Below are 72,089 nucleotides of genomic sequence, written 5' to 3'. Positions count from 1 at the left end.
GCTTTTCTCAAAGGCTATGAGTTCTAAAAGTCAGTAGAATAATTCCCTAAACTTATTCTGTGCTTGAACAATATACTTTCATCCAAAACAATTACGTTCTCTGTTGATGAATGACTATGACCTGCATGCCATTTGTTAAGGGATGTTTAAACTAAGGGAGAGAAGAGCATGACATTGAGGTGCGCAATTCATTGTATTGATGTGATCTGGCTTACTAGCAGTTAATCAACAGGGTGTGTAAAGAGTGGAAAAACAAAATATTGCTGCATGCAGATACACAATACTTGTCTGTTTCCATTTCTATTATTACTGAAGTTATAACAAACACAAATCAAAACGTACTGAAAAATAACAGTTTAATAATGGATGAGATATTGGAATAAAAACAAAAAGAAATCAGCCACAAGTGTGGGGATCTAAAGTAACAACAAAGAAAATACTGTGAATCTGATCTCTGAATGTGATTAATATTTTGGATTTGTACATCTGGGAGTTCGTTTCTGAGGCTAATTTTGAAGCTGAGGTTCATAATGCTTGAACTGAACTAGTTCAAAGGGCTTAAAAAGTTACTTATTAAAAGAGGATGAAAGATAATAGTGGACTATCTGAACCTACTTGATATGGCCCCAATTAAATGTTACAGGAAAGTCAAGCAATATTTGTTGAAGAAGGGAAAATAATGCTGATGTTGTTGTACTCTATTACTGGACAAGAGAAAATCACTTTTAAATAGATCATTTATTACAATATTATTAGATAAAAGAGGATGAACATGGTTCAGGCTAAATATAGCATCTTAATATGGCCAAGAATCCACTCAGAAGGGTGACTTCCACTCATTTTCATCCTGATGATTCTTGTCTCCGTGATAGATTTGTTTTTCCTGCAATTACTATCAACACTGTAGTTATTGTGTGTTGTGCCCAATTAACTTGAATCATTGTTATTTCTATAGTTTTTCTGATGCTTGAGATGCATTGTTTGTGACTTGCAGAAGAGTCCAAACTGCATTATGAGGCACCATGAGTCAATAAAGGGCTACTGGCTATGCATTGTGCAGCAAGTAGCTATCTAGTGTGGAGGGAAGAAACTAGCACAGGGAAATTTCATACTGCAATTTGAGGGGGAGAAGCCTAAGTCACATGTATCAGTATCGCAATGGAATAAAGGGAATTACAGAGGCATGAGCGAGGAGCATGCCCAGGTAGATTGGAAGGAGATACTGGCAGGGATGACGGCAGAACAGAGGTGGCTGAGGATTCTGGAAATAGTTCACAAGGCACAGGATAGATATATCCCACAGAAGAAATTGTTCTCAAACGACAGGGCTAGGCGACCATAGCTGTCAAGGGATGTTAAGAATTGCATAAAACTCAAGGAAAGGTCATATAAGATAGCAAAAATCAGTGGTAAGTTGGGTGATTGGGAAGTTTTTAAAATCCAACAAAAGGCAACTAAAAAAGCTATAAGAAAGCTTGGTTTTGTTACAGCGGCGCATGCGCACTAAAGCTATTAGTGCGCATGCGCCGGTCATGCATGCAGCCTGGTACAGCCATTCTGATCTGTTCTTACTTTCTTCTTCTTACTTTTTAATTTACGTTATTTTTTGTATTTTTTTTTCTCACGGTAACACATCGAAGCTGCACCCTCTCTAACATGCTGATAGAGGGAGTTTTATTTGGGTTTTCTTTAGCGCTGGAAATGGTTACATCCCAACGTGTGGGACAGAAGCAAGGTCGCATTGTGTATTTCACGGACCAGCAAAGACCGGCCGGCTTAGCGAACAGAGCGGCGGACTCCCCTGCTGAAATCCAGAGGAAAACACAAAGGGGGATCACAAAGCCGAGGAAAGAGGACCGGGTCGAGACAACAGAGACTTTTGGAGAAGAGGAGTTTGGTGGGTAATACCGTTCCGGCTGACCGGAAGTGCACTGAGAGCGGTGAGCGTAAAGGAGTTCGGTGCTTACTGTTCTGGTGCAATCCGGGGTATATTACGATCGAGGAACGTGTTTGCAGACTGGATATTGAACTTTTTACTGTTGGACTTCGGCCACATTCCACCGTGATACAACACTTGGCGGCACGGGAGGTCGTTCCTGCCTGTGGCCATCGAACGTGCAGCTCCTCCCGTGGAGGGTCAGACACCCTGAGCCAATAGACTGGACCTGGACTTATTTTCCATCTAGCATAGTTTGCATTTTGGTGTTTGATTGATGGGGTTTTTTGTATTGCTATATTTACGCTCTATTCTTGGTTGGTGCGGCTGTAACGAAACCAAATTTCCCTTGGGATTAATAAAGTATATCTATCTATCTATCTATCTATCTAAGAAACGAAAAGATGAAATATGAGGGCAAACTAGCCAATAATATAAAGCAGGATACAAAAAGTTTTTCAGTTATATAAAGAAAAAAAAAGACAGTTAGAGTTGATATTGGACCACTGGAAAATGATGCTGGTGAGGTAGTAATAGGGGACAAAAAAATTGCAGATGAACTTAGTAAGTACTTTGCATCAGTCTTTACAGTGGAAGACGCTAACTGTATGCCAGAGGTCCAGAAGTGTCAAGGAGCAGGAGTGAATGCCGCTGCTATTACAAAGGAAAAAGTGCTAGGCAAACTGAAAGGTCTTAAGGTGGATAAGTCACCTGGACCAGATGGACTATATTCCAGAGTCCTAAAAGAGGTTGCTGAAGAGATAACGGATGCATTTGTTATGATCTTTCAAGAATCACTTAATTTTGGCATGGTCCCAGAGGACTGGAAAATTGAAAATGTCACTCCACTCTTTAAGAAGGGTGGAAGACAGAAGAGAGGAATTTATAGGCCAGTTAGCCTAACCTCATTGGTTGGGAAAGCATTTCAGGGTACTTGGAGACTAATGATAAAATAAGTCGAAGTCAGCATCGTTTCTGTCAATGGAAATCTTGCCTGACAAATCTGTTAGAATTCTTCGAGGAAGTAACAAGCAGCATGGACAAAGGAGAGGCAGTGGATATCATTTACTTAGATTTTCAGAAGGCATTTGATAAAGTGCTTCATGTAAGGCTGCTTAACAAGGAAAAATTCCTATGTTATTACAGGAAATATACTGCATGGATAGAGGAATGGCTGACAGGCAGGTTGCAGCATGTGGGAATAAAGGGGACTTTTCCGGTTGGCTGCCAGTGACTAGTAGTTTTCCTCAGGGGTCAGTATTGGGACCGCTACTTTTCACATTGTTTGTCAATGATTTAGATAGTGGAATTGATGACTTTGTAGCAAAGTTTGCAGATGAAACAAAGATAGGTGGAAGGGTAGGTAGTGCTGAGGAAGCAATCAGATTACAGCAGATCTTAGACAAATTGGAAGAATGGGCAAAAAAGTGGCAAATGGAATGCAGTGTTGGGAAATGTATGATAATGTATTTTGGTAAAAGGAACAATAATGTGGACTATTATCTAAATGGGGAGAAAATTCAAACATCAGAGGTGCAAAGGGACTTGGGAGTCCTCGTGCAAGACTCCCAGAAGGTTAATTCACAGGTTAAGTCTGTAGTAAAGAAGACTAATGCAACTTTGGCATTTATTTCAAGGGGAATAGAATATAAAAACAAGGAGATAATGCTGAAGCTTTATAAGACACTAGTCAGGCTACACTTGGAATATTGTCAACGGTCTTGCTGCCCCTATCTCTAAAAGGATGTATTGTCACTGGAGAGAGTCTAGAAGCAGTTCACAAGGATGATTCCAGGAATGAAGGGGTTAACATATGAGGAGTGTTTGGCAGCTTTGGGCCTGTACTCAATGGAATTTAGAAGAATGCGTGGGGATCTCACTGCAACCTGTCGAAAGTTGAAAGGAGTAGATAAGGTGGGTGTGGAGAGGATGTTTCCTCTGGTGGGAGTATCCAGAACTAGAGAGCACAGCCTCAAAATTGAGGGGCGACCTTTTAGAACAGAGGTAAGGAGGATTTTTTTTTAGCCAGAGTGGTGAATCTGTGGAATGTTCTGCTACAGACTGTCATGGAGGCCAAGTCCATGGGTATATTTAAAACAGAAGTTGATAGATTCCTGATTGGTTGGGGCATCAAGGGATAAAGTGAAAGGGCAGGTGTATGGGTTGAAAAGGGTCCGTGATCAGCTATGATGAAATGGCCAAGTGTTCTTGATGGGATGAATGGCCTAATTCTGCTCCTATGTCTAACGACCTAAAGGACATGATATTTATTTTAATAGAAGAATATTTCTGAAAAAAATTTTAAAAATAATGTGATTGTGATATATTTAGGAATCGCATGCCTGAGTCAAGCAGGTTCCCTGTACAGCAGAATTTGAACTACCATTAATGGACTCTGGAGGGTAGTACCTCATTGGAGCTGGAATTCTTCTAAGTAACTATAGCAGTCATTGTTCTTGATATGCAAATGGTGGCAATTCACCAACAATGTGTTTGCATCCTTTTGCTTTGAAGTTAAAGTTCATGGGAAATAAATGTGACATCTCCCCTATGGGATTATGTGAAAATCAACAGATGGCTTTTCTACTACCTTGTCCTGAATTTTCCTCAGCTTCTGTGAGGAATTTCCATGCCTATCAGATGTGTGTTGATGGCCTTTTTACATTCAACACCTTATATCTAATACTGATGAAAAAAAATGTTGTAAATGAAACATTAACAAATATGACCATGCAGTTATTTTCAACTTTGTAAATATTAAATGCAGCACTCAATTTAAATTGTTTCAGATCCAATTTTAAACACAATTTTAAAGTAAACAAAGATTAGATCCAGTCTCAAGGACGGAAAATACACATATAATTATTGTTATTCACAACACCAATACTAGCAGTTGCTGAAATGTACGTGGCTCCTAGTTGTGAAAGATATTGAATCCTTCACAATTAGGTGAAGTGACAATTACAGACTAAACTTGAATCAATGAAGGATGCTCAACAGCTGTGACAGGGTTTGAGTGTTATCACCTCTTACAAAGTGAAATCAGGTGACAAAGGTGACAGCAGAGCTTTGCTTCCAGATTAGCTCAATGCTCACTTTACTCGATTTGACCATCAACGCACGGAGGAACCATCATGAATTCCCACAGCTCCCAATGATCCTGTGATTTCAGTCTTTGAGGCCATATTTAAATTTGATGATGACCCTATTATTGTTAGCTGAATCAAAAGTGGTGACATATCAGCATATAGGAGGGAGATTGAAAATCTGGCTGAGTGGTGCCACAACAAAAACCTCTTATTTGATGTGAGCAAAACCAAGGAACTGATAAGGAGGAGGAAGCTGGAGGTCCATGGGCTAGTCCTTAGAGGGGGATTAGAGGTGGAGACGGTTAGCAACTTGATATTCCTCAGTGTTATCATTTCAAAAGACCTGTCCTGGGCGCAGCATGCAAGTGCAATTATGAAAAAAAACAGCAGTACCTCTATTTCCTTAGGAGTTTATGAAGATTTAGCATAACATCTAAAACTTTGACAAACTTCTATAGATCTGTCGTACAAGTATATTGAATGGCTGCAACACAGCCTGGTATGGAAACACCAATATCCTTGAACAGAAAATCCTATAAAAAGTTTTGGATACAGAGCAGTCCATCATGGGTAAAGCCCTCCCTACCATTGATCATTCTGCATGTAGCATTGTTGCAGGAAAGCAGCATCTGTCATCAGGGACCCCACCACCCAGGTCATGCTCTCTTCTCACTGTTACTACAGGCAAGAAGGTACGATAGCCTCAGGACTCACCCCACCAGGGTCAGTAACAGTTATTATTCCTCAACTATCAGCCTCTTGAACCAAAGGGAATAACTTCATTCAAGCTTACTTGCCCCGTCACTGAACTGTTCCCACAAACTATGAGCTCACTTTCAAGTCATCTCATGTTATTGATAATTTACTTCAATTATTAATTTTTTTCAGCTTGAGCTGGTAAAATCTGAGGTATGGGCATAGCCAAGCACACTCATTTGTCAGTTGCTAGGAACTTTTGGACTATTCTAGTGTTGTTTAGTATCATGGCTTTATGAAGATTTACATAAAGCCACGTAAATGCTGTATAGCTTAGTGCCTTTAGGATGACACCATTTGTAGATATTACTATCGGAACAATGTATACCTTTTTCATGTTCAAAAGTCTTTCAATTCCCTCTTTTAATTCAGCATTTTTCTGGTGTTTTTCACATTGATCTCTGTAGGTTATGTGTGTTTGGAATGACTATATCTTTTAAATAAATTGTTCTTGCTTGTTTATCCTGTATTATTATATCTGTACAGTTATTATGGACTGTTCTAACTGTAATAACTGATCAGTCATAATGTAATTTGTGGTATTCTGATTCTAAAGCTGGATCAGGCTTATATTTATAGTAAGGTGTGATTTCATTTATGGGTTTGTATCTTAAAGCAAGCTTTTGATGAATGATGTTTGCCATTTGATTGTGCCTGTGTAAGTAATCAGATTGTGTTAGAATGCTACAAGATCCTGTAATGTGTTGGATTGCTTCTGGTTATTCTTGGCATTTTCTACATTTATCGACTTGAATTTGTTGTCTTTTATTCTGTATTTTTGATAATTTTCTTGTGGGCATTCACAGTAAATACGAAGAATTCAATAAAATCTTTCAGACAGTTAATTAGGATTTATAAAGACAAACAACATCCTATAAACTAATTTTATTAGGGCTGCATCAACCCCATTTGCACCACTATATATGATTATTTTAGTAAGTTCACTGAAAATTCCTTGCAGACCCCCAACAGCAACCTCCATTCTTTGATGTAGCAAACGTATCGCAAAATGATTCAAGGAGTAAATGCAAACAATGTAACAAAGTAAGTCATGTTGTTGATTGGTATTAATCACTAAAGTTTGACTTTTAACAAGTATTAACTGGTCATTCTAACAATGGGATTATATTTTAAAGGTAGTCAGGCAGCAACTATGGAGAGAGAAATAGAGGTAATATTTCATCAGAAATGTGAAAAGTTGGAAATGAAACATGTTTTAAAGAAATAGAGAAGGGCAATGAGATGAAGGGAAGGTACAGTATGTGATTGTGTGGAAATATGAGGAGATTGAATGGTACTATAGTACTGAAACCAGCTGAAATAATTTGTTTGTGGATATTGTTACCAATATAGAAGCTTCATTATATGCAGCATTAATCTAATAATTATATACACACAGTTAAAAATGTGGATTATGACCTTTATCTTTACCAAGTTAAAAATGACTGGAGTCATTTAGTATTTTAGCGCAAGGGTATTTATTAGATGTGTCAAAAATAAAACTTCCAAAAATTAGTAAAAGTTAGTGAAAATAGTGAAAAAAGCCAATATTTACAAAAAGATATCTGCAAGAAAACACAGTATCTCCATAAATTATTCTCATTCAGTGTAAACTCCTGGCAGCCCCTGTCTCTCCCCACACTGAGGGCAATGAGCTCTTTTTATAGGCACTGGGGCATACTATCTTTAATTATCAACAACGTTAACTTAAGACTACACATGAATTAGAATATGATGCATCCCACAGCGTAATTAAAATCATATAACAAAATAAACAGGAGTATCTATGTTAAATACAGTATACAAGCAATATATACACATCTGCATATCCCCATTACTAAAGAAAAGAAATATTCCACTGGGTATGGTGGGAAAAATACCATAAAGCCAACCAGAGTGCATCAAATTCAGTTTAGGACCCAGTGGATGCCATGCAACTGCTGGGAGGCTACAGCAGAATGCTTGACACAATTGCACACTTAGAGTTAAGTACAAGTAAAGAACAGAATTAAACTATAAACTTTGGTGTGGGGGGAGCATGGGTTAATTTTGACAATATACTGGTGAAAACATTGAAGTGCGTACACTCACCACAATGACAGTAGAAAGACAAGGCAATGTTTGTGTGTGTGTGTGAATGCATGAGTGTAGGGAATGCATTTACTGAGTACCCTCCACCTCACATACACTGTTTAGAATCACATTGTACTCGATGATGAGAGAATAAAGTAATCATATCAACAGCCATATTCAAAGTACCATCACTTTACAAATAGGCACTTTTGTTCACTTTTTAGTTAGAGTAATTGTCATTAATGTAAGTGTTTAGGTAACTAAATAAGACACACAAAAAATGCTGATGAACACAGCAGGCCAGGCAGCATCTATAGGAAGAGGTACAGTCGATGTTTCGGGCCGAGACCCTTCGTCAGGACTAACTGAAAGAAGAGATAGTAAGAGATTTGAAAGTGGGAGGGGGAGGGGGAGATCCGAAATAATAGGAGAACGCAGGAGGGGGTGGGATGCAGCTAAGAGCTGGAAAGCTGATGGCAAAAGGAATATGAGGCTGGAGAAGGGAGAGGATCATGGGACGGGAGGCCTAGGGAGAAAGAAAGGGGGAGGGGGGGAAGCCCAGAGGATGGGCAAGGAGTATAGTGAGAGGGACAGACGGAGAAAAAGGAGAGAGAGAGAGGGAAAAAAACCAATTAATAATAAATAAATAAATAACGGATGGGGTACGAAGGGAAGGTGGGGCATTAACAGAAGTTAGAGAAGTCAATGTTCATACCATCAGGTTGGAGGCTACTGTTATGTACCCTGTAACTGGGTTACCAAACCAGCAGAAATGGACTACTTAGTTGGAGTCTGGATTACTGGAACTAAGAAAGTTTTATTAAAGAAATAAGCAACACAGTACTCTAATAGTAAGGATATAAATGCAACAGGTTAGCAATGAATAAACACACATGTACACGGAACAATGATAATAGGATCAATCAAGCTCTATCGCAGTCTAGGGGTAAAATGATCAGTCACAAGTGACACAGAGTTCAGTTTAGTTCAGTTCGCAGTAATCGCCGTCATGCCATTGGGGAGAGAGAGAGAGAGAGAACGAATGAATATGCAAATCGAATTCCAAACAGACCTTCGATATTCCTCACAGTTAGCTTTCGGGCGAGCCCTTTGTAATGTCTTCTGAGGTCACCGACTGTGACCCCTCTGTTCCAGATACGATCGTTCTTCTGCGGTGAACCCGGCACCCAGGCAAGGGCGGACACACACACCGGGTTCCCGCCCGATCGTATCTTTCCACCCTGTGCGTCTATGGCTGGTCCCGCGACCAGACCTTCAAATCTCCCACCAACTTGTGGGGGCACACCGCTTCCAGGGTCTCGTTACCTCGTGGTGTCGTGTGTCTGTTGCCTTAGCGAACCTGTCCCTTTTTATATCCCCCTGCTGGGGTATCGCCTGTCCATCAAACATCAAACAGTTCAGGGTTCAAAGCCACCGGTCTCTGACAATACTCGGAACTGTGTCTCCTTCTCGTTAATCCCTCACGTCTCTCATTAACATTTCTGAATGTTCCCCCATTGTCCTTTTATCGGCATCAATCTTCTGATAATTAGGTCTGTCATCACACTACCCAGACAGAATATAAGGTGTTGTTCCTCCAACCTGAGTGTGGCTTCATCTTTACAGTAGAGGAGGCCGTGCATAGACATGTCAGAATGGGAATGGGATGTGGAATTAAAATGTGTGGCCACAGGGAGATCCTGCTTTCTCTGGCGGACAGAGTGTAGGTGTTCAGCGAAACGGTCTCCCAGCCTGCATCGGGTCTCGCCAATATATAGAAGGCCGCATCTGGAGCACCGGATGCAGTATATCACCCCAGCCGACTCACAGGTGAAGTGTCGCCTCACCTGGAAGGACTGTCTGGGGCCCTGAATGGTGGTGAGGGAGGAAGTGTAAGGGCATGTGTAGCACTTGTTCCGCTTACAAGGATAAGTGCCAGGAGGGAGATTGGTGAGAAGGGATGGGACGAATGGACAAGGGACTCACCCTAGCCCTCTCCCTTTTCCAGCCTCATATCCCTTTTGCCAATCAACTTTCCAGCTCTTAGCTTTATCCCTCCCCTGTCTTCTCCTATCATTTTGGATCTCCCACCCCCCCCACCACTTTCAAATCTCTTACTATCTCTTCTTTCAGTTAGTCCTGATGAAGGGTCTTGGCCCGAAACATCGATTGTACCTCTTCCTATAGATGCTGCCTGGCCGGCTGTGTTCACCTGCATTTTTTGTGTGTGTTGCTTGAAATTCCAGCATCTGCAGATTTCTTTGTGTTTGAGGTAGTAAATAAATTAGTTTCTCAATGCTCTCAAAGTAATAAAGTGTGGTGACATTTAGATTTCAATGTTCTGGCATTTAGTCAGCAGGATTATCAGATCCATGCTGATAAATATTTATTTAATCACAGGACTATGATTTTGTGGACTTCGGCCTTATGAACATGGGGATCAAAGCTCGACTTCTTAAAAGCTTAAATTGTTGATTGTTGGTGGAATTATTGCAGAGTAACTTTAGTTACCAATATGGTGGTTAAATAACACACACAAAATGTTGGAGGAACTCAGCAGGCCAGGTAGTATCTATGGAAAAGAGTAAACAGTCGATGTTTTGAAACATTGGCTGCATTCTTTTTCATAGATACTGCCTGGCCTGCTGAGTTCCTCCAGCATTTTGTGTGTGTTTCTTGGATTTCCAGCATCTGCAGATTTTCACTTGCTGGTGATTAAATAAACCGTAAGTAGTTAGATGTTTGGATACTAACCTGGAGCCATGACTTTGAATCTCAAAATGACAGCTTAGGTACTTGTATTCAAATTTCTAATTCAATCTGTGGGGGAAATCGTCTCAGGTGGTTTTATAATAATGATCATGAAAATGAAAATCATCATTTTTCATTTGTTCTCCGATGTCATTAATGGATGTAGAAATTGTCTCCTTCCTCATTTTGGTCATCTTTCCCCATTCTTATAAACACGACTGACTTTTCAGTTTTGGACAATTATCGATGAGTAGTAAATGTTGGGCTTCTCAGAAAAGTCTCTATTCTGAAGATGAATGAATAAAAAGAAAAAATTACTTTTACTTTCCATTGCAAAGAAAGTATGGCAGTGCCGTTATTTTCTTAGAAGTTTTCAAAGATTTTGGCATGTCATCTAAAACTTTGACAAACTTTTATGGATATGCAGTGGAGAATATATTGATAGGTTTCATCACAGCCTGATATGGAAACATCAATGCCCTTGAACAGTAAAACCTACAAAAAGTAGTGGACACAGCCCAACAGGTAAAACCCTCCCCACTACTGAACAAATCTACATGGAGTGCTGTCACAGGAAGACAACATCCAACAGCAAGGCCATGTTTTCTTCACTGCTGCCTCAGTACCCACACCACCAGGTTCAGGAACAGTTATTACTCCTCAACCATTAGGCTTTTGAACCAAAGGGGACAACTTCATTTAACTGCATTCACCCCAACACTGAACTGAGCCATGGTTGTCATGGATTTATAAAAGCAATTGTAGATGAGTGTGTTCCCACAAAATCCTTTGGAGTCTTCTCCAAAAGATTCACAATCTGCTGAAGGCCATATCTGTGGCATTCAGGTCTTGTGACTAAGTAAGATACAAGAGGTCCAGCTACGATGTCTGGAAAGCCATCTCACATGCAAAGTGCCAATTATGGACCAAAGTAGAACCTCTAAAGAATGCTCAACACTGTGGCAGGGCGTGAATGCTATTACCTCTTACTAAGTGAAACCAAGTGACATAAGTGACAACAAGGCTTTGCTCCCAGATGAGCTCAATGCCTTTCATACTCACTTTGACCATCAAAACGTGGAAGCAGCTTCATCAACTCCCACAACCCCTGATAACTCTGAGATTTCAGTCTCCAAAGCTGACATGAGAGCAATCTTCAGGTGGGTGAACCCAGGGAAAGCATCCAGCCCAGAAAGGGTACCTGGCCAAATACTTAAAACCTGTGCTGATCAACAGGCTGGCATGTTCATCAATATCTCTTAACCTCTCGCTTTGACATTCTGAGATTCCCACCTGTTTCAAGCAGGCATCAATTAAGCCAGTGCCGAAGAAGAACATGGTAACGTGTCACAATGACTATCATACAGTAGCACTTACATTTACTGTGATGAAGTGCTTTGAGAGTTTGGTTATGAAACATATCAATTCCATCCTAAGAAGTGACTTGCATCCACTTCAATTTGCCTACCGTCTCAACAGGTCCACAGCACATACCATTTCATTGGCTCTTTACTCAACCCTGGAACATCTGGACAGTGACATTGCATGCTCTTCGTTGACTACAGATCAGCATTTTATACTGTCACCCCTTCAAAACTAATCAAAAAGCCTCAAGATCTTCGCCTCATTACCTCCTTGTGCAATTGGATCCTCGATTTCCTCACTTGCAGACCCCAGTCAGTTTGCATTGGCAACGACATTTCCTCCGCAATCTCCATCAGCACAGGTACACCACAAGGCAGTGTGCTTGGAACCATGTTCTACTCACTTTACACTTATGACTGTGTGGCTAAGCACAGCTCCAATGCCATATTTAAGTTTGCTAATGACACTGTTGTCATAGACCGAATCAAAGGTGGTGACCAGTCAACATTTAGGAGGGAGATTGAAAATTTGGCTGAGCAGTGCCACAACAGCAACCTCTCACTCCATGTCAGCAAGACCAAAGAGCCGATATTGACGTCAGGGAGAGGAAATGGGAGTTCATGAGATAGTTGTTATCGGGGAATCACAGATATAGAGGGTCAGCAACTTGAAATTCCTCACTGTTATCATTTCAGAGCATCTGTCCTGGGTCCAGCACAAGTGCAATTATGAAGAAAGGACAGCAGCAACTCTACTTCCTCTGGAGTTTGTGAAGATTTGGCATGACATCTAAAATGTTGACAAACTTCTTAAGATGCATGGTGGAGAGTATGTTGAGAGGTTGCATCACAGCCTGGTATGAAAAAACCAATGCCCTTGAATGGAAAATCCTATAAAAAGTAGTAGATACAGCCCAGAGCATCATGGATAAAGCCCTCCCCAACATTGAGCACATCTAAATGTCGCAGGAAAATAGCATCCATTATCAAGGATCCCCACCACCCAGGTCATGTTCTCTTTTAACTGTTGCCATCAGGAAGAAGGTACAGGAACCTCAGGGTCCACAGCACTAGGATCAGGAACAGTTATTACTCCTCAACTATAAGGCTCTTGAACCGAAAGGGATCGCTGTTGTGACTGAGAACAATGTCACCAGACAGACACTGACACTGGTGGATATAGAAGTCTTTATTCAGCCAGGTAATCAGGAATCATACTAGAAATGCTGTTGGAAGAAGAGGCCTGCCTGACCCAATATTACATGACATTTTTATATGCTAAAGGCCAAAGGTAACAGCAGGACAATTCTACAGTTACAATGCTTCCTTTGAATTACACATAATTTTCAAACACCTCCAGCTTCACACTAACACTGCAGACACCCACTGACTCTGGGCCACATTCATGCACATACAGACATCTCTGGTCAAATGCAGTGTTTATTTGTTTGCAATCGACCCTAGTCTGCAGCTCCAAGAGCACCATTGTTCTGGGTACATTTTAAAGTCAATCTACAATCCACCTTCAGGTCTGAAGACTGGTTGCTGTTGGAATTAATACTTGCTATATACCCTGACTCCAGAATATGCCCTCACAGTCCCTCCTCTTGGCTGTCCTGGGCAAAAATAATTTTGATGCAGGAAAGAGCAAACCTTAAAGGGGAATCTAATCAAGTAGGGCAGCAAAGAAATGCCCTGTACTTCAGCCACCCCTCAGCAATTACCAATCATATCCTTATGTGCATCTACATCTACCCATCATCCCTGATGGCTACCTACAAGACTCTAAGCACAGAATGTTCCATAAATTTGACTAACAGTCTTTAAAAAGAATTTTTGTAATTTGTATGCCTATCAGCCTCCTTCCTTGCCGGCCGATTGCGGTGTAATCACATTCTTTTCTTCGCCCCTCCATTCCCTGATAGCTAAAACTCAGCAGTGGCTATCAGTGGATAATCTCTGGACAGCGGTACCAGGAAGGTAAATGTATCAGGCTCACAGACGACAGTTCATATGCCATGCCATGCCATGACTACAGATTGTCAGAATCTTGACAACTAGTCTCTCAGACTGTTTCATTGATGTACCGGGCTTGGGTTAGACTCTATTTGAGTGACTGCAAGTACCTCATCCCAGTGGCACCCCCTTCTGGACTGCCCAATTGATCACCAGACTGAACACTAAAAGAGCCCAGTTTATTAGTATTCACTCCCCATTCCAACAGGGGTGACTGCTTTCAGACGCTCTTTCTCAGTCTGGTATGCCATCGAAGTTGTGGAACCTGATGTCTCTGCTGTAACTTGGATCCCTTCCCATCTATTTTCCCCGATATTTTTCTAGTTTGACCAGTACAATCAATCATCTACCTTCAGCAACCAGCCTTCATTTCAGAGTACAGTTACCATTATACTTAAACACACTGTTTACGGCCTATGTCACACTATCTTGGTGTCTTCTCCACGTGTTTGTTTTGGGTCTGCTTCCATCAGGTGCATTCAGAACTGATGCACACAGCTGATGGTCAGCACTTAGTTTCTCTTCCGTGACACTATTACTGGGTACACTTGATTTCCTGCTCTGTCTGTAAGGGTGACAAGAAGGTGGGTCATACAGTTTAACCTGAGTCCAGTGTTTCCACTGGCTGCCTTGCCAGGACTATACACCAACATAGGCGTCATTCCTCTGGAGCACCACCTGTGGTTCTATCCACTTGGGAGTGAAACCTGTCCTTCCAGCCAGCTCCGTACCATGGCTTAGTCACCTGGCTGTGGGAGGATTATCTTCTCTCCCTCTGGCTTTCTCTGATCTGCAATATGTTGCTGCTGCATTGCTGGATCCCTCAGTACGTTACCCTGGTTACGTGGCTCTTCATGTCTCCATATTATCTTACTAAACTGGCATTTGTAATTTCTTCCTGTACACTTATAATTCCTGTTGCTTCCTGTTCTTCCACTGTCTTTCTCACACTGATGCCTGCCAGTCTTTCCCTTTCTGCTCCTTACTATCCCTTTTCTGGTGAGCCTTTACTTTAATCACTGCTACCTCCTCAGGCAGCTGCACTATTTGTAACAGCTCTTGACTGTGCTTCATCCCAAACCTTAGGAGCTCCTGACATGATCCCCACACATCTCCCTGTCTCTCCTCCCTAATTGCGTCTGCTGTCCCTTTGTTGGCCATGTTAGCTGTTCTACGAGACACACACACTCGCTGTCCATGTTATTTCTCCTTCCCTGAGTCTATACTAGCACATGCCTTACTCAGTGTGTCTATCCCCAGGATAGTGCCTTCATTGTTTGGGCACACCCAAAAATCTACAGGAAGCTGCAATCCCTCAATCTCCAGTACCTGGGACTGACTTCTCTCCACCCTCATTGTTTCACCTCCTGCAGTGGTAATGTAAATCGCCACTCCAGTCAGGGCAAGGGTAGATCAGTTAATGATACTAATAATCCCATGTCTACTGACATTCCACATTGCCGGCCCCCTAATAAAGCTCTTGTGTACATCCATGGATGGCCACCACTGGCAATAAAGGCTGCCATCTGCCATTTGTCTGACCTCACCAGCTCTATAATCTAGTCAGCACTCAAATCAGAAAGGCAGGGTGCTGCTGTGGATTCTACCTGCTTTGATGAATGATTCTCCCAACGTCCACTCTTTTCAGGACACTAGCTCCAACCATGGCCTGAGAAACCACAGCTGTAACAAATCATCTCTTTATCCTCCCACATCTATTCCAGCAGTTCCTTGCTAGGTACCCCAGTTGCTGGCACATAAAGCAAGTCCTCTGTGACATCACAGTAGTTAAATTTACTACAGCACTCTACAAATTCTCTTCCCCCCTCCTCTGGTCTATCTCACCAGCCCATGACACTATTGCAGAGGAGGTTGATCCCACTGCTATCCCCAAATCTAAAATTTCCTGGTGGACTGAGCTCAGGCCTTCCTTCAGCATTTTTAGGAAGACTGGGTCATCCCTTCCTGGATTATCCAACCCTAAATACTCCTCATATGCTCGATATTTTCATTCTGCATAATTCATGGTTAGTTCATCAGCTCTCTGAACTACTGATATTATTGTTCCCCAGTTACTCTCGCCTCCCCCCAATCGCTGCCTTACTTCCCCTTTAAGGGAGCAATATCTCTCTTCATTGCTGGTGTTCCTTGTAATTGCCCATGTACCATCCCATATCCCTTGGGCCATACTGTTTCACATAATTCCTTGGCACTTTGCTTTTACACACACATGTATATCTTTCAGGAATATCTGATGAACTTCAATCATTCTCTCAAGCTTGCACCAAAATTCTGCATATCAAGTACCAAATTAGGTATCAGATGAATGACTAAAAGATGCCCTTGTGTCATATTAGATGTCTTCACTAACCAACAGAGTACTGGATACCTGTGATGATGGTAAAGGGAGGTTTTATGTTTGTGCAGTATTTCACATTCACTAACATGGAAATAATTTAACCTACTCTTTGAAAAGGATTCACAATGTGGGCAAATTCCCACATTGGGCACATGCTATTGTTAGGAATGGTACTGGGAAAGGGATAGATTTATCAATATGTCAGTGAGGGGGAAACCACTGGGCTTGCCCAGAAGAGATGACAAGACAGAAACTCCTTTTCAGTCCTGAATAAGGGTCTCAACCTGAAAGGTCGATTGTTTATTCATTCCCATAGATGTTGCCTGACCTGGAGAGTTCCTCCAGCATGTTGTATGTGTTGTTTTGGATTTGAAGACTTTCTTGTGTTTAGGATACTTTCAACAGTACATCTGTAGAAGTTGTCAATTTAGCTACCTGCCGTCAGTAAAACCCATGCAATCACAGAGAGACAATGCAAACTGCATAGAGGACATAGGAGGTCAGGGCTGAACCTGGATCACTGGAGCTATGGGGCTGCAATTCTACTGGTGGCAATACTGTGTTGGCTGAACTAGCTTTAGTCAGATCATCTTTTGTTTATACACATTTCTAAGTTCAATGAAATGACATCAAAGTTGACTTTGATTAATCTGAGAAACTCAGACTACAGGTCTTCCCTGGATTAGCGATTCCAAACTTATGGCTCCATGTAGACATGAATGAGCACTTGGGAGCCCAATGAGGTGGATGGGGATGGATTTATTAGCTGCTGCAAGTGAGAAGGCATCCTCAGCCGGGTGTGACAAGGGTATTCCCCTGTGCCTTCTTTTCCAATCCCGACTTCCTCCTCCTGCAACAGTTGGGAGTTGAGCCAAAACAAGTAAGGTCGGAACGATAAGCAAATTCACTCACTCCCTGAGTCAGTGGAGTTAGCAGGTGGCCAACCTTCCTATGCTATCTAGTTCTCCCACACAATGTTTCTTGCTTATTTTCAATCTGCAAACAGTTCAGATTATAAACAGTTTCCACTAAAAGGAGCATTTCGTAACCTAAGGATTTCCTGTAACTGCTGGTTATGTACGCATGTTTCATGTGAAGTAAAGCTGATTTTGTATGTATCTTAAACACGAGATTCTGCAGATGCTAGAAATCTTGAACAACACGTGCAAAATACTGGAGGAACTCAGCAAGTCAGGTAGCATCGGAGGGGAATAAATTATTTTGGGCCAAGAGTTTGATGAAGTCCTGATGTGTGTTGTTCGTGTGCATCTGCTCACTTGAAGATACTATTTTCAGTTTTTAGTCTTTGTGAATTTGGTCATTGTTTATTATTGACTGTTAGTTATCCTGAATTTCTCTGAGGACTAGTGGAATATGAAAATGAACAGATGGCTTTTCCATTACTTTGTTTTGAACTTTTTCTGTTCTTGCGAGGAGCTTCAATGCTTGTCAGATGTGTGCTGATGGTATTTCAGACTGAACACCTTCCTTCCAATGCTACTTAAAGAGTTGTAAATAGATGCTAACAAAGATGATCCTGCAGCTATGTCTCAGCTTGGTAAATATTAAATCCTTTACTGATAATATGTGCCTTGTTTTAAACACCATTTAAAAAAGAAGCAAAGATTAGATCCCATCCCAATGATAGAAAATATGCATCATATGCAGATTATTGTAGTTCACTGGCACCAATACTGTCAGTTGCTGAAATGTCCATGGCTCTTAATTGGGAAACAAAAGCTGGACATCACTGTACGGAGCGTTAGTTCAGCTGCATGTGGAGTATCTGTGCATTTCTGGTCACTACACAATAGGAAGAATGTGATTATGCTAGAGGTGCACAAGGATGTCACCTGAACTGGAGAGCTTTAGTTATCAGGTGACGTTGCAGACTGTGCCTGTTTTTTTAAAGTGAAGGATGCTGAGAAATGACATAACAGATGTACATTAAATTTTGAGAGGCATAGATAGGTAGAAAGCCTATGTCTGTGTCCATAAGAGGGATGTATAAATCAGAGAGCATAGGTTTAAGATGAGCGCAAGGAGGGTTAAAGGAAATCAGAGAGGTAAAATTTTTCACACAATGAGTAGATGATATCTGAAATGAACTGCCAGAAGAGGTCATGGAAGCTTGCACTGCAACAAATTTAAGACACAATTTGACAGGTACTTGAATGAGCAGGGCATTGAGGGACTTGGAATTAATTCAGGCAAGTGGGATTTGTATATAAAGGCATGATAGTCAGCATTACGCTAGTGGGCCAAAAAGCCTATTCCTACACTGAACAGTCAATGAGACGATGACTGAAAAATATATCAAGTCAATTATTTTGCCTCTGCAAAGTTGGTGTGTGAGTTAGAAAGCATCATGAAGCAAACTTTGGCATGTCACCAAATACTCTAGCAAATTTCTGTAGATATACCGTGGTATTCATCATTCTGACTGATTGCATCACTGGTATGAAAGTGCCAATGTACAGGATCGGAAAAAGCTGCAGAGAACTGTAAACTCAGAAAACTCCAACTTGGCCACTGGCCTCCCCACCATTGAGGATATCTTCTAAAAGTGATGCCTCAAAAGGCCGTATCCATCATACTCACCATTCACAACATCCCTTCTTCCCATTATGGCCACCAAGACCCTGAAGATGCAAACTCAGCATTTTAGGAACAGCTTCTTTCCCTCAGCTATCAATTTCTGAACACCGCACCATTTTGCTCTACTTGGTTTTTTTATCTATTCTTATATTGATTTATGATAGTTTTTATGTAATGCACTGTACTGATAATGTAAAACAACAAATTTCACGATAAGATTCCACATTCCGAGTTAAACCAAATGTCTTCTAATGTCTAGTATATGGAACTTCAGTTTATAAAATTCAAAATAATAAGCTATATAGTATAAACATTTGGAACTTATAATTAAAGTTGGCACGTTACTGTAATTTTATAATTTGTGTGTTTCAAAATAAATATTTCCAATAATTTTAATGTGATAATTGCGTTTGATAACGTTTGCATTGGAAAACTCTGACTCCTTTCTCAACCTAGATATTGCCTTAAGTTGACCAGACTGTCTGTCAACCAGTTTTATGAAAAGGTTAGCAATCCAGAGTATGATTTCTCTTCCTCTCTTCGCAGATGCTACCTGACCCATTGACTAGTCATTTTCCTTTTTTATTTCAAATTTCAACCATCTGTATTTTTTCCTTCTCTGTGCAAATGGTTTTTATTTTGACTTTAAGTGAACTTCAATCATCACATCCTTCTCAATACAAACTTTTTACAATATATCATAACTCCATCCTGCCTCACACTACCTGCAGCCAAATTCTACGTCTGCACTTTTATTAACTTTAACCTCAACTACTGAAGCACTCTCCTGGTTCATAATTTGGAGCTCATCCAAAATTCTGCTGCTTATGTCTTCACTGACACAAAGACTCATTCCCTCATCACCCCTCTGCTCACTGACATTTTTTTTCTGAGACTACCGATTCCTCGATTTTGAGGTTCTCATGTTCGCGTTTAAATCTCTTCATAACCTGAAATGTTCTAATCTCTTTATTAACCAGCCAACTGCATTGCTTCAAAACCTGTGTATGCGTTCATTTCTGACCTATTGTGCATCCCCCACAGAGTTCATCCATAACCAGCTGAAGTTTTAACTCTCTAACACTGAAATGCTGTATAATTCACTCAATAGATTTCTTAGCCTCTTCATTTCAAAGGTTCAAAGATTCAAAGGTCCAATTTAATGTCAGAGAAATTTATACAGTATACATCCTGAAATGCTTTTTTCTTTGTAAACATCCATGAAAACAGAGTAGTGCCCCAAAGAATGAATGACAGTTAAATGTAAGAACCCCAAAGTCCCCCCAGCTTCCCCCTCCCATACGTAAGCGGCAGCGAGCAACAATCCCCCTCCCCCCACCGGCAAAAAGAAGCAAGCATCAGCACCGCCACCGAGCACTCAGCGTGAGCAAAGCGATAGCAAAGACACAGACTCGCGGTTACCAAAGAGACTTGGCGTTTCATTCGGCATTCGACATACCACTTTCTTGGATAGCCTATTCTAATGTTTCTTTCTATAGTTTGATTATTTGTTTCATTATGTCCCTGTGAAGCATCTTGGACTTTGCACTAAATTTCACCAACGGTGCTACGCACAAGTGTTGGAGAGTGGACAACTGAGTACAGTATTACTTTTAAATTCTCACTCTTATTTTTATTCTAGAGTACATACTTGCTGCTCCTCCATTCTTTAATTCTCACCAGCGCTACCCTACAAGATATCTGCTGTGAAATTCCAGCTCTTTGAATATCCTTAAATTTAAACTTGTTTGCCATGAAGTTCATAAGGTCTAGAATTTTATCCATAAGTTTTTCCAGATGACTGCTTCCTTCTTCTCCTTTAAATATTGGTTAAAGCATACCTATTTAATCAAACTCTTAGATGTTAACCCTAATGTTCTGTGTAACTCAGCAAGCTTTATTTTGTTTGCATTTGAACCTTTTTCTCTATCAAAGGTTACATTAATGGAAACTGCTGTTTAGAGGTCTGCAAGAAACTCTGAAGTATGAACTTATTAAACCAATAATATATAGTGCAGAAACAGGGGTGATGGAGCCCAAGTATAATTAATTCATAGTGTGTTATTTGTTTTTACAAGTCTAAATCAGTTGTTTGAAAGGTTCAGAGAGTGAAAGATTGCTGTACTTCCTTTCTCCCACCAGTGTCCCAGTTTCTGGAACTCCGATACTTTTACTTCCTTGAAATCTGCCACCTTCTGTTCGTCCACAATCTTCTTAAACACACTGGGGTATTATTTTCCACCTTTTCTTTAAATTTACTGCGGAATGGATTAATCCACTGTGTAACAGCTAAAAGAAGTCAATTAAAAGTGTGCTAGAATATAATATGAATAATATCCAATCATCCAGAATATCTGCTGAACTGACTCTACCAAAATCCTGTGCATCCAGATGATTAAAGTTTTCTATAGTCCTTAATATTTCTCATTTAAATAAACAAATTCTACCATCAAGCCAAACATTCCATTTCCTTCTCAAATCTTCAAATTATTCAGAGCCTGAAGTATTCTGGAGATCAACAATAAACACAATCCCAAAATTCACTTGACTATGTAAACAGCCAGCAAAGTCCTACCTTGGCAGAATTTTAAAATTGTCAGTACTTTCATAAACATATACTGTATGAATGCTTCAAAAACTAATGTGCTTGAATTAAAGACAGTAAATGTCATAAGAATTGCTATATCTTAGAAAAAAAATTTTAAAAGACATACTTTATACTTCATACTTTATTGTCGCCAAACAATTGATACTAGAGTGTACAAACATAACAGCGATATTTGATTCTGCTTTTCATGCTCCCTGGAGTACAAATCGATAGTAAATATTAAAAATTTAAATTATAAATCATAAATAGAAAACAGAAAAAGGAAAGTAAGTTAGTGCAAAAAAACCGAGAGGCAGGTCCGGATATTTGGAGGGTATGGCCCAGATCCGGGTCAGGATCCGTTCAGCAGTCTTATCACAGTTGGAAAGAAGTTGTTCCCAAATCTGGCCATACGAGTCTTCAAGCTCCTGAGCCTTCTCCCGGAGGGAAGAGGGACGAAAAGTGCGTTGGCTGGGTGCGTCGTGTCCTTGATTATCCTGGCAGCACTGCTCCAACAGCGTGCGGTGTAAAGTGAGTCCAAGGACGGAAGATTGGTTTGTGTGATGTGCTGGGCTGTGTTCACAATCTTCTGCAGCTTCTTCCGGTCTTGGACAGGACAACTTCCATACCAAGTTGTGATGCACCCCAAAAGAATGCTTTCTACGGTGCATCTATAAAAATTAGTGAGGGTTTTAGGGGACAGGCCAAATTTCTTTAGTTTTCTCAGGAAGTAAAGGTGCTGCTGGGCCTTCTTGGCAGTGGACGCTGCTTGGTTGGACCAAGTCAGGTCATTTGTGATATTGACCCTGAGGAACTTAAAGCTTTTGACCTGTTTCACTTGTGCTCCACTGATGTAAATGGGGTCGCGCAGTCCGCTACTCCTTCTGAAGTCAACAACCAATTCCTTCGTCTTGCTGACATTGAGGGATAGGTCATTGTCTTCGCACCATGCCACCAGGTTCTTAATTTCCTCTCTGTACTCAAACTCATCATTACCCGAGATATGGCCTACAATTGTGGTGTCATCAGCAAACTTATATATTGAGTTCGATGGAAACTTGGCTACACAATCATGGACATTTATAATACTTTTAAATCACAGACATTTATAATACTTAAAAACATAAGCCAAAATATACCTAATAAAGAGGAATTTACTTCCACCTAGCCTTTCCTTCCTGTTCCAACAAGCAAAATCAATGCCCTAGTTTTATCCAAACAAATATCTAATCAACCTAAGACATAGCTGTCAAATCTGAAAATTTACATCCTTCATATAGCAATGTAAATTGGCTATTTCTGGAAGTGAAACTGGTTTCACCCTAGATATTAATATCTGCATTATGATAAAGAATTTGTAACTATAGTCAACAGCGATAAGAAGTGTGATGAAACAAATATCATCAATCCGAAATGATAGCTCTCCACTGATGCTATCATATTTGATGAGTAATTACAAAGTGTTGTGTTTTCATTTCAGATACGTAGCAATTGCAATTCATTAATGGTTTATGGATATTGTTACCCAATATTGAAGCTTCATTATATGCAGCATTAACCTGATAATTTATATGCACACTGTTTAGAATTATATTGAACTTGATGATGAGAGAGTAAGGCAATCATATCAATAGTCATTTTTGAAGTACCAGTACTTTACCAATGGGGAAATGTGTAGTTACCTTTCTATACTTTTCAGTTAGAGTAATTGCCATCAATGTGCAGTGTTTAGGTACTAATTTCATTAATTTCTCAACAGTATCAAAATGATCATGAGTGGTGACATTTAAATTTCAAGGTTGTGGCATTCAGGCAGCAAGATTATCAAATCCAAGCTGATAAATAATTATTTCATCACAGGATTATGATTGTGTGGACTTTGTCCTTGTGAACATGGGGATCAAACAACTACTCTGTAAAAGCATAAATTATTGACTGCAGGTGAAATTATTGCAGAGTTAACTTTAGTTCCCAATATGGTGGTTAAATTATCTGATTAAGTATCTAGATGTTGGAATACTGTCCAGGAGCATAACTTTGAATTTAATTATAAAAAGCTGAGGAGGTATTCAACATAACAGAATCAATCTGTAGGGGGGAAAAAAGGATCATTTTTCATTAGTTCACAGATGTCATTAAAGGATGTAAGATTGTCTCCTTCCTCATTCTCAAATTTGCCCCACATTTCCCTTTAAATCTCACCTTAAAGCTATGCCCTTTAGGTTTAGACCTCCCTGCTCTGGGTAAAAGATTGTGACTATTCATCTTATTTATACCCCTGATGATTTTATAAATCTCTGTAAGGTCACCCCTCAGCCTTCTAGCCTCCAGAGTAAAATTCCCCAGCCTAAGAAGTTTCTCCTAACTCAGGCCTCCAGTCCCAAGAACATCTTTGTGAATCTTTTCCACCCCTTCTCCAGTTAAATAACATCCTTCCTAGTGCTAGGTAACTAGAAATGCACACAATACTCTAAGTGTGATCTCACCAATGTCTTACACAGATGTAACTTGATGTCCTAACACTTGTATTCAGTAGCCTGACTGATGAAGGCATGCATGCAGATACCTTCTTCAGCAGCCTGTCTATCTGTCATCACTTTCAGGGAATTAGGTACTTGTACTTCTCGGTCTTTGTCCACAACCCTCTTCAAGGCCCTGTTACTATGCAAGTCCTGCCCTGGAATAACTTTACAAAATGTAACACTTTGTACTTGTCCGAATGGAAAATTCCATTTTCCATTCTTTGGCCAACTTTCCCGGAAAATTTGTTAATGATTACCAGCAAGTGTCATCTCTGTGAAACATGTGAAACCACGCTAGTTTCCTTGGCTGCGTGAGTCTAGGGAATACACACTCCAGTCCCGCCAAATCCGTGAGATTGGAATAGCTCTCCCACCCCAAATCCAGTGTGGATGCTGTGTAATTTGCTACCCTCTTACAAATCAGTGCCATGAAATAACAGACAGTACACTGCATACCATTAAAGGAATTACATTTATGAATCCTAACTTAACTAAAGAGTTAGTAAAGAAAAGAAGGAAAAAAACAAAAAGGGCCCATTATAAGTAAACAGTTAAATGTGCACAAGTTGGAGTTCAACTCTTCCCAAAATTCATATTCACTGATCCTCAGTTGATCTCGGCACCTTGCTCCATCGAATCACGTCCCCACCGGGTTGAATCCTATGACCAGTTCTCTCCAGCATCTTCTCTCTTCATCTCCTGCCGAATAAAGCAGTGGTCCCCAGCCATCGGGCCGCAGACCAGTACCGAGCCGCAAAGCATGTGCTACCGGGCCGCGAGGAAATGATATGATTTGGCGATATGAAACAATATGAGTCTGCTGCACCTTTCCTCATTCCCTGTCACGCCCACTGTTGAACTTTAACGCATGCGAGGTCATCAGTGACTCAAGACGCAAATGGCCCAAGATAGAAACATAGAAACATAGAAACATAGAAAATAGGTGCAGGAGTAGGCCATTCGGCCCTTTGAGCCTGCACCGCCATTCAGTACGATCATGGCTCATCATCCAACTCAGAACCCCACCCCAGCCTTCCCTCCATACCCCCTGACCCCCATAGCCACAAGGGCCATATCTAACTCCCTCTTAAATATAGCCAATGAACTGGCCTCACCTGTTTCCTGTGGCAGAGAATTCCACAGATTCACCACTCTCTGTGTGAAGAAGTTTTTCCTAATCTCGGTCCTACAAGGCTTCCCCTCTGTCCTCAAACTGTGGCCCCTCGTTCTGGACTTCCCCAACATCGGGAACAATCTTCCTGCATCTAGCCTGTCCAATCCCTTTAGGATTTTATACGTTTCAATCAGATCCCCCCTCAATCTTCTAAATTCCAACGAGTACAAGCCCAGTTCATCCAGTCTTTCTTCATATGAAAGTCCTGCCATCCCAGGAATCAATCTGGTGAACCTTCTTTGTACTCCCTCTATGGCAAGGATGTCTTTCCTCAGATTAGGGGACCAAAACTGCACACAATACTCCAGGTGTGGTCTCACCAAGGCCTTGTACAACTGCAGTAGTACCTCCCTGCTCCTGTACTCGAATCCTCTCGCTATAAATGCCAGCATACCATTCGCCTTTTTCACCGCCTGCTGTACCTGCATGCCCACTTTCAATGACTGGTGTATAATGACACCCAGGTCTCGTTGCACCTCCCCTTTTCCTAATCGGCCACCATTCAGATAATAATCTGTTTTCCTATTTTTGCCACCAAAGTGGATAACTTCACATTTATCCACATTAAATTGCATCTGCCATGAATTTGCCCACTCACCCAACCTATCCAAGTCACCCTGCATCCCCTTAGCATCCTCCTGACAGCTAACACTGCCACCCAGCTTCGTGTCATCCGCAAACTTGGAGATGCTGCATTCAATTCCCTCATCCAAGTGATTAATAAATATTGTAAACAACTGGGGTCCCAGGACTGAGCCTTGCGGTACCCCACTAGTCACCGCCTGCCATTCTGAAAAGGTCCCGTTTATTCCCATTCTTTGCTTCCTGTCTGCTAACCAATTCTCCACCCACACCAATACCTTACCCCCAATACCGTGTGCTTTAAGTTTGCACACTAATCTCCTGTGTGGGACCTTGTCAAAAGCCTTTTGAAAATCCAAATATACCACATCCACTGGTTCTCCCCTATCCACTCTACTAGTTACATCCTCAAAAAGTTCTATGAGATTCGTCAGACATGATTTTCCTTTCACAAATCCATGCTGACTTTTTCCGATGATTTCACCGCTTTCCAAATGTGCTGTTATCACATCCTTGATAACTGACTCCAGCAGTTTCCCTACCACCGACGTTAGGCTAACCGGTCTATAATTCCCCGGTTTCTCTCTCCCTCCTTTTTTAAAAAGTGGGGTTACATTAGCCACCCTCCAATCCTCAGGAACTAGTCCAGTATCTAACGAGTTTTGAAAAAGGATGTGCAAAGGAATGGGTTCGTGACCCATTTGTTGACCAGAAGTGACCCATTTGTGAATGTTTCTGGTGAATTTTCCATGTCAGCGCAGTAAAAAGATCAACTCCTCAAGCTTGCAAATGACAGTGAACTGAAAAGTATGTTTGACGTAACATCTCTGCCGGCATTCTGGATCAAAGTCAAGGCTGAATATCCTGAGATAGCCACGAAAGCACTGAAAACGTTGCTTCCATTTCCAACATCATATCTCTGCGAAGCAGAGTTTTCTGCAATGAATGCAACGGAAACTAAATTGCGGAATAGACTGGACATAAGGAACCCCCTTCGAGTATCGGTGTCTCCCATCACCCCTCGATGGGACCATCTTGTTGCCAGGAAACAAGCCCAGGGCTCCCACTGATTCAGCAATATTGATGTGTTGCAATGATTTTATATGTTCATACGAGGAAAATATGTGCTGTGTGTTTAATATCTAAACGTTACTTAAAATGTTATGATGTTATTGACTTATAAGTGACTTATAATTCAGTGGTTCCCAACCTCCAGGCCGTGAAGAATGCAGTGGTGCAGCGGTAGCCCGAATGCACCCAGCACATCTTTAAGAAAAAAGCCGAAATAAACAAGCTAATTAATTAGATGCCGCCTGGCACGTAAATGTCGGCCCAGATCAGAGACGATTGCTGATTGCATCGCCTCTGATGTGGCCGACATTTATGTGCCGGGCAGCACCTAAACAATTAGCTTGTTTATTTCGGCTTTTTTCTTAAAGATGTGCTGGGTGCTTTCTGACCAGCGCTGTACCGCTGCATTCTTCGCGGCAATTTATTGGTCCGCAGCCCGGAGGTTTGGGACCACTGTTATAATTGACTTATCACTATATTCATGTGAGGAAAATATGCTGTGTGCTTAATATTAAATTCGTTAGATAATTCCCTTTAGAAATGAAATTGAGTGTATTAACCACTTATAAGTGACTTATAATTGACTCATCACCTGTATTCCGGTCGTGATTAACACCCACACCCCCCCTCCCCGGTCAGCCGGTCCGCAAGAATATTATCAATATTAAACCAGTCCGTGGTGCAAAAAAGGTTGGGGACCCCTGGAATAAAGGACCCAGCTCACAAAGCACCCGTTATCTTTAAACGTAACACAAACACTGCTTCTACAGAAAGACCATTCCGTTAGCAGTGAAACCTTTCCCAGGGTGTTGCACATGGTTTAGCGCTCCTACTGTTACTGAAAATAATTTTTGAGATAGCAATGTGACCAGCAATGACAAGAGAAACTGGGACTTTCTCCTTAGAAAAGTCCCGGTGGTCCATGTTGGGACCGATTCTGTTTACGTTATATGTCAATGATTTAAAATGATGTAATTGGGAGCTTTGTTGCAAAGTTTGCAGACAATTTGAAGATAGGTGGAGGGGCAGGTAAATTTGAGGAAGTAGACAGACTACAGAAGGACTTAGAGAGATTAAGAGAATGAGCAAAGAAGTGGTTAATGGAATACAATGTCAAGAAATATACGATCATGTACTTTGCTAGAACAAATACAAGCATAGACTATTTTCTAAAAGGAGAAAATTCAAAAATCGCAGGTACAAAGAGACTCGGAAAGCCTCATTGAGGATTCACTAAAGGTTCATTTGTAGGTTGATTTTGTGATGAGGAAGACAAATGCTATGTTAGCATTCATTTCGGGAAGGCTAGAATATAAAAGCAAGAATGTAATGTAAAAGGTTTTATAAGGTGCTGGTTAGGCCTCATTTGGAATGTTGTGAGCAGGATTGGGCCCCTTATCTAAGAAAAGATGTGCTAACATTGGAGAACGTTCAAAGGAGGTTCATGAACATGATTCCAGAATTGAAAGGCTTGTCATATAAGGAACATTTAATGGTTCTGGGTCCGTATGCACTGGAATTCAGAAGAATGGGGGGGGGGATCTCATTGAAACTTATAGAATGTTGAAAGGCCTTGATAGAGTGAATGTGGAGAAGATGTTTCTGCTCCGGAACCTCCGTAAAAAAAAGTCAAAATAAACAAGCGGGGAATTTAACAGCAGCCGCATATTAAATAGAGGGAATTTTACGGAAGCGGGGGTTGAGGAGAGGGGGTGGTGGCTGGTGGGGAAAATACCACTAATAACATTAGGATATTTGATCATTTTTGGTGAAATCCTGGAGCTGTGACTGTTTCGTGAAATTCCTCCTCGCTCAACCCGTTTTCCCAGCATACCCTGCTGTAGCCTCCCGCCATTTCACAGATCCTCAGTCTCTGTCCAGCACTCGTTGTTTGAGCACTGTTCGCCAAGAAAATAGAAATCTTAGATCTTTTGAAAAGTGACATGTTGCTTGCCGAAGTGGGCCGTAAGGTCGGTAAGAACGAATTGAGCATTCGCACAATAAAGCAGAAAGAAGCTGAAATTCTTGGAAGTGTTAGTGCTACCCCTACAATGCAAAAATGGTCTTTCTGGTTCATGATAAAGTGCTTGCCAAGATTGAGAAAGTATTAAGTGTATGGCTCGAGGACGTGTCACAGAGGCAAATCCCTGTTGATGGCAAAATTATGCGTGAAAAAGCACTTAACCTCTATGAGCACTACTGTGAGGAGTTTGAGGAGAGCGAGAGGAAGGAGGTTAAGGCTAGTAAGGGATGGCTGGCTAGCCATGTAAAGCACTACAGCCTCAAGAACTTAAAGATCACGGGAGAATTGGCATGGCAGATGAACTAATTATCCTATTATGGAGCCAATCAAAGTACACGCTTGAAGTCCCTCAGAAAAAAAATTGTTGATCACAAACTATCAAAAGCTCACACTGCTGCTCTAAATGTTAGCTAGTGAAGCTGCTCTTGGAAAATTATGTGACACCATGAATGCTTTGCATCTAAAGGCAACTTGTTCAATTTTTCATTCTGCATATTATTTAGCTCAGAATGACAGACCATACTTTGATCATTTTGGCTTATTGGAACTTCCAAAAAGAAAGGTATTGACATTGGCATTGGACTGCATTCCCGTGCTAATGCTACAGAGATAATTAATCATATAGCCATTAATATGAAAAAGAAAATTTGCCAGCATATCAAGCAGATAAATGGCAAATTTTCTGTTCTCATTGATGAATCAACAAACCTGAGCATTAAGACCGCTCTAATAGTTTATTTGAAATGTGCAAGTGATAAGGAAGGTGATCCCCATTTTAAGTTTTTAGATTTCATTGAACTGCCTGATCAGAAAGCTGCAACTATTGCTAAGCATCTGTTGGTCTGTCGCAAAAACCATGGGTTTGATGACTCTTATTTGAAACAGAACCTTGTAGCATTTGCTAGTGATGGGGTGAGCGTAATGCTTGGTGTCAAATCTGGTGTTGCTACAATTCTCAAGGAGCATTACCCTGATGTGATAATTTGGTGCTGTCTAAAATCACAGATTAGAACTTGCAATAGGTGATTTGGTGAGAGAAGTTCATGGAATAAATCATCTTCAATCACTTATGGACAAATTGTACTCTGTTTACAGCAGATCACCTCTAAATCAAAAAGAACTGTCTGGACAGAGGTGAGCTTTCTTGATGCTCCACAGGAAATAAAGGCACTGTTGCGCCTTTTTGATCAGGATGGAGGAGTTCAGGGACCAGGTGAGATCCTCGGAAATGTGGACACCAAGGAATTTGAAGCTTGATACGTGCTCCACTACAGCTCTGTTGATGTAGATGGGGATGTGAGTGTGGTTCCTAGCATGCCTGAAGTCCACAATGACCTCCTTGGTCTTCTGAATGTTATGGGCCGGGTTATTATCAGCACACCATGCAGCCAGGTGCTGGACCTTGTCCCTGTAGGCCGTCTTGTCATCCCCTCTGATCAGGCCAACCACCGTGGTATCATCTGCGAACTTGATTATGGAGTTAGAACCATGTACAGGAACACAGTCATAGGTGAAAAGGGAGTACAGAAGAGGGCTCAGCACACAGCCTTGAGGCACGCTGGTGTTCAGGGTGAGAGTGGAGGAGGAGAGATTGTCTAACTTAACTGATTGGGGTCTGTTAGTCAGAAAGTCCAAAGTCCAATTGCAGAGGGATGTGCTGATACCAAGCTGGCGAAGTTTGGCGATCAGCTTGGAGGGGATCACAGTATTGAATGCCGAACTAAAGTCAATGAACAGCATTCTGACGTAAGAGTTGGGCTGTCCAGATGGGTCAGGGCAGAGTGAAGTGCCGTGGAGATAGAAGATTATCAGCACCCAATTGCCCACCATTGAGAACATCTACTATAAACGCTGCCTGGGCAGGGCAAAAAGCATTATCAAGGATGCATCTCACCCTAACCATGGACTTTTTAACTCTCCCATCCGGTAGGTGCTACAGGAGCCTCCGCTCCCGCACCGGCAGGCACAGGAAGAGCTTCTTCCCTGAGGCTGTGACACTGCTGAACCTCACATCACAGCGCTAAGCAGTATTGCATCCATGTTGTACTGTCTCTGTACTTTTATATTTGTGTGCTATAGCACTTTTTATTCGCAGTTATTTTGGTCAGATGCTAACTGTATATCATTAGCTTTGTATCTTTACTCGGCATAATGACAATAAAGTTGAATCTAATCTAATCTAATCTAATCAACTAGAACAACAAATTTACAAAATAGGCCGTGTTCTGGGCACCAGGTGGGTAGCTAGCTTGTTTCCAACAGTTTCAGCAGTGTGGCAAAATTATGAAGCACTGTGTTTTTATTTTGAAAAAGCAATGAAGGATGAAACAAGATCTGGGAGTGACAGAAAAACCTGTGAAGGTCTGTTGAAAAGACTCTCTTCAGAACAGTTTCTATTGGACTTAGCTCTAATGTATGACACATTGCATGAACTTGGTTTACTGTCCGAGTGATTACAGAAACGCACTACTACGATGGTTTATGCAGACAAACTGATCCAACGGAGCATAAGATCACTGCATGGACTGAAAGACCATCCTGGTACAAAAAAACTAGAAGCTCAAGAGGCAGTTGAAAAGGGGAAGTTTGGAGAAATTACCTTAACAAGCAACAACAAAATGGTCTCCATTAATTATCTACAGTTTCTTACTAGTCTTATAAACAATTTGCAGCACCGTATGTTCACGGCAACATCCTTGAAAGGTTCTCAAATTTCTAAATCTCAAAGTATGTATAAATCCCTGCAAAATGAAATGTGTGTCCTTGATAAAGATAACTGGCCTGCTGAAATACCGTCTAGTTATGGAGAAGCTGCAATATCATCTCTCTGTAATAGGTTTAAGCTTTCTTCCTCCTCTGTAAGAAATGCCTTCAGAGATTATGTGGAGGATCGTGGACACCGCATCCCCCAAGATTTGTGCCCATTACTGAGCTGTTCACAAGTTATTCCTGTTAGTACTACTGAGTGTGAGAGAGGATTCAGTCACATGAACTTGATAGTAACAACAACACGCTCAAGAATTCTCATAAATCATGTATCATCAGTTATGTTTGTTAAACTACACGGACCTCCTCTAATTCAGTGGAATCCTGAGCATTATGTCACATCATGACTGCAGTACCACAGATCAGCAGATGACACCAGGACAGGAGTTGCTTCAGACCCCCAAACACATATTACACCTGACCCTTTGTGGAAATTATTGTAAAACTTCTCATTGGTGGCATTTGGTAAGTAGGTAATTACATTTAAATTGGTAGGTAATTACATTTAAATTGGTAAAATACATGATTATCGTCTTTTTCTTTACTTGCTTGATAATTATATTTTATGATAATTAGTCAGTGCAACCATGCAATACTTTGCCATATTATTAAATTAAGTATTATATGTTTTATTGTACCAGTTATACAGGTTTCCCCTGCCACCCGAAGGTAGAGCATTCCTATGAAACGGTTCGTAAGCCGAAATTAGGGCTAGGGCTTTACTCTTTGGAGAGAAGGAGGATGAGAGGAGACATGATAGAGGTGTACAAGATAATAAGAGGAATAGACAGAGTGGATAGCCAGCGCCTCTTCCCCAGGGCACCACTGCTCAATACAAGAGGACATGGCTTTAAGGTAAGGGGTGGGAAGTTCAAGGGGGATATTAGAGGAAGGATTTTTACTCAGAGAGTGGTTGTGCGTGGAATGCACTGCCTGAGTCAATGGTGGAGGCAGATACACTAGTGAAGTTTAAGAGACTACTAGACAGGTATATGGAGGAATCTAAGGTGGGGGCTTATATGGGAGGCAGGGTTTGAGGGTCAGCACAACATTGTGGGCCGAAGGGCCTGTATTGTGCTGTACTATTCTATGTTCTATGTTCTACGTTCTATGAAATGTCGTAAAGCAAAGAAGCAATTACCATTTATTTATATGGGAAAATTTTGTGAGCATTCGCAGACCCAAAAATAACCTACCAAATCATGCCAAATAACACATAAAACCTGAAATAACAGTAACATATAGTAAAAGCAGGAATGATATGATAAATACACAGTCTATATAAAGTAGAAATACTTTTCCACAATCATTACTGAACTGTTCTCCGTAGCGAAAATCCCACGCAAGCGCCATCGGCAGAAAATCTCACACAAGCGCTGTTGGCAAGAACACGCTCTCCAGTAACCTTTAAACTATGACGCTGCCAAATCCTACCAAATAACACGTAAAAATACACAGCCGATATAAAGTAGAAATAATGTATGTATAGTGTAGTATCACTTACTAGAATCAGGACAGCGCCAAGCACACTGATGATGGTGTGTTAGGCTGAGTCGTCACAGGCTGGGTGGTGCAGTGGCCCCCACCCTCCGGGCCAACAACCGATACATTGCCGCGAAGCACGCAGGGATCCAGCGGTACCTGGGACGCACCCAGCACATCTTTAGGAAAAAAGCTGAAATAAACATGCTAATTAATTACGTGCTGCCCAACGCGTAATTGTCGGCCCAGATCAGTGCCGATTGCCAATTGCATCGCCTCTGATCTGGGCCGACAATTACGTGTGAGGCGGCATCTAATTAATTAGCATGTTTATTTCGGCTTTTTTCTTAAACTTGTGCTGTGTACCTCCTGGCTACTGCTGCATTCTCTGCGAATCGGTACAGTATCTGTCCGCGGCCTGGGTGTTGGGGTGGTGGGACACTGGGGTGTCAGCTCGTCATCTGTTTCCATTAGAACAGGCAGCTCATCTTCTCCTATGACTGCCCGCCTTGATGTCGAAGGTCGAGGTTCGTCATCTGCTGTGGCTGATGTGGAAGGCTTGCTTGACTGCTGAGCCTCGCGCATTTTTCTATCATACAGTTCTTTGTAAGGACTCAAAGAATCTTGCAAATATCCCCTAAACCTATGTACCCTTTCAAAATTAAAGTCATACTTTACCATTACTCATTCGGTTTCGATTGTTATCCTTCCCTCTTCCAATTGCATCAGCTCTTTATCTATCAGTTCTTGGTCATGGGATGCCAAAAACTCTTCAACATATCTTTGTCAGCTTCCACAAGCCAAACTCACTTTGTCCTTGCTTCGTTCAGCACGATCAAAATGCTTAATTATGTCTAGTTTTACGCTAAGTGTAACACCCTTAGCTTTTCCGACACCATAGAACTCATCTTGCAAACGACTGCTCACAGGCTCGTGTTAAAGCAATGCTGGCGAGAATGCCGTTCCGAATCCGGGGAGAGTGGCTGCTCGGGGCGCACGCTGATTTTTTTCGCGCGCTGAATTTTTTATCGCGTGCTGAATTTTTTCGTAACAGTGAAAACACCTTCTGAAAGCGAAAACAGGGTACTATTGTAGGTCTTTCGTAACAGTGAGGTTTCGTAAAGCGAACATTCGAAAAGTGGGGGACACCTGTACACTGAAATGTAGTGATAGGCTATAATCTTATTAATGTCTTAACTATCACTATATTTCTGTGGAGCTCTGGAATTCATATATTTCTTTCATCTTGGTTTAGTGCTTGACATTATAAGAAGCCCTATTCATAAATACTGTATATGTCACACCCAATCTGTGTACCTGCTCATTACACGAATGGGGCAAGGAAGTTGCCCAGTACATGAAATGAGCAGGTACACAAATTATGTCTGACATATATAGAGAGAGGATATAGGAAATGGCAAGCATTTTGTCAGGTTTGGCACCTAAAAAATTAGCACAGCACCCCTGAGTATATTTGAGGCAGAGGTTGATATATTCTTGATTAGTCATGGCATGGAGGGATACAGGGAGAAGGTAGGAGAGGGAAATGGATCAGCCATGATAAAATGGCAGAGCAGACACGATGGGCCAAATGGCCTAATTGTGTTCCAATGTCTTATAATCTTACAGTCTTATAGTCCTTAAAGGAACACCAGCACAAATGAATTAAAGGCAAATCATATTTGACCAAATATGACGAATGTGTAATGTTTTGATGATCTAACAGGGAATGTTGATTAAGAGAGTGCAGTACAGGACTCAGAGGTCATCTAGCAAGAGACTGGGTAGCTACACAAAGGATTATGAAACAAAGAGGTCTGTGTCTGTGTGGAAAAAAATGATTCAGTGACAAAAAATAGAAAATTATGTTTGTTTTAGATTGGAAGCCACTTTATATGATAACTTTGGGGATTGTCACGTAACCGGCAACGATGAATATAGAATTGGGTCAGGTTTTATAAAAACGAACAAACATTTATTAAACTCTGATCAACAATAGTGAAAACTTTTCAAACGACTAATTTAACCAGAAGTTAACTGCTATACGGCAACTCTGGAACAGTTCTTAAAGGGGTAAATGCGAAAACAGTTCTTAAAGTGGTAAATTCAAACGCCGTTCTTAGAATGGTAAATTCGAAAGTCCAAGAGATTTATGCAGTCAATTAGGAGAGACTTTCCTGAAGTAAAGAATTCCTCGAAGACGTCACGTTACTGCTGATCCCAGCCGGAACCTGCCTTGTCCGCAGGATTCACGACGACGTAAATAAAACGGTTTAAAGGAACTGACCTTTTCCTCTGGTGAATAAACACTGCACTATCCTTTCTACTTTAGCAGGGGATATCTCAGTTGCAGGTCACTTTTACTTGAACGAAGATCCAATAAAGGTCGATCCTCTCCAAAACCACCAAACGATATCAGCTTTACTCGACTAGGCAAATTCCTGTATTTTGGTAAGGTCTTCACTTTCCAATACTACTTACAATAGAAAGTAGAACTCCACTTTAAAACAAAAATGCGGCATAAGCTGAATACGCAGCAAAACGGAGTATCTAACACAAAACTAAACTAAAAAAAACTAACTGCGTCACCAGGGGTCTCCCTTTTATATACCTGTTGAGAACAAGTCATCATGTGACCTCACTGGTGGGAAAAATACATCATGTGACCTCCGCAAGACCATTACATCATCCTCACAAGACAGTCACAAGATATCCATGAAGTATGTAACAGGATCAACACTAGAACCACATTATCTTTACATTTATTGGATATGGCTACAAGAGGTGAAATTTCAACATTTTTAAATGACATCAGATTTTGAGGTACTGTAAATAATAAAGTAGGTTAGTCAGGGATCGTGAGAAGACTTGGATAAATTGTTGTATTGTGCAGACAAATGGCAGATGAAATTTAATATAGAAACATGACATGATACATTTTCAAACAGGAGATTTAGCTGTGGTCAGGTGCTTCCAATGCATCGACAGTTGTCGGTGCCTGGAGGTTTATGACAGAGAGAGTTTCTCCCTTCTGCCGCCTGCTATCGGGGACTATCAGGAGTCGATCAGAACTTTGAGACTTTGTTTTACCGTTCCCATGGTCTGCTCTTTATCAAATTATGGTATTGCTTTGCACTGCTGTAACTATGTGTTATAATTATGTGGTCTTGTCAGTGTTAGTCTTTGGTTTGTCTTGTTTTTTTTGTGATATCACTCTGGAGGAACATTGTATCATTTCTTAATGCATGCATGCATTTCGAAATGACAGTAAATGAGGACTAAGTGTCCTCATAATCTAATCTAATCTAATCTAATCTAATCTAAAGTAATATCAGCTAAATGGCACGGTGATAAAAGTTGTGTAAGTACTGTATATGGAAACCTTTATGTTTGTGTGTTTCAATCATTGGAAGAGGTGGAACACATTGGGAGTATAATTTATAAAACACATGGGTTTGTGGCCATCTTCAATAGAGTCATCAAGTTCAAAAGTAAGGGAGTTGTTCTAGTTACTACACTCTATAAGGATGTAAAACTTCAAGATAAAATACCATAAAAGATTAACTGGAATGGTTTCAGGAGGAAGGGAATTTGGCTGCACTGTAATATTTGAAATGCTAGGGTTACATTAGAATAAAACTAGCAGGAGGAGAATTAGGCTATTTTCTCCCTCATACCTCCTCTGCCAATCAAGTAGACCAAAGGTAATTTTCTACCTTGTACCTCTTCTGCGTCTATCATTTTCAGGTCCTCACCCTACTGCCCTTAAATCCTGTAAGATCCAGAAATCTGTTAATCACTTTTTTCCCTTGTGAATTATTCTTCTTGGTCTTCCTTTTGAAGAAAATCAATGACTGACAGAAGTTCCTGAAGCCTTTGGTGTAAAAAAATCCAACCTTTTCCCACTTCTAAATGAATATGTTCCCTCCTATAATCTGTACAACTGAAAAAATTTCCAGTTCTGATGAAAAAGTTTCTGGTTCTTGAAACATTAGTTGTTTCTCTTTCTGTCTTTGCTGCCTAACATGCTGAAGATTTTCACCCCTCTCGCACCTTCTGTTCAATTGGAAACAACGTTCCCTCTAATTTATTTTTACAATTGCGCAGACCAACCATTGCTCTGAGCGGGAAATTTTTACCTGAAAACTGTGCAGCACTTTAATTTTTTTTTGTAATATGTGTATTATGAATATTTGGAATGAAAGTTGAAAATCTTTTGATTTTATTTATTGCAAAATTATATTACAGGTGCACATTCCTTTATCCGAAATTCTGAAATCCAAAAAGCTCTGAAAACCAAAGTTTTTTTCGCCAACAGCTGACGTCACTCAGGTGTGTCGTGGCAGCACTAGCAGAGGCCGCCAGACGTCAGTTGTGGCTCAGCGCTCGTACTGGTTATACATGCATTTGCTGTTTGCTGATATTTTGTGTTCACTGTTGACTTTGTGTTTAATTTCACTGTGAAAATGTCAAAAAGAGCTGCAGATACCCCTATGGGTAACAATGAGAAAAAGAGAAGGAATCTTCTCTATCAATAACGCAGAAAGTGGAGTTATTGCAGAAGCTTGATCGTGGTGTGTCTGTGTGGCGTCTTACTGAAGAAAATAGTGTCGGAACTACCACTGTATATGATTTAAATAAACAGAAAGACAAGTTACTGAAGTTTTATAGTGACAGTGACAGTTACATTCTACATTTATTCCAATAAGTCATTTACCATGTGTTTGATTCGGTTTGTTTGAAGCTGTATATTTTTATGCTTTATTGAATATTTTTGTTGGAGATAAAATTTCTTCTTGTCATTATTTCCTAAACAACACAGTATAACAATTGTTTACATAGCATTTGCATTGTATTAGGTATTATAAGTAATCTAGAGATGATTTAAAGTATACAGGAGGATGTGCATAGGTTTGGTGTTCTGCTAGGTCCTAAAGTCCACTGCACTGAGGCTGGTTAAATAAGGGACTTGAGCATATGTGTTTTTTGGTATGGGGGGGGGGTCTGAAATCTGAAAAATTCAGAATTCCGAAATGCAACTGGCCCCAAGGATTTCGGATAAGGGATTGTGGACCTGTAACATTATATAAAATTTCAGCTGCGCGTCAGCAAATGCTATGTGCGTGGGAGCATTTTAGTTACTGTGCGGCCTGCACACCCATACAGTTTAGAAAGCACTGTGATTAGAAACTTTCCTAGTTCCGATGAAAGATCCCAAATCTGATACTTTAGTTCTCTTTCTGTTCTTGCTATCTAACAGGCTGAGGATTTTCAGCATTATTTGTTTATATTCCATACAACCCCATATAACCCCAAGCCCATGTGTTTTAATTCTGCATATTAATGTCTTAGGTGGGACTTTACTAAAAGTCTTCTGAATATCCAATTACATCATATTCATGTATTCTTCCCCAATTAAAAAAATTCTGAGTTACATCTTCTTCAAAAACTCCAACAGTTTCGTCAATCATAATTTCACTTTCATAATTTCATATTGACTGCATTTGATTCTGTTGATATTTTCTAAATATCTTATTATCATCTTGTTTACTATAGATTCTAGCATTCTCCTTGCTATGGAGGTCAGGCTAACTGGTTTATATTTTCATGTTTTCTCCATCTCTCCTTCTGGTTTATGCCTGGCGCTGGTGAAGTCCAGCAGCTACTTACTGGTGGCAGACAAAACAAAGAACACAACTACACTACATACTTCATTAATAACACTTTTACATGTAAACTTTATACCAAACAATCACTGCAAACAATGGAGAGGTGAGCGAAGGTGCAGATGAGCTGAGGGTCAAAGCATGCAGGTGCGAGGCAAAGTTGAGGTGAAGTTAGGGCATATTTGAGGCAAAGTCAGGGCAAACAGAGCAACAGAGGGGCAGATTTGAGGCCTGTCCACCTAAACCGAGAGCAAAGTTTGATCAATCTAAGTGCCAGGCCGAATTGGAAGGGTTGGATACAGGCCACAATGTGACAGTGGGATCCAGGCCCAGAGCATATTGATGCGACAGGACTAGGTCCTAGTATGAGGCATGACCCAATGTTTAGATAATTTAAATGCCAGATCAGGTGGATTGAAAAGGCAGGGCGTCGGGACCAGGGACGAGGGTTGGGCCAGTTCTGCTCACTGCTCTACAGTGTTTACTCGACTCTGCATTGAACTGAGGCTGCAACTGTAGCCTGCTCCAGGTGCTCCAAGTTTGACGTCTATGGACTGTTATGTACCCCGTAACTGGGTTGCCAAACCAGCAGAAATGGAATGCTGGTTGGAGTCTGTGATTACTAGGAACTAATAAAGTTTTATTAAAGAAATAAGTAATACAGGACCCTAATCGCAAGGATATAAATGTAACAGGTTAGCAATGATAATACACACATATACACAGAAATAGGGTAATAGGAGTCAACCAAGCTCTATCGCAGTCTAGGGGTAAAATGATCAGTCTTAAGTGAAGCAGAGTTCAGTTCGGTTTAGTGCAGTTCACAGTAATCGCTGTTGTTGTACCGTTTTGGGGGTGGGCGGAAGAGACAGAGAGAGAGAGAGAGAGAGAGGGGGGGGAAGAGAGAGAGAGAGAGAGATGCAGTTGGTTTCGGGCAGACCTTTTGATGTCTTCCGATCCCGCTGTGGTCACCGACTGTGACCCCTCCATTCCGGATATGATCGTTCTTCCGCGGTGAACCCGGCACCCAGGCAAGGGCGGACACACACCCCAGGTTCCCACTGATCGTACCTTTACACCTTGTGAGCCTCTGACCAATTCCTGCGAACTGGTCCTCCAAACTCCCACCAACTTGTGAGGGCACACTGCTCTTTCCAGGGTCTCGTGACGTGTCTCATGCCTTAGCAAACCTGCTCTTTTTATCCCCCTGCTGGGGTATCACCTGTCCATCAAACTTCAAACAGTTCAGGTTCAAAGCAAATGGTCTGTCAATATCTGAATTGTGCTTCTTTCTCGTTAATCTCTCTCTCCTCTCTTATTAGCATTTTGAACGTTTCTCCATTGTCCTCCGTTATCTCTCTCATTAGCATCATCCATCCGGTAGCTCTGCTTGGCGTCACACATGACATCTCCACCCTTAAAAGGATTTTTACCGGGGTAAAAATTATGGGCATGAATGTACATGATAAGATACCCACTAATATACAGGTAGTCATCAGCTATTCAGCTAATACAGAGAGCTTTAAGTTTTAACACCTTGACAGACAATCAGCAATCACATTGTCAGTTCCTTTTATATGTTTTATCTTAATATCAAATTCCTGTAATACCAGGCTCCAACTTAACAAGTGTTTGTTTTTATCCTTCACAGTGGCCAAAAACACTAATGGATTGTGATCAGTGTAAATTATCAGTGTTCTCCGTGCCAGACAAATATAAAACTCAGAATGTTGTAATGCCAGTAGGATTGCCAGTAATTCCTTCTTCACAGTGGAATAACTTCTCTGATGGACATTAAACTTCTTAGAAAAATAAGCCACTAGGTGTTCAATTTCCTCTGTGTCTATCTGTAACAGCACCGCCCCTGCCACTTCGTCGCTAGCATCTGTTGCTAGGGAGAAGGGTTTTGAAAAGTCAGGGGTATTCAATACAGGGTGGTGACACAGAATCACCTTCAGACTCTCAAAGGCTTGTTGACAAAGGTCGTTCCACACAAACTTCGCATTCTTCGGCAAGAGCTTAGAAAGAGGGAGGGTAATATCCGCAAAGTTTTTGCAAAACTTCCGATAGCACCCCACCATCCCCAAGAACCTTCTCAGGGCTCTCTTGTCTATCAGGATGGGAACTTCAGAGATAGCCTGCACCTTAGCCTGCATCGGTGCCAGCTGTCCCTGTCTTACCACAAATCCCAGTTAAGTGACCTTAGCGTAGCCGAACTCACTTTTCGCAAGGTTCACTGTCAGGTTGGCTTCAGACAGCCGGTTAAACAGTTCCTCTACTGCCACAATGTGCTCCTCCCACGTGTCACTCCACACCACTAAATCATCAATATACGCTTTTGCATTCTTTAACCGTTTTATCACTGAATTAATCATCCTTTGGAAGGTCCCTGGAGCATTCTTCATGCCAAAAGGTAAAACATTATACTCGTATAACCCAGATGCAGTGACAAATGCTGAGATTTCTCTAGCCCGGTCGGTTAAAGGAACGCACCAGTACCCTTTCAGCAAATCGATCTTTGTGGTGTACTTAGCTCTCCCCACTTTATTGATGCAATCGTCTACCCTTGGGATGGGGTAAGCATCAGGTTTTGTGATGGCATTCACCTTTTTGTAATCTGTACAGAATCGTATGCTCCCATCGGGTTTCGGGACAACCACTCAGGGAGAAGCCCATTCCGATTTGGATGGCCTAATAATACCTGTGGCTAGCATGTGTTCAATTTCTTTCTCCACTAGCTTGCCCTTCTCCAAGTTCATCCTATAGGGATGTTGCTTAATAGGCTGATCTGATGTAACGACAACATCATGCACCGTCCCCTTGCATTGCCTCGGGACATCCGGACATACATCTGCATGCCGGTTAATTAGCTTTATCAGCGGCTCACTCTGTTCAGGGGTTAAGTGAGAGACATTATCAGCAAAGTTGGCCAAAACAATAGAGTTCTCCAATCTGGTCGGCACCATATTTATCTTTTCAAGATGGGTTTTCCCCTTATCATTTGGCACCCCAACCTCATTTATTTTTGTGATAACACCGACTAGATCTGCTTTCTTATTGTGGCAAGCTTTTAACATATTAATATGCATTAACTGTGTTGGCTTAATGTCTACAATACTCAATAATATCCTTCCTCATGTTCAGCCAGTAAAACTCTTTCATAATTCTATCGACTGTTTTCCTCACCCCGAAATGCCCACTGAGGGGTATCTTGTGGGCCAGGTTTAAAATCTCGTCCCTATAAATTTTCGGCACTACCACCTGGTGTACCATCCCCCACACCTCATCTGCCGGCACGGTACTTGGTCTCCACTTCCTCATCAGTACTTCCTCCTTCACATAATAGCCCACTGGTTCCCTTTTTATTTCTGCTTTGGAGAGAGCTGTCTCCATCAAAACCACCAGCTCCTCGTCTCGTTCCTGTGCCTGTATAAATTCCTTCCTCGCTAATGATAAATCTACCTCAACTCCTTCACTTCCTTCCGCTCCACTATGCTCCTTCTTCTCACTTTCTAACCCCTCCCAGTACAAGGCTGGTAAAAACGTCTCAGCTAAATCTACATTCGCTTCGGCAGCCTTTCTCAACATGCACCGAGTTACTGCGCAAACAGGATAAACCTGTGAGTCCATGGGCAGGTCTTCAGTCCTGGCAGACTTGCTTGTCAGCTTTACTGCTGGGCACACATCTCCGCCTGCAAGGTCATTACCGAGGTAAGACCTCCACGTCTTCCATCGGTAATTCCAGCCTCACCCCTATCGTGACCGGTCCGGAGACCAAGTTGCTTTCTAGGTGTATCTGGTGCAAAGGTACTGCTTCAGTCCCTTTCCCAATGCCTTTTATCACACTGACCTCCCCAGTCTCGGTCTCTGCACTAAAGTCTAACACCCTCCTTAAGATCAATGACTGACAAGCCTCAGTGTCTCTCCAGATCCGTACTGGAACTGGGGTTGACCCCTCCTTCACCGACACCAATTCGGCCGAAATAAATTTCTCACGCCCTTCCTGAACTCTATCAGACCTCTTCTCCCCTAGCAGTTTGTTTGCCGGCTCAATACAGCCAGTCGGAGTCATCGTTTTTCCTTTCCCCATCTCCTTCTTTGGGGCAAAACACCTGGACGCAATGTGACTGGCTTTCCCACAATTATAGCATACGACCCCAGGAGACTCCCTACCAAACTGCTTCCTGTCTTCCTTATCCTTCTCACTAGTCCCCAGCTTACTTTCTGGCTTTTCCGGCGGACTTTCTCTGCCCTCTCGACTACCCTTCTGGTAGCTTTTCCTCGGGGTAAACTTTGCTTTGTGTGTTAACGCGTACTCATCCGCTAACTTAGCAGTTGCAGCTAAGGTTTCTGCCTCTTTCTTATCTAGATAGAGCCTCATACCTTCACGGACACAACCTTTAAATGGCTCAATCAGTATTAGCTGTAGCAGTCTGTCATAACCCCCACTGACCCCTTTCGAGGCGCACCAATGCTTACAATACATCTGCATCTCACGGGCAAACTCTAAATACGTGCAGCCCCACTGCTTCCTCACATTCCGGAACCTTTGCCGGTATGCCTCCGGGACCAACTCATAAATCCTGAGTATCACCTCTTTCACCACATCATACCTCTGGGCATCTTCTGCTGACAACGCTGAGTAAGCTTGTTGAGCCTTCCGCTTAAGTACACTCTGAAGCAAAACAGCCCACTTATCCCTCGGCCAGTCCTGACTTGCAGCGAGTTTTTCAAAATGTAGAAAGTACCGATCAACATCGGTCTCCTCAAATGGGGGAACCAACCTAACCTCCTGGGTCACCCTGAACCCTCCACCTTGGTTCGGCATTTGGCCCCTCTCTAGCGCCATCCTTAACTTCTCCAGCTCAAACTCCCTTTCCTTTTCTCTCCCTTCTCGTTCTAACTGCTTTATTCTCTCTTCCCGTTCTAACTGCCTTATTCTCTCTTCCCATACTAACTGCTTCTCTTCTTGTTCTAGTTGCTTTACTCTGAACTCATGCTCAAGTCTTAATTTTTCCATCTGCAGCTGCACTGCCTCTCCACCAGGTTTGCTCATAGACACCACCTCCGGCTCCCCGTGGGGAAACACACCTTTAGATACATAATGCTCAATGATAGCTCTGTGCATCTCTGCTCTCCTTATTGTCAGCTTCCCCTTAAAAAGATTCAACCGTTTGGCAACAGTCGCCAATTCTGATTTCCTGGCATCCTCTAATGCCTCTAAGGTTGGTGCCTTTAGAAATTCCTCAATCTCCATTTCTGCTGTTTGCCCTTTTTTATTCTTTCGGGAATTTTAACCCAATCAATTTACCCAGTCCCAATTTTGGCGTTCAAAATCCCAGACGAGATCTCCACTTATGTTACACACCCCGTAACTGGGTTACCAAACCAGCAGAAATGGAATGCTCGTTGGAGTCTGTCATTACTAGGAACTAATAAAGTTTTATTAAAGAAATAAGTAATACAGTACACTAATCGCAAGGATATAAATGTAACAGGTTAGCAATGATAATAAACACATGTACACAGAAATAGGGTAATAGGAATCAACCAAGCTCTATCGCAGTCTAGGGGTGAAATGATCAGTCTTAAGTGAAGCAGAGCTCAGTTCAGTTTAGTGCAGTTCGCAGTAATCACCGTTGTTGTACCGTTGGGGGGGGGGGAAGATAGAGAGAGAGAGATGCAGTTAGTTTCGGGCAGACCTTTTGATATCTTCCGATCCTGCTGTGGCTGTGACCCCTCCATTCCAAATACGATCGTTCTTCCGCGGTGAACCCGGCACCCAGGCAAGGGCGGACACACGCCCCAGGTTCCCACCGATCGTACCTTTACACCCTGTGAGCCTCTGACCAATTCCTGCGAACCAGTCCTCCAAACTCCCACCAACTTGTGAGGGCACACTGCCCTTTCCAGGGTCTCGTGGTGTGTCTCATGCCTTAGCAAACCCGCTCTTTTTATCCCCCTGCTGGGGTATCACCTGTCCATCAAACTTCAAACAGTTCAGGTTCAAAGCAAACGGTCTGTATTGTGTTTCTTTCTCGTTAATCTCTCTCTTCTCTCTTATTAGCATTTTGAATGTTTCTCCATTGTCTTCCGTTATCTCTCTCATTAGCATCATCCGTCCAGTAGTTCTGCTTGGCGTCACACATGACAGGACTCACTGTTGATTTGAATGCTGTTTGCTTAATTTTATTGTTTGCATGATTTGTTTTTTCTCTTTCTCTGCACATTGGGTGTTTGACAATCTTTTTTTATGGGTTCTTTTGTTTTGTGGCTGCCTGTAAGGAGACAAATCTCAAGGTTGCATAATGTATACATAATTTGATAATAAATGTACTTTGAACTTCAAACTTAAACAGTAGGATTACATTTGCAGTCCTTCTGTCTGCAGGAATTGCACCATTGTTTATAGAATTTTTGAAGATTATAAGTAATGCACCCACAGTTTCCATGGCTTCCTCACTTAATATTCAGGGGTGCATATTAAAGGGCCCTAAGGATTTATCAGATTTCAGTCCAATTAATTGATTCAGAATTATTTTCATCACCAGTAAATACCTTTAAATCCTTTCATTCTTGTTAAGTAGCATTGATAAGCAAACTCTTTGTGCTCTCTTCTATGAAGATAACCAAAAGTATTTGTTAATTATTATTCTGCATTTTTCCTCCCCATTTTCCCATTGTTAGATTTACATTTGTCTTCATTAACCTGTATCTTTTAATTTACTTGCAGAAATTTTGTGGTCTGTTGTTATGTCCCTTGTAAGTTTGCTCTCGCATTATATTTTTAATTAATCTTTTGATCTATTTTTGCAGAATTCCAAATAATACCCAATCCTCAGGTTTTCTGCTTTATCTGGCAACTTTTTATGACTACTATCCTTAACTTTTCATAGTAATGATTGATTTAATTTCCTATTGTACTTTTGCTTCAAGTAACTATTGTCCTTCCCTCATTGATCTCTTACGTTTCAGCCATTGGCTGGTGGTGCAGTGGCATCAGCTCCGGACTCCGGATCGAAGGCTCCCGGGTTCAAATCCAACTCGGGCCACCCCCCGAGCACGCTTTCCATCCGTGCCGGGTTGAGCGTCGAGCTAGCCACTCGGCCTCGTTAAAAAAAAGTGTCAAGTCAGGAATGTTCATATCGTGACCCGGTTAATCCAAAAGGAAACCAATCCTGACACTATGCGCCAGACAAGAATGGCTGTCTGGTGCGACACGCTAGGAGGACTGTTTTATATAATTCTTTTTAATGACGTGCCCCAACAAAGCCAAGTCACACATTGTACCTTCATAGTTGCCTTTGCCTAAATTTAAGACCATGGTTTCACTTACCATTATTTCACGTCAGATCGTATTGTGTGCAGGCAGTGCCATAGTGAGACCCAGCAGTGTGCACAACATGTGGAGCTTTGGAATGCTAGGCGGGCTGTTAAGACAGAACATGCATTGTTGGGGTTCTTTAATTCACATCCCCAAGTTACCTGATGTTTGCTCTTTTTATGGTACCTATAAAATGCTATATATTCTACATTATTTCTACAATTTCAGTACGTTGACAGAGATTAACGCTGTGTATTTGATGAAACCCATCACAAGTCATTGATGCTGGAAAACATCAGCAGTCCTAATGTGCATGGGCCCATTTCTAATTGGAAGAATTTTCAAAAGGCATGATCACTTCTGTGCCAAGCCATGGGTAAAACTCCTTTCATCCAGATTTGCACATAAAATTGGACAGAATGTGCTCCAATATCTTGGATTACCCAGTCCCTATCATTTAAAAAATTATGACCTAGAAAAATTATCGACTACAGTTGGAAATCTGAAACAAAAGCAAAAAATGATAAGGGGTTCAAGTTAACTACTTCTCTTTCCACCGATGCTGCCTGACCTGCTGAGTGTTTCCAGCATTTTCTGTACTTGCCCCAGTTTCCGAAATGCCCTTTGAAATAACTCATTGCATATTTTCGTCACATATTCGGAGTATTTTCACCGCAAGCACTACAGTGGAATGCAGAATGTGGCTCCAAGAGTTGCTCGGAAAGATTAGAAATACGACCCAGTAGTCATAACCACATTCCACGAATAAAATAAACGTCTACCTCCCCGTGTAACAAATTCCCGAAATATCTTATTACATCTGGAACATGGTAAAACTCTTTCATCGCAAACTAAGGGGGGCAATTATGCTGACGTTAACGATTAATTTAGCTAAGTAAGATAACCGTTCGTCGTATAAACAGCGCGCAAATATATTATATATCGGTTTGCATCATTTCCATACGCTGGGCTAAAAAGCTAGAAAACACACAGTGTTCTGGGAACGTAATTGAAATTCCTCCCTGAGTGACAGTTGGATCTTCCCCCAGCGCTTTAATCGAGTCTATATAAATAGCTGGTTTTAGCCACTTGCTAGAGAGAGAGCGCTCTCTGAAGGTGTTCCTTAGTGTAGTGGCGCTGTGGTAGGGAAAGCTGATTATGGAGCGAACAGAAATGCAGAAACCTCAGAGCCTGTCGGATGTAATTCAGGATTTGCACCGCATTTTTTCTGATGACAAAGTCGATGTGGACGAGGTGCGAACTTTGTTAGAATCCTACCAAAGCAACCCTCAGGAGTGGTGGAAGTACGCCAAATTTGACCAGTGCAGGTGAGAGGTTGGCGGGTGAGATGTGAACTCCATATGCTCTGCCGTACATAAGATACTGTGATCATTGCTGGGTCAATGGATAGGCCGTATTGTATACATGCAGTAACTGAAAAATATAGGCAATGAGGAGAGATTTAATCCGGATTGTGCCTGTCTGCCGGGGTGTAAAGCTGCCGGTAAGGCCTATAGTTATGTAGGCAACGTTGTTCGGGCCACTGGGACTACCGGGATTTTTCCCCCCGTGTGTAGTTGTGCAAATTTTGTGAGCCTGTGACTGAATATTGCAACTTCAAGTTTGATAAATATGTTTTAAATTATCACTCATAAGGAATGTAACTGATCCCATTTATAATCGGAGCCGTTTTTATATCCTTCACTTTTCTTAAATTTCATAAATATTTTGTTCCATTAATTTCTAACGGGGATTTTATGTTGATAGAATTCGCTAAAAATCAGATCTGTTAAAGTCGCTTTGCTGCTTTAAAGCAAGAACTTGTGCTGTGGTATTTATGGAACGTATCTGTTTTGCATTGCAAACACGTTGCTTTGCTGCCTTGCCCTTACTGATCGTACTTGCAGTTTGGACTGGTTGCAGCTTGGATTGGGACTATGGAAGACAGCTGCAGAATAGAACTTCACAATGGTGGAACCTTCCCTTCAACCTTGCGGCACGTTTTGGAAAATGTTTAACATGGCGATAAGCAAAATAAGCCTAGTTTAAAACAAAAACAGAAATGTTGGAAGTTATGGCCCTTCATCCCTTTAGTAACTTTGATCCCATTCTGCAATCTTTAGCAGCCATTTTCCCGAAGTACTGACTTATTGTAAGAATCGAAAATTGTGCGAGCAACAGTTCTAGTGGGAAGGATATTCTGTCTTGTTACTGATCTATTTGTTAGCTCTGCCAATTTAATTGTTGCACATTTGCTGTGAGTTTAATACGTTTTACTTCATTGATAACTGGTAGAAGGAAGGGAAAGTAACACGTAGTATAATTGATTTATAGTTTCTCCGTAATTGGTTTGTTACTGACAGAAATTGTTTTTTTTTTAAATTAATGATGCATGCCTGATGAGATGTCCCAATCAGATCCATCCATTACAGGAACTGGAAATATTTAAGTTTTTTTTAAAGGTAGGAAATCGTGGAAATGTTTGAGTTGGGGAAAAAGCTGCTGGGGAAACGATTGGTGTTTTTGTATTGATGACTTGGAACGTTGTAACACAGTGCTTTTCTTGACCATCTCAAAATGAAGCCAGTGAAGCAGTTTCCATGTGCGGGCATTTGCAATACAAAAAACATGGCAACCAACACTAGCCCATCAACCTCCCATAATAAGCAGTAAAAAAAAACATTGCACTGTAATTTTGTTTGAGTAACAAATACAGTAGAACCCTACTTTCCAGTTCTAGCTGATGGGGCTTTCCACTCAACCTAAACCCAACTCGCTGTACATTCTGCTAAGGCATTTGGGTTGGGATCATCATGATCTGTCTTTCTTTCCTGCTTATGCAAAGGACTCCAGTTTGAGTAGAATCTGCTCTTCAGTGTGTGTGCTGTTGAAACACGCTCACTCAAACTGTGGCCAGGTCAGGTTATGGTTGGATTTTAACTTTGTACCTGGACAGATCTGTGCTGTTCTGTAATGTCATTGGTCTGTCTTATCTGAAAACTGGCATCTCAACATTGCAACACTTGTAGCACCAAAGTATCAGTCAATATTTTCACATTCAGTCTTTTAAACACTGTATGCTGACTGCTCATTGCTCTGGGGATGGAAGTTATTAACTTGTGTGAATTAATCTAGAGGTTTGTACGAGGAAGTTTTTGGGTCTTTTAAATCATGGAATGCTGATGAGGAAAAATGGTAGAAGAGGTGTCTGTAACAAATTGAGGGACAATTGAATATGTAGAAAGACCAAGAGGAAGTCATGAAGTTATCTTAGAGCAAATACAGTTCTAGCAAAATGATATTTTTGTATCTTTCAGAGGTCTCATGATTGAGAACTAGTTTTAATTTGATTCTCAAACTTTTGTACTTCCGGATCATTCAACTGTTCAGAGCTTGGAGTTTTAATTTCACCCCAAGTTAAGTTTTCTCTATTTATACAGCATTCACAAAAGTTCCACCAAAGTTACTGCTAACTTACCAGGTCATATCTTGAACTATTATTGTATTGTAAGTATATTCAGTAGTTAACCATTTTTCTTTTTAACTAAAACAGTTGTGTTCTTATCCCAATTTAAATTCTGATACAAAGCTTTGTATTGAGGTGTCATGTCAGTGTTGTAGTTGGTTAAGAGCAGTTTCAATTATATATACACCATTCTGTATTCTCCAATGCAAATTAACTCTTGTCAGATTTATTAAACTGAAACCCAGTATTTTCTTACCCTAATCATGACATAGAAAGAATGGAATTGAAATATATTTGAACTTCAGTGTCCTGAGGTAATCCATTTTAAAAAAAAAACACCTTGGATTGGTATGTTTTTGATGGGGTTATGTAGCTAGAAGTGGAAGCTATTGAGTGAAGTGAAAGCTATCATGTTAAAGCCTGCTAGTTGCTCTTCTGAAGGAAGATTAATTACAGTGTATTTAACTATTCCAATAATTGTAGATCCCCTTTTTGTTTTGTTATCAGTTCTCCAGACTTTGGACCTAAGCAAGGAATCATGCAAGGGCTACTATTTATACCCTTTCTTAAGAAATTTTTCAGTAAATGTTACAAGACTAGAATTATTGTTCCCACCCCTCAGAATATAGGCACTCAGCATATGTGAACATTTCACCACCTTCAGAAGTTGGGGGATATCAAAAGATTGTGTGAAACTCTTCCTGTTTTTACTTCTGCAGTTCTTTATGTTTAAAATTAAATCTTACTCTGGCACAATGTACAAAGATCTTTGTACACTATTTCTAAACAGTTGTCATAATATTTGTAATGCAGTCTACACATGCTGAATGCATCCATATTTCTGATTCTTGGTATTTTTTTCCTGTATTTTCTCTTCAATCCCTCCAATTATTTTAACCCAATTAAGAGGCTTCTTTTACACTTGATAAAACCATACATGAAATGTTAACCAGATAGCAATGTATCTACTTTACATTTACATAGTTTGTTTTGCTTTCAGCTTTTATCTTCCCTTCAGATAAAGTTGCTTCTGTGCAAGTCTAGTCTTGTCTGATTCTGTTCTGGAGAATTAGAAAAAAATAAGATATTTTGAATCTCAAACTCTTTTGTGTTTTAAGTGATTATTTGCTTAGGATAAAATAATGAAACCTCCTCACTCTCCACCTGTATGACTACCCTCGAGCTTGATCCAAGACCTGACCTTGTTAGCTAATCGTTTTCTACACAACTATATACTTTAATAGGGCTCGGATGATCTATTCTCTTATCTAGCTAAAGGCATCTGGCCAGATTTGACAAGTGTGGAAGAGATGCACACCAAGATTGGTATGAAAGGAAGGACACTGAGGTCAATTGTGACAGCAAGGTGATGGTGGGTGCAGTGACAAAATGTATCTAACAAGCTGTTGAATTGCCTTCTATTGAGTGAGTGGTAAATGGGGCTTTACTGCATGTTGTGATGGGTAATGCTGAGTTGCCTCACTTACCACAGAAACAAAGTTTCACTTTTGCCAAATTGGCAAAATGCCAGAGTAGGAGCAAACTAAAAAGCCATGTGGAGTTATTATCCAAAGTAATGGGTGACTTATTTTAAAAAAAAACTGGTGCACAACAGACCAATTAAACAGATTGATCTGAGTGAGCATGAATTTGATACAGCTTTTACACTCTCAGTTGATGAGACTACCAGTAAGACAACATTTTAATAACAGAATGGTGGCTACAGGAAGACTTGAATAACAGACTAAGTGCTGATTACAGAATACATGAGTCAAACAGTAAATCCAACTTTCATTTACAACACAATGGGTGGATTTCTAGAAAGCTGGTTATCGTTGCTGCTGTATTCTGTGTCTCTAATTCTAGGCTCTGTCTATAGTTTCCTGTTACTATATTAGCACAGTCCACATCCCTGTTTAGTAGTTATTAGTCCTCATTATTCTTTCCTTTAAAATGCTGGAGTCCGATTTGGTCAACAGGTTCTTCAACATTCATAAGGATGTTTTATGCTTAGTGGTATGACTGAAAAATATAAAGGATGGGTATATAATCAAAATTTGACACTGAAAGAAAATCAGGAGTGAAGAATTTGAGTCAATTTTGAAGCGCTCCACAGTTGAATATCAGCAATCCCTGAAGTTGTTGGAGGTGCTGAGGTGATCAGTGATCCTCGGGTTGGAGACCAGTTTCCAATTGGAAGATCATATGGTCAGTGAATCCCGGGCACGAGTCAGAGTCGTGAGGGATGGTGACGCCCCAGATCGCTGGGGCCAGAGGTCCATGCAAATTCGGAAGTAGTGGCCCAAAGCTTGAAGTTCACAACATGGTGAGTTCAGAGGTAGAAGGTTGAAGACTGAAGGTAAAGGCCAGGAGGAGTCTCGGGTGGATTCTCTGCAAGTCCTAGAATCCAGGTGCAATCCTGAAGGTGCAAACACGAGGAAATCTGCAGATGCTGGAATTTCAAGCAACACACATCAAAGTTGCTGGTGAACGCAGCAGGCCAGGCAGCATCTCTAGGAAGAGGTACAGTCGACGTTTCGGGCTGAGAGCCTTCGTCAGGACTAACTGAAAAAAAGAGCTAGTAAGAGATTTGGGAGGGGAGGGCGAGATCCAAAATGATAGGAGAAGACAGGAGGGGGAGGGATGGAGCCAAGAGCTGAACAGGTGATTGGCAAAAGGGATATGAGAGGATCATGGGACAGGAGGCCCAGGGAGAAGGAAAAAGGGGAGGGGGGAAGCCCAGAGGATGGGCAAGGAGTATAGTGAGAGGGACTGGGAGGAAAAAGGAGAGAGAGAAAAAGAACACATATATAATAAATAACGGATGTGGTACGAGGGGGAGGTTGGGCATTAACGGAAGTTAGAGAAGTCAATGTTCATGCCATCAGGCGTCCGGTGCTCCCGATGCGGCCTTCTATATATTGGCGAGACCCAACACAGGCTGGGAGACCGTTTCGCTGAACACCTATGCTCTGTCCGCCAGAGAAAGCAGAATCTCCCAGTGGCCACACACTTTAATTCCACGTCCCATTCCCATTCTGATATGTCTATCCACTGCCTCCTCTACTGTCAAGATGAAGCCACACTCAGGTTGGAGGAACAACACCTTATATTCCGTCTGGGTAGCCTCCAACCTGATGGCATGAACATTGACTTCTCTAACTTCCGTTAATGCCCCACCTCCCCCTCGTACCCCAACCGTTATTTAATATATATGTGTGTGTGTATGAGTGTGTATTATGTAATCTTGTTCTCTCTCTCCTTTTTATCCCTCTGTCCCTCTCACTATACCCCTTGCCCATCCTCGGGGCTTCCTTCCTTTTGCCATTCACCTGTCCAGCTCTTGGCTCCATCTCCCCCACCTCCTGTCTTCTCCTATCATTTCGGATCTCCCCCTCCCCTGCCCCCTTTCAAATCTCTTGCTAGCTCTTCTTTCAGTTAGTCCTGACGAAGGGTCTCGGCCCGAAACGTCGACTGTACCTCTGCTGCGTTCACCAGCAACTTTGACGTGTGTTGCTTACAATCCTGAAGGTGGCTATCCTGAGGTTGGAGGCCTGTCTGGGTGTGAGTGGGAGTGATGGTAAAGAAGCTTTGTTTGTTGTTCTTGCTGTTCTGTGGAACATTGTGGGCATCAGAAAATGTGCTGGTTGTTAATGCAAACTATACATTTCACTGTATGCTTCAATGCATATGGGACAAATAAATCTGAATGCTGGAAATCTGGAAAAAAAACAGAAAAGACTGAAAATACTCAGCAGGGTAGCAGAAAGGTTATCACTCTGAAACATTAACTCTTGCACTGCAGATGCTGTCTGACTTGTATTTCTGACATTTTCTGTTTTTATTTCAGATCCAACATTTTTAGTTTATTTGCTTTTCAATTAATCACAAGCTTTTAGACTGATGAAGCCAGTTTGGAAATCCAGGAATAAGCTGTGCTGCATTGCCTCTGTCGAACCTTCCTGGTACTACATCAAATAATTCAATAAAGTTAAATAAGCTTGACTTTTCCTTATGAAGCCCTCTCACTGGGCTTGTATAGGAACTTGGCTTGTTAGCTGGCTCTACTAACAGCCACTGGACTTGGGTGAGACTCCAACAATGTATGCTTAGGGTCGGTATGATTTGTGTCCCACCAAACAGAAAAGTTGGGATGTTTCAATTAACGGAACCCCAATTTGAGCGAATGCTGTATAAATACTGCCCATAAATGATTATCCAACAGCAAGAAATAACAGATCGTACACAGCATACAATTGTAAAAAGGTGTATTTATTAATTTCTGCTTAGTCAACGAGTTATTAAGAGGAAAAGAAAAAGGGGAAAAAAAATTAAAAGGGCCCTCTACAATTAAACCAGTCTAAATGTGCACAGTGTCGGAGCTCATATCTTCCAAAAGCTTGGTGTGACTGTTACTTACAGCATCGACTTCTCATCACCAATCACCGGTAGAACTTCCCATCTTGGACTCTTTCAACTCACGAATCATCCCTTATAATCATGCCTTCCTGTCGGATCCAATCCTACAGCCATCTCTCCTGACCTTCTCTCGATCTCCCGCCAAAAAGACCACGAACCCCACCAGTGTCCATCACAAATCTTTTTCCGTCCAGCTTTCTCTAGAACCTTCTCCAATTCCACCATCCTGAATAGTTAGCAGCATTCCTAAATTGAACATCACAGTCCCTTATCTTTAACTGAAACCCAAATACTATCAGCAGGACACATTGCTTCTACAGAAAGCTACGAAATGAAATCCCCTCCAACCTTAGCAGTAAGATTCTTAACCAGGGCATTACACTTGTATCGCATGGTTTTAGTTGCATTTTTTTCCCACTAGAGCTTGAAATTATAAAATCTCGGTTTAATCATTGAAAATCCTTAGTCTATCCTTTGACAAAAGAGTAAACATAGAAATACAGTTTTGAAGGACTGCCCCTCAATATGTTGTTAGCAAATCCTTCTCTTTGGCCATAACCTCCAAGAGAATTTAAAATAAGCATTTTAAAAACATTTTGTATTTAAAAATCTGGGAGATCATCGGATGAGGATTTGCCAAATAATTGAAAGTGGTTGATTGTATGTTAATTCAAATTAATGATAATTTGATCATTGATAACTGGAAGTCATTGCAATATTTCTGTATTCTGTGATTTTTTAAAAAGGCAAATATTAGTCTGATGCTTCATATTTAGAAAAGTTGAAATATCATTTTAGTCAATTACATCATAGGCTAGTGGCTTATTTTACAATGCGCAGTGCTGCCTGTGTTGCAATACCTGAATAATTGTTATTAAATGTCAGTTATCTAATGCAAGATGGTGACCAAATAATTGTTTAATCTCTGAATCAAACCTGAAACCTTTACGCTCTTCTCTCCTCACAGATACTACCTAATATGCTGGGTATCTCGTAGCAATTTTCTGTTGTATCCCAGTTCTCCAACTAAACTATTGTGAAAGATTCTTTTTGCTTGGTTCCAGAAGTCTGTGTACATAACCAATGGGAGCAACAGTTGTTCATATACCCACTGGACTCTGATCTGCTATGACTGCTCTGAACTTGGCTGTTCCTCACATTATAATCCTCCACCCCAACTATTAAAAGCAAAATGTCTACCTCGGTCCTGCATAGTTATTGACAGTCTCTGGGTTAGTAAATTCAAAAGAATTTCTCAGAAGAAATTCCTTGTTTATGTCTTAATGGGTCACCCATATTTGAAGCTATTCTGCCTAACTCTGAACTTCCTCCTGAAGGGATAATAATCACATGGCAATGATCATGTCAAGTCCCTCAATCTTTTGATTGCATAAGATCATGTAAACATTTCCACCATTTGAAACATTTCCACACTCCACTTACTTAGATGAGTGCAGCAATGGTAACAGTGTACATACAAGATTTTGGGACAAAGCAGCCAGCTTGATTGGGACCCATTCATTTCTTGCACCACTGGTGCACAGTTGTTGTAGATTCTGCTTTTTACAATATGCAGTGTTGTTGCTCACTGGCTACTCCAACAGCATCTTCAAATGTGGAATCATAGCTACTCAAGTAAGGCTGAAGTCGGAAGATGCATGAGAATGGCACTGCCCTTATTTTCCCCTCCCAGTCGCATAAGCCTGACTTGGGGCAAATCTATCACGATTTCTTAATTGCTGGGTCTTAACCCTGGTACTACTCACCCAACAGTGCTACCTTAGCACATGGGATTATAATAGTCCAACCACTGGCTCAAGATTAGTTAGTGTTGCACAACAAGTGATGGTTTTGCAAACAACACCCATGTTCAAAATTAAATAAGCCAAATAAAACTTCCATTCTTTTAAATTCTAATCCAGTGTCCAACCTGCTCAACTTTGGTCATGAGACAATTCTTTCCAGAAATAATTATTGTGATTCTTTTTAACTACATCAGAATTCAGAAAAAAATGAAACATGCATGTAGTCTTCCCAATGTATAGCTAAAGCTTTTTGCGGTTGTCGTATGGCTTTCCTACTTTTACTGATGGGGAGCAAATAAGTGGGGTGTATTCCCAGAGAGGCAGGCAGAGCTAATTATTCTATTCTGGCATATTTTTGATAGATATCTCCTCACAAATTTTCACATTTATCAACACCTTTGTCCCTTGTTTTTATTGCCTGGTTCCCTTAATTGCACCATAGTTGATTTGCCACTACTAGTGCTGTGGTAGCAAATTCTACATTGTTAATATTCCCTGAATTGCCAAGAGGAGGCCCTTTAGGGGTGAGACAAGCTTCCACAATATATTAAGGCCTTATGATGATATCCTTTCACAGTGTCATCCATGTAAATTATGTTAGATTTAACATAGTGTCTTGTAATTTTTGTAATATTTTGTATAGAACAATAAGTAGAACAAACCAAAATTTAAATTCAATCCTTCTAGGAGTGAAATTGGATGTTTCTTTATAAAATTCGGTCTTAATTTCCCGTGTTATGTTTGGTAAATAGTTTATCTATCCCTTTTCTCTCTGCCTCATGCACATTTATTTCCTTATTCTTCCTTTTGAAAATATACCAGATCAATTGTCCATATTGAAATGAAGATTAGTGCACTTTCCCTCGTGAAGCACCTTAATTTCAAGTTAATCTCAAAGTATATGCTTCTATTTTTAATTGAAATTTGTAAGTCTCATCTACATTTTCAGATTTCATATTTTAATGCTAAGATCATGTCTAATCTAGTTTCTTGATCATTTATACTATGCATACAATTATGAATGTTGAATCTTTCACAGTTGTCTGTTTAGCTTCTGGTGTGTAAATACATTTATTTTTCTGATTTGGATCTTTGGATCATGCACCATAATGGGACTTATGGTTCCTCTTTTTGCAGATACACGAGAAATCTTGTTGATGAAGGAAATGGGAAGTTCAATTTGATGATACTCTGCTGGGGTGAAGGCCATGGCAGGTACTGTGTACCAATAGTATTAATGTTACCTCAGTTATGGCTTTGCTACTACTTCCTTTTTATAATTTCAAATAGACAAAAGATGAAGGAAGTATGGTTCCAAGAAACTGTTCTCATTGATCTTAACATGTTCTGTCTTTTATTTCAGGTGGACGATCTCACTCTTTCAATGCTCATGGTGTTGTCTAGTGTTTTTACTCATGTTCGAAAGCAAAGTTGCTGACTTTTTTTCTGGTTTTTCCACAATGTAGCAGCATCCATGATCATTCTGATTCCCACTGCTTCTTAAAAATACTTCAGGGACAGTTAAAGGAAACAATCTTCAATATGCCTAATGAAGAAATAAAAGAACTTTCCAAGAAAAAGGAGACCATTCTTCAAGAAAATAAGTGTGCTTACATGAGTGGTGAGGTTTTGATGTTTTAAATTCAATGCTTCCTTTTTAGATTTAATTTTCAGTTAATATTCCATGTTTACCGGGTTTCCTGTGACAATACTTGTTAAATCTCATTTAGTATGCCAATGGAAATTAATCAGTGCAATTCTAATTTTTCAAAAGGCGTGCATGCAATTTTAGTGCCTTTAAGTGTGGGACATTCCAAATTGTTCTGGAGCCATTAAAGTGCCTCGAATTCGTTGTTACAGTGGAATCTGTTTAATTGGGACACATTGGGAACAGTACATTTTGGCCCAGTTTATCAGCAATCCCAATTAGCCAAAGTTTTATGGAAATAGATTAAAAAAAGACAAGCTACTGTTTGACTGAGTAATAAATCATGTATTTAAATTACTGAACAAATTAGAACACCATCAGTACTACTACAGTACTATAAAACTGCATATTGGTTCCTAATAATTATTGATGGAGGAATTCATACAGTGCATGCTGTCATATTCAGTGACTGTAAATGAACAGAATCAGCCAGACATCTAGTGCAGATAATAGACTGCCTTAATTGCCTTCCTGCATGATGCAGTGTCAAAAATCACTGCTTTTTAATTTGGCTTAGGTCAGCCTAAATGAATAACATAACACAAAAAAACTTCTATTTAGGTATGGTGTCGTGTCTAATGGCCACACAAGTACAAGTGACTAACAATTACAAATTGTTGCATACTCCAATCTTCATTTTTCTTTGTAATATTCATGATGATCGTTGATACTTTCAAATTCTTCTTAACTTGATGCATGAAATCATTTCATTTTCACTCCTGGCCATTTCTTGCATCTCTAAGCCTGATTGTATGAATCTACAGTGTTAAAATAGTTCAGAATTGTCTTACTGCTTATTTCTCACCAACTATCGGTGACAAAAATCACTTACTTTTGAACACAAATGCATGTAGCTGACACTATTTAAGAACTGTTCTAAGCACGGTGTAGTGCGTAATGACCATATAAGTGCACATGGCTGACACTAGTTAGAAACTTTTGAGCAACAATCTCCTGTCCCGATTAAGTGGCATAGTTTCCCAAATAAACAAAGGAAACCCAGCTATTTTCTTGATGAGTTTTTGTTCTTTAGGGGTTGTCCCAGATAAGCGGCTGCCCTGATTAATTGATGGCCCCATTGACTAGAATCCACTGTATTGTAAAACCAGATATGTGCAGGCCAAGCTTTCACATCTATTGTTTTAGTGATGTTTACTAAGATAAATATTGATCTGGATACTACTGATAATTCCCTTTCCCTGCGATGGGGTAACTTCTATTCACTTAAGCGAGGGCTTCTGTTTAACAAGGCACGTCTGATTATCAGCCTAGATTTTGTGCTCAAGTGGAGTTGAATTGATTTGTTGTACATGCCATGTACAGTTCAATAGTCTTAACATGGCAAGATAGAAATTGGCTTTTGGCCTGGTGGTATATGCTTTCAGGTCTTCTGGCCATTGAAGGGAGGGGGAAGAAGAGAGAAGGTGGGTGGTATCTGATTATTTTGGCTGCTTTGCTGAGGCAGTAAGAAATATAGACGGAGTCTACACAGGGAAGGCTGGTTTCCATAATGTGTTGAGATGTGTCCATAACTCTGTAATGTGTTGAGATCTCAGGCAGAACAGTTGCTATACCAGACAGAATGCTTGTTATCATGCATCAATAAAAATTGGTAAGAATCATGGGGATTTATTTATTTTTGCCTGCTGAAGAAGAAGGACTGGTGTGCTTTCTTTGCTGTGGTGTTTATGTGTTAAGACCAGGACAGGGGTTGGTGATGTTCACTGTTGGGAACTTAAAGCTCTCGACCCTCTCAACTTGGTGCCTTTGATGTAAATTCAGCACCATTAATGACAATGTCTTTCTAGTTTTGGCTTGGCTCACCATTGAGTAAAAGTTCCAATCTTGCTGCATGAATTCCATATGAATTCTTCCATTTCACCTGTGAAATGAAGGAACTGGAACATTTTTTGAGGGGGGGGGTGTTTATTTCGTGAAAGAAGACACCAGAGAAAATTACTAGTAGGTAGGAAGCAGTTTCTTTATTCGAGAAAACATGATACAGCAGGCATCATATTGAGATGCTTTCGGTGGAAAAGTCTGGCTGGCCCACGCTACCCAATTATTTTATGTGCTAAACATCAAAGGACAGTTCCATATTTACAATTCTTCCACAATGCTTTCTTTGAAACTATACACAAACTTCACACCTTCCAATTCGCACTGGCACCAAAGACATCTAATTGAATTTTAATCAGCATGGACTGGCCTGTAATTCAAGGCCTTTAGGAATTTATTGTTCAGAGCTACATTTCAAAGTAAATCCACAATGCATATTCGAACCTGAGGATTGGTGGCTGAAGTTAACTGCTAAATGTGCTAAACCCAAAAATAGCTCAAACAATTGGTTAATGTATATGAGATACACAAGATGAGCAAATTGGGAAATCTTTTGTTACTGTCTCAAATAGACATATGAGAGCCTATTTAATTGTTTGGGGATCGAGTGTTTTTCACAGAATACATATAAACAAAGGTGCAATTTAGCCATTTTGGCTTTCTACTCAACATGAGATTCTTGGAGAAAATCATGTCTTGAGTTTTATTATAAAGTGGAAAGATCTGAAAATATTGTGTTATACTCAAAAATGAACAGATAAACTGTGTTTTCAGGATCTGAAGTAAATTATGTGATTTCCATTGGGAATGTGTCTGACCAAATGCTTTGCTTTTTGAAAATAGATTCAATTGGGGTGCACAGAGTTGAAAATGTGAGTCACACGGAGAAGGCTGTCAGCCTTCACTTGTATATTCCTCCATTTGATAGTTGCCACACCTTTGATGAAAGAAGTGGCCATAAACAGAAAGTGACAGTTAATTTCACAAGCAGATATGGGAAGATTGTTCATCCTGTAAGTAAAAATATTATTTTTCATTTAATTGAATTAAGCTCGAACCCAATGTAAAATGCAATCTTGAATAGAATCTCTTGCCCTCTTGCACTGTGACACAAGCAACTCCGACATAAAGCAATACATTATATTAAAAACAAAAGCTTGGATGAAAGTTTATTTGCTGGAATTTTCTTACATTTTTTGGGTACAGGTGTCCCCCGCTTTTCGAACGTTCGCTTTATGAAACCTCACTGTTACGAAAGATCTACATTAGTTCCCTGTTTTTGCTAACAGAACGTGTTTTCACTGTTACAAAAAAAGGCAGCGTGTGAAAAAAAAGCAGCATGCGCCCCGAGCAGCCGCTCTCCCCCGGATTCAGAACAGCATTCTCGCCAGCATTGCTTAAACACGTGCTGTGAGCAGCCGTTAGCAAGATGAGTTCTAAGGTATCGGAAAGGCCTGAAAGAGCTCGTAAGGGTGTTAGACTTAGCGCAAAACTAGGCATAATTAAGCGTTTCGATCGTGGTGAACGAAGTGAGGACAAAGTGAGTTTGGCTTGTGGAAGTTGACGAAGATGATGTTGAAGAGGTTTTGGCATCTCATGACCAAGAACTGATAGATGAAGAGTTGATGCAATTGGAAGAGGAAAGGATAACAATCGAAACCGAATGCAGTAGCGAACAGGCCACGGACAGATACCGATTTGCAGAGAATGCAGTGGTAGCCGAGAGGCACACAGTACATCTTTAAGAAAAAAGCCGAAATAAACATGCTAATTGATTAGGTGCCGCCTGGCACGTAAATGTCGGCCCAGATCAGAGGTGACGCAATCGGCAATTGCCCAGTGTTGAACTTGAACGCATGCGAGGTCATCAGTCGGTCATTAACCTACAACTACTCGATGAGTAAAAAGCAAACGTTGCTTGAGAGTTTCTTTGGAAGAGGTGGTAGGGGACATAAAAGGCCTAACGATGATGATAACGCAGTGACAGTTGAGGCCAACACTGCAAAAAAAAAAAAAAAAAAAGAAAGCTCCCTTCAACAGAAAATACGACGAGTTGTACATAAAATATGACTTTATTGCGACCGGTGACTCGCACGCTCCAATCCCCCTGTGTGTGATATGTGGAGACAAGATGTCTAATGAGGTACTGAGGCCCTCAAAACTGCTTCAGCACCTTGAGTCCAAGCACCCTGCACTTAAAGACAAACCCGTTGAGTTTTTTCAGCAGGAAAAAACGTGAGCAAGCGGGACAGAAGCAAGTGCTGAGAGCCAGCACCTCCACAAATGCTGCTGCTCTGAGAGCGTCGTACTTAGTGGCTGGCCTTATTGCTAAGGCTAAGGAGCCTTTCACTGTTGGTGAAGAATTGATTCTGCCTGCTGCCAAGGACATGTGCCATGAACTGTTGGGAGAAGCTGCAGCTAACAAGATGGCACAGGTTTCTCTTTCAGCTACCACAGTTTCAAGGAGAATCGATGACATAGCGGAGGACATCGAAGCACAGCTGTGGAATGCCTTAACGAGTCACCATGGTATGCTATTCAGGTCGACGAGTCTACCAATGTCAACAACAAGGCAATACTGCTGGTTTATGTGTGGTATATATTTCAAGACAATGTGCAGGAGGATATGTTGTGTGCACTGCCACTGCCAACTAACATAACTGGGGCAGAACTATTCAAATCTTTGAATGACTACATGTCAGGCAAACTGGACTGGTCATTCTGTGTTGGAATATCCACAGACGGGGCTGCAGCTATGACTGGACAGCTGTCTGGTTTCCCTATCGGAGTCAGAGAGGTTGCTCCTGAATGCCAGTCTACACACTGTGTCACACACAGGGAAATGCTGGCTAGCTGAAAAATGTCACCTGATCTTAACAGCATATTGAGTGACGTTGTTGAAGTTATCAATCACATCAAAGCAAAAGCCCTTAACTTACGTCTGTTTGTGCAGCTTTGCGAGGAAATGGATGCAGAGCACAAACGCTTTCTCTTACACACTGAAGTCAGGTGGCTATCAAGGGGGAGAGCCCTGGCCAGGGTTTTTGAGTTAAGGGAGCAGCTACAGAGATTTCTTTCAGGAAAAAAAGTCACCACTGGCAGCACACTTCAGTGACGAGGAGTGGATAGCAAAACTCGCTTATCTGTGTGACACCTTCAACCTGCTCAGTGAACTCAATTTGTCACTTCAGGGGAGAATGACAACTGTCTTCAAGTTGGCAAATAGAGTGCCTGCTTTCAAAGCCAGACTGGAACTGTGGGGACGGAGAGTGGTCGGGGCATATTTGACATGTTCCCAACATTGGCTGGGATTTTGGGAGAGACTGAGGCTGCACTGTCCTTCTCACAGCTGGTGCGTGATCACCTATCTTCACTGTCGACAGAATTCGAGCGTTACTTCCCAACCACAAATGACCCAAGATGTGCAAAGGAACGAGTCCGTGACCCATTTGTGAATGTCCCAGTGAATCATCCATGTCAGCGCGGAAAGAAGATCAACTCCTCGAGCTTGCAAATGACGGTGAGCTGATAAGTATGTTTGGCATAACATCTCAGCCGACATTCTGGATCAAAGTCAAGGCTAAATATCCTGAGATAGCCACGAAAGCACTGAAAACGTTGCTTCCATTTCCAACATCATATCTCTGCGAAGCGGAGTTTTCTGCAATGAATGCAACGAAAACTAAATTGCGGAATAGACTGAACATAAGGAACCCCCTTCGAGTATCGCTGTCTCCCATCACCCCTCGATGACACCGTCTTGTTGCAGGAAAATATGCGCTGTGTGTTTAATATTAAATTTGTTAAATAAACCCTTTTAGAAACAAAATTGAGCATATTAGCCACTTATAAGTGACTTAGAGTTGACTTATCACCTATATTCTGGTCGTGATTAATACCCCCCTCCCCCCCACCGGTCGGCCGGTCCACAAGAATATTGTCAATATTAAACCAGTCTGTGGTGCAAAAGAGGTTGGGGACCCCTGCCTTACTGAGCATTTTGTTTTTCTGAAGGAGTTGGCTCAGAAGTTTTTTTTGTTTGAAGGTTTTGTATGGAAACATACTCGCTAGTTAAGGATAATTGTGGTAAGGGATGACAATAGATTTGATGTTCACAGAAAAACAAGAAAACCTAATTTATTGGAAATTTAGTTGATTTGCATTATTTTTGTGAATTGTATCTCTTTTTATCCAACATTTCTTCCTCCTTCCCCACCCCCATACATAGTATCCCTGTTATCCAGTGGGAATCTGGAGTATAAACTTGAAGATGTAGCAGAAACTTCAGCCGATTGCATTTGCTTCATAAATTATGATAATTTTCAATATAAGATCTTGCTAATTAAAATGAATGGAGTTATTTGTCTTTTGTACGAGGCAATGTTGTATAATCTTGGCACATTGATATCTAGGGATGAGCTGATTTTATTGTTTCCATTAATTTGTGGAGACTGTACAGATAGGAAATAACAGTCTTACATTTTTTTGTAGAACTGTGTAAGAATAATTGCCAGTTCTCTATTTCATTATGAAGTGATCTACCAGAATTTTCACACACAAGAGGCTAGAGGAACACAGAAAATCAGGCATTATGAAGGGGAATAAACAGTTTTATAAATGCAGTCTGACTTGAGTTTCTCCGACAGTTTGTGTTGTTCTATATTTCAGCATCTGCAGAATCTCTTGTGTTTATACCGGAAGTTTTATTTCCTTATCAAACAGTGAGGGACTATATAAAAAAAATACAGCTATAACCATCTACTGTTTTTTTTATTAATTTGAAATCCTGATATCATTTGAATCTGTTCTTGTTAGTTACCAACCTGGACTAAGGAAAGCTGTGTTTAAGCTCTGTTTAAAATGTGTTACTCACTGAAGTCTCTTGGACAACATAACTTCATCAAATAAGTACTTTGGTATGGCCTTTTCAAAAGGGAGTTGAGTGATGTTGTATTTTTATATATAGAATAAAACAATATCCGCGACTAGTGGTGAATTTCATTTGTCCCTGTGGATAGCAGACCTTTATTTGCTATAAGATGCAACTGTGTATTATGCTCACTGTTTCTTCTGCAGTTGTGAATGAGTAATTGGAAAACGTGCCAGGTGGGAGAAGAGAGGGAAATGAAAATTATCTTTACCCCACCAAAAGTCTACAGTACTGTTAAAAGTCTCTACATGTCAATTAATATTTGGTTAATCAACTATTCTGTATCAACATCACAAGGCCCCTAAATGGCGCTTTTTCGCCAGTGCTGTTCAACTTTTTTTTTAAAACAGTGTTTCTACAGATAAGTTCACATGATTTAACTCTTCCAAAGATGGTGTTCCTACAAAGTTTAGGGCTGAACATAGACTGACAGTGAATTGATTTTAAGGGGCCTATATTTGCCACATTAGGACTGTAGATTTTTTTTGTTTATTGTTTGTATCCTGCTGTTTGTCAAACTGCCTTCTGGTCTGGCCAAGCCTCTAAAAATTGGATTAATCATTAATGTAACTTGTGTGACTATCAAATATCTCGAGTTCTAAGCTTCCTGAAAGGACCTGCCTCCCACAGTTAAACTCCATATTTTTATAGGAGAATGAGCTGAAAGTGGTTTGTATTATGCTGAACTTGGACTGTGATCTAGTTTTTAACACCTGCCTTTCTGGATTTAAGAGCCAGATGAGATGGCCACCATTTTCATGTCCCCGCTGCAAAAGGTTGATGTTTTTCCAACATGATTGTTGGAGACTTTTCAGAGGGAAACAAAGCTCATGGGTTTACTCTAAAATTAAATTAAAAATTCAAAATGTATGTGCTCTAAAATTAATTAATTAAAATAAGTAAAGCATTGGTTTTTTTTCCTACTCGGCCAGAAGTCCCATTTACTTTGCATCTACCCTTCAGTTTTGCATGTGGTAAAATGCAGTGGGACTCTTTGTGGAGTCATGGCACTGTTGACTCTAGTGATGGAGTAGTTACAATATTTGGAACATCTCAGGTTGCATAACGTCAAGGCTCCCTAAGACATTATTAGCCAATTGTAACCACTGACAATCAACGCAGTTCACACTAGTGTAAATGAAAAGAATAACTTGTGTTCATTAGTGCTTTAAGTTTCTGATTTTTGATTGTTGACTTTGCAGGAAAATGCTGTTTCTCAAGAAAACAACTAATTCGTTCACTAACAAGATTACGGGAACTTCTGAGATGCCAATATAATACTGGCATGAAACTTTGGATATCCACTTGCTTTTATGGGGAAAATAAAAATAAATCTCATTTTGATAATGCAGAATTAATTACTTAATTGTGAGATTAAAGGTTTTTAGATTGGCTGATTATGCAAATATAAATTCTTAACAGAGGCAGTTAATTGTTCCACTTTGGGTATTTAAATTTCCAGTTAGCATGATTTGAGTTTTCAAATGCATCTTTTCACTGGTAGCAAAATGTGCATTTTATGTGAAGATTGTGCTCTTGATGCTGACTATCAGTATTTACTAGTGTATTCTTCAGTTCTAAAATAAATTGCCATAATCATTCTCTAGCATTTGAAGACTTACTATAGATACTGGCATATTGTATTGTGAAATGAAAAAAATGTAAACAATATATTTTCCTGTAACAAGACAAGGTGTAAATTTAATGATTTTATTAGTCTGAAATGATCTTAATGTCTGTACATATTAGAACTTTTAGATATTGCTTCAATAAACTGAATTTATGAAATGACTGTATGCAAAGTATATTCATTTTTACACGTCTAATGAATATAATGTTTATTGGTGCAACTTACGAAAGAGTAACAGAATTAACATTATAGGTCAATATACTTCATTGAGGGGGATTAAGGGAATGACCTGCTTCCACTCCAATTCTGTGGATTCCGATGTGGCTAAAGCCAATGTGGGAGATGCAGACATTGTTATAATAGGGCAGATGTTTGATTGGATGCGTAGTTAAGGATATGGTTTGTGTCTTCTACATTAGGCTGGGATTTTGTGTTCATTTCAGGAAAGGCGATGGTATTCTCAATGCTATCACAGATGCTCCTTCATTTGAATCACTATGGGCCAAGAATTCCTGCAAGCTGGTCAGACGTTAGTTTTCATGAAGGCTTATTGTAATTGAGTGACGTATAACACCACTGTTTTGGAATCCAGTGGCAGTTTTGTGATTTGCCCATTGGTGTGGACTTAAGTATCACTGGGGACAATGCTGGGAATGTTGTCCTTCGACAGAAATCCTGTGGATTTGAATAATTTCGTAATGTGTTGGTGGTTATCTCTGTTTTGAGGTGCCTGCTGATGTTGTTTCAGCAGCACAGGAGAAGGCAGGGTAGACAAGGAGCTTTGTACTTGGTCTGAGGTCTCAATCTTTGAACGTTTTTCCAGGTACCTATAGAATATGCGGCTGAAGGCCTTGGAGAATGTCATAATGTAGAGGAGGGCAGCACGGGAGCATGCCCTGCAGCTCATGACATATGTGCAGATCATGGTGCCAAACTAAATAATGTCAACTACATAAGGTCTCTATCCCTTCATTATCTACACACAATAATCAATGCTTTGTACAGCTACAAAATTACTGCCTCAGAATTAGATTATGACAGCAGTAGAGTGAAAGACAAAAATAGTACAAGTTACACTATAAGAAAATGGTGAGAAAGAGCAAATAGCAAGGTAGTGTTCATGGACCATTCAGAAATCTGATGGCAGAGGTGTTTCCAAAATGTTCAGTGTGTGTCTTCACGTTGCTGTGATTCCTCCTTGATGGTATAACGAGAAGACTGCATGTTCCAGATGATGAGGGTCCTTAATGATTTTTATATTCAAATTTATGACTGGTTGAAGGGAAGCTTTCTGCGGACTACCTTTATCACCCCATCTATATGTGTTGCCACTTTTGTGGAGCTGTAGAGTCATACCCCAGCATTCTTCTGTACATAAGTGATCTGAAAGATCCTGCCTTTATTATATACCTCTCCTTTACAGTTAACTTCACAGTGCAACATCATCTACTTCTCAAGATGAAACTCTATCTGCCATTTCTCTGCCCTAATCTGCTGTATCTTTTGACAACATTCTTCACTATCCACAGCTCCTCCAATGTTTGTGTCACTTTATACTTCATAATCAACCCATCTACACTTTTGGCCAAATTGTATATCACAAACAAGAGGTCCCAACACTGATCCCTGTGGAACACCACTGATCACAAACCTGCAGTCAGAGAAATGCCCCTCCATCACCATCCTCAGTCGTCCATCACAAAAACAATTCTGAATCCAGACTATCAAGGCACCGTGAATCCCACGTTTTAGTCTACCATGAAGAAGAAATCTCATTTAATATGTTACTAAAGTCCCAGCAGACTACATCCATTGCCCTACCCTCTTCAAGCCTCTTCAGCACCACCTCAAAAATCAAGTACATAAGACATGACCTACCATGCAGAATGTTATGCTGACTCCCTAATCAGTCCATCAGCTGGCTTTGTTGAGATTTGACTGCTGAGATATCAAAACATCTATTCATTTTTTTTTCAAGATTACAACATTATTGACAAGGACTTGAAGCTGTTGTCTTGAGCTGCTGCAATCCTTTTGGTGAAGCTTAGAAAAGGGTGCAGTGGAAATCAAGGGATTGTGATGTATCTGTAAGTCTGAATGTTGTGTGACTTGGAGTGGAGCAGCAAGTGACCATGTTCCTATGAGCTCCACGCTTTCCAGGCTCTCTCAGGCCTGTTATTGTCAGAATCGGGCATTAGTTCTAAGAGGACCTTTGTATATGTAAGGTAAAAAGGGCCATTCTCTCCTGTTTCAGTGACAAGTTGACAATGATTTGAAGTTCAGCAACTGACCACATGGCTAGGAGTCAACTTGATAACTGAAGAGTGATTTTAGCACCACCATCGTGGAAAACATGCTGGAGGCAAGTTGCAGCATTGCAATTGGAAAAATCATTGGGTTGAAGATGCATCCTTGCTTGGATGTTACCCTAGCAGGTGTAAGGTGGAAATACTTCTGAGGCCACCTGTGCTAACTGATGGCACCTCTGCAACTTTTGGAATTGATGTGTGTGGAAAATCTTGCCCATTGGGCCTTGAGATGAAACCAATCCACAGTGAAATGGAGTTTAACTCCTTAGTCAAGGAGAGGAGTTGACTGAAGATGCTCCCAATAACTTCCTTGTGGTAAACAACAGTGAGAGTCCTATGTAGTTCCAGCATCCAGGGGGATTTCCCTCTGGAATGTGGATCAGAATTTTTCTTAAAGGTCAGCAGATATCCTTCACTTGCTTCCAAGTTGTGTCATGCATGGTGGTGGTGATAACGTGCTTGCTCTATTCCAAGGTGAGCTGAAGAGCCTTGAGTTGATCACTCATCCCATTAAGGTGTTGCAGACAGCTTTATTTCTTAATGACAAACATCACTCCATGCTGAGCATTTGTCTTTTGGTTCACTCTTAGACCATTAGACCATAAGATAGAGGAGCAGAATTAGACCATTTGGCCCATCAAGTCTGCTCCACCATTTCATCATGGTTGATCGATTTCCCTCTCAGACCCAATCTCCTACCTTCTCTTCGTATTCCTTCAAGCCAAGAATTTATAAATCTCCGCCTTAAATATTCACAGTGACTTGGCCTCCACAGCCACCTGTGGCAACGAAATCCAGAGATTCACTGCTCTGGCTAAAGAAATTCCTCCTCATCTCCATTCAAAATGGACCCCCTCCATTCTGAGGATGTGCGCTCTGGTCTCAGACTTCCCCACCATAGGAAAAACATCCTCTCGTATTCTACTCAATTGAGACTTAACAACATTCAATAGGTTTCAAAGAGATGATTCCTCATTCTTCTGAATTCCAGTCAGTACAGGCCCAGAGCCATCTCCTCATATGATAAGCCTTTCAATCTTGGAATCATTTTCACAAACCTCCTTTGAACTCTCTCCAAGATCAGCACATCCTTCCTTAAATAAGGAGCCCACAACTGCTCACAATACTCCAAATGAGGCCTTACCAGCACCTTATAAAACCTTTACATTATATTCTTGCTTTTATATTCTAGTCCTCTCAAAATGAATGCTAACATTGCATTTGCCTTCCTCATCACTGACTCAACCTGCAAATTGATCTTTAGGGAATCCTGTACGAGGACTCCCAAGTCTCCTTGCACCTCAGATTTTTGAATTTTTGAAATTAGAAAATAGTCTACACTTTTATTTCTTCTACCAAAGTGCATGACCATATACTTCCCAACACTGTATTTCATCTGTCACTTCTTTGCCCATTCTCCTAATCTGTTTAAGTCTTTCTGTATCCTCTCTGCTTCCTCAACACTACCCATCCATCTACCTTCGTATTGTCCACAAACTTGGCCACAAAGCCATCTATTCCTTCTCCAATCATTGACAGATAATATAAAAGAACTGGTCCAACCTAGACCCCTGTGTAACACCATTGGTTACTAGCAGCCAGCCAGAAAAGGCACCCTTTATTCCCACTCTTTGCTTCTGGTCAATCAGTTGTTGCTCTATCCATGCTAGTATCTTTCCAGTGACACTATGGGCTCTTGACTTGTTAAGCAGCTTCATGTGTGGTACCTTGTCAAAGGCCTTCTGAAAATCCAAGGACACAACATCTGCTTATTTTCCTTTGTCTATCCTGCTTGTTATTTCATTATTGTCAAAGAATGTATAAACTATACACCTTGCTTAGAAACCCAAAGAACCCAATTTTAAAAAAGACCATTAAAGAGGAAAAAAAACACACATCATGCAAACAATAGAAGCAGGTGACAGTGTTCCATAAGACATAGGAGCGAAATTAGGCCATTTGGCCCATCGAGTCTGCTTCACCATTCAATCATGGCTGATCCATTTTTTCCCCTCCTCAGCCCCACTCCCAGCCTTCTGCCCTGTAACCTTTAATGCCGTGTCCAGTCAAGAACCTATCAAGCTCTGCCTTAAATACACCCAACGACTTGTCCTCCACAGCTGCCTGTGGTAATAAATTAACAAATTCCACAAATTCACCACTCTCTGGCTAAAGAAATTTCTCCACATCTGTTTTAAATGGATGCCCCTCTATCCTGAGGCTGTGCCTTCTTGTCCTAGACTGCCCCACCTTGGGAAACATCCTTTCCACATCTACTCTGTCTCGGCCTTTCAACATTTGAAAGGTTTCAATAAGATCTCCCTTCATCCTTTTAAATTCCAGCGAGTACCGACCCAGAACCAGCAATCATTCCTTGTATGATAACCCTTTCATACCCAGAATCATCGTTGTGAACCTCCTCTGAAGCCTCTCCAATGCCAGAACATCTTTTCTGAGATGAGGGGTCCAAAACGGTTCACAATACTCAAGGTGAGGCCTCACCAGTGACTTACAAAGCCTCAACATCACGTCCCTGTTCTTGTATTCTAGACCTCTTGGAATGAATGCTAACATTACATTTGCCTTCCTCACCACCCAATCTACCTGCAAGTTAGCTTTTAGGGAATCCTGCACAAAGACTCCCAAGTCCCTCTGCATCTCAGATTTTTGGATTTTCTCCCCGTTTAGAAAATAGTCTGCATATTTATTTCTACTACCAAAGTGCATGACCTTGCATTTTCCAACATTGTGTTTCATTTGCCACTCTCTGGCCTATTCTATCTATAAGTCCTTCTGCAACCTGCCTGTTTCCTCAGCGCTACCTGTCCTTTCAACAATCTTCATACCATCTGCAAACTTGGCAACAAAGCCATCTATTCCATCATCTAAATCATTGATATCCAGCATAAAAAGAAGTGGTCCCAACACCAACCCCTGTGAAACATCATTTAGTCACTGGCAGCAAACCAGAAAAGGATTTTCTTCCCACTTGTTGCCTTCTACCAATCAACCAATGCTCTAACCATGCCAGTAACTTTCCTATAATACCTTGGGCTCTTAACTTGGTATACAGCCTCATGTGTAGCACCTTGTCAAAGGCCTTATGAAAGTCCAAATATACAACATCCACTGCATCTCCTTTATCCATCCTAGTTGTAATCTCAAAGAATTCCAATGGGTTCGTCAGGCAAGATTTTCCCAGAAGAAAACCATGCTGACTTTCTCCTACCTTGTCCTGTGTCACCAAGTACTCTATCACCTCATCCTTAACAATTGACTCCAACATCTTCCCAACCACTGAGGTCAGGCTAACTGGTCTCCCATTTCCTTTCTGCTGCCTTCCTCCTTTCTTAAAGAGTGGAGTGACATTTACAATTTTCCAGCCCTCTGGCACCACGCCAGAGTCCAATAATTTCTGAAAGATCATTACTAAATCCTCCACAATCTCTACCGCTACCTCTTTCAGAACCCGAGGGTGCAGTTCATCTGGCCCGGGTGACTTATGTACCCTTAGATCTTTCAGCTTTTGGAGCACCTTCTCCCTTGTAATAGTAACTGCACTCACTTCTCTTCTCTCACACCCTTCAACATCTGGCACACTGGGTAGTGTCTTCCATCATGAAGACCGATGCAAAGTACTCATTTAGTTCATCTGTGGTTCATTCCAAACCAGACTGAGTCCTTAGATCTGCTCCCTGGGGCAGCCAGAGTAGACCCAAGCCTACTCATAGTAGTCATCTCAATTCATCATATTAGTGGGACAAAAACGCCGCAAAACTCACAGAAACAACAGCTGCCAGCGAGAGGAATGAGGGTCGTGGGATAGAAAGTGAAATCAGCTCAA

At 40.9% G+C, this 72,089-nt stretch overlaps 1 protein-coding gene and 1 long non-coding RNA gene across 2 annotated transcripts in view; both read left to right on the top strand.

The window, feature by feature from the left end:
- Nucleotides 1-6,745, top strand: part of LOC134357300 (uncharacterized) — a 13,333-nt gene extending 6,588 nt beyond the window's left edge. Inside the window, exon 3 of the long non-coding RNA XR_010020588.1 lies at nt 1,641-6,745. This is a non-coding gene — a long non-coding RNA (uncharacterized LOC134357300). The remainder of the gene's footprint in view (nt 1-1,640) is intronic.
- Nucleotides 6,746-47,226: 40,481 nt separating this feature from the next.
- LOC134357297 (cysteine dioxygenase type 1-like) lies at nt 47,227-66,094 on the top strand. The gene is made up of 5 exons (XM_063068672.1): nt 47,227-47,467; nt 56,967-57,044; nt 57,296-57,450; nt 60,220-60,389; nt 65,509-66,094. The coding sequence occupies exons 1-5, from the start codon at nt 47,298-47,300 to the stop codon at nt 65,536-65,538; spliced, it is 603 nt and encodes a 200-aa protein (XP_062924742.1). The 5' UTR covers nt 47,227-47,297; the 3' UTR covers nt 65,539-66,094.
- The last annotated feature ends 5,995 nt before the right edge of the window (nt 66,095-72,089 follow it).

This window comes from Mobula hypostoma, chromosome 16 (assembly GCF_963921235.1).
Source record: "Mobula hypostoma chromosome 16, sMobHyp1.1, whole genome shotgun sequence".
NCBI classification, from domain to species: Eukaryota; Metazoa; Chordata; class Chondrichthyes; order Myliobatiformes; family Myliobatidae; genus Mobula; species Mobula hypostoma.
Note: the sequence above shows the minus strand (reverse complement) of the source record. Positions and strands in the feature narration are given on the sequence as shown.

Bases quoted from the DNA above. Each gene is read 5' to 3' on its own strand.
- LOC134357297 (XM_063068672.1), top strand. From the start codon at position 47,298: ATGGAGCGAACAGAAATGCAGAAACCTCAGAGCCTGTCGGATGTAATT. The intron at 47,468-56,966 runs GTGAGAGGTTGG...CTCTTTTTGCAG, and splicing joins GCCAAATTTGACCAGTGCAG to ATACACGAGAAATCTTGTTG. The intron at 57,045-57,295 runs GTACTGTGTACC...TCCACAATGTAG, and splicing joins TGGGGTGAAGGCCATGGCAG to CAGCATCCATGATCATTCTG.